Raw genomic sequence first — 64,178 nt, forward strand, 5'->3', positions numbered from 1 at the left:
ATAGAAGGGTTTTTTTTTTTGTTGTTTGTTTGTTTGTTTGTTTGTTTTTGGCAGCTTGACCTTGTAGGAGGTGGAATTCACAGTCCTGTGGCTTGCAACTTGCTGTTCCCTACTGTGTCCTAGTGCCCCAGCGCTGGGGTAGTGTGAGCACACAATGGGCAAGGCAGGGGTGGATGCCTATTCTAAAACCTGCTGTTAAAAAAAGGAGGAGCAATATAATTGAATTTAAAAGGCATTGGTCCATCTTCTCGTTGAGCTCTTTATACAGCATAGTCATTCCTTCTTCTGAGTTTCCTATTTACACACTTATTAAACCCAGCTGTCTGGCCCTTATATTCTGTCCCCTTCAAGACAGCCACTAAATATGTGTTCAAAGCCCCAGGTGTGTGCCTGCAGCTTTGTGCATAGCAGGGCAGGCAGGAGCAAGATCTGGTAATAGAGAACAATGGGAGTTCACAGCTTCCTGCTATTTCTGTTGCTCTCAGATGCTCCTAAAGCCTGGTTCTTCACAGCCATACAGTGATATCTGCAGTGATTACACTCTGTCTTTGCCGTTTCTGTTTCTTTTTTTCTTTTTTGCTGATATGAAAGACTAACTCCCTGCCTCTGTGCCTTATTGCCATTGAATTCCTGCAGCACAACTCCTGACTCCCAGAGTGCCTCAAGCACAGTTTATCCAGTGATATGAGGTCTTATTCCCCAGTCTAAAGCCAAACTGGAGTTTTGATGTGTGTGATGAGCACAGGCTGACCATCCCTCCCCTTGCGTGTCACTGGCTGACCTCTACCAAAACATTAACCTAGCAGTCATGCCACATTCAGCTGTGAAACGAGTGCTGGTGCCCTCAGCCCAGCAGAAGGCCCAGCATTACATCTCTAATTCATTATGTGCCGGCTTAGGGAAGTGTCTGGATCCTTGGCTGCCATAAATTGTTAGGATTGTGCTAACCTTGGCAGACCTACCTGCCCTTGCAGTGCATAATCGCCCCTTAGGAGCCTGTGCCATTAACTAGACAGATGGTCTTAATCCCTCTCTTCCTGGCTGGTTGTGCACATCATGACTGAGACTTACCAGACCTCAAGGACTAAATGTCACTGGAAATCGAATGACCACTGCCTGTGCAGCTGTCCCTCTGGCCAAGTTGGAGCAGGTGCCAGGCGGGAGGCTCTCCATATGCTACCTGCTCTGCCACTGGGAAGAAGGCAGGTCTTCAGGACACACCTCTGTAAAGAATGAATAAGCTACCCATGGATCTAAATAATAGCTTCAGTAGCCAGGAAACACCATGAGGAGTAAATACACAGGTAGATCTGCCCCAGACATCTGGATCAAGATGCTGAGAGCTCCTATAAGGGATGAACAGTGTTTCTGCTGAAAGCAGCATTTCTCACTGGTGTTATGCTGTCATTACAGGTGATATCATAACACATTTGTATTTTTGTTTGTCAGGCTCTGGTATGCATGAGAGGAAAAAAACAAACAAGCAGAAGTTCTGTTGTACAAGCTCAGCAAACACTTCAGCTTACACAACTCTGTGTTTCTTCCTTCTTTGTTCCCTCATGCTACTGCCTCAGCTGTTTTTGAGAACTGGCCCTGCTACTTTCAAAAGTGCCATGCTGTCCATGGGAATTGCCCAGCTGGCAGCAAGGAGTCCAGTGGAAGCTGCTTGTTGTGCCAGTGTTCCCTCCACCATCACCTGTTTCCATGTCTCTTGGTCCTGTGATGCCCACATAATTTCCTCTGCATTCACCTGCCTGCTTTCTTATGATGGCACACGAAGCACATCAGTTCAGTGCCTAGGAGTGGGCCCCCAGAGTCAACGTGATATTTTTGGCCGCCCTCTGGGGCACTTTTCAAATCCATAGCAAAACCTTTCAGTAGAGTTAATGAATTATTCTGCAGTTTCTGGAATGCTCAGATGTTTCAGAGCTAATCCTCCTCTAGCTCCATCAATGGAAACACATCAGCATTTCTCCTTTTCAGCTTCTTTGCATTTGATGTACTGGTACAAGACCAGGTTCATTCTGGCAGAGCTGAATTTCATGAATCATGGCAAGCCACTCTCTGCAGAGATGATAATAGATCTAATATTCTATCATTATCCCACAAAGCATCAGGAATGTGCTGGGTAAATATTTGCAGCAAAATGAGGCAAGTTGAAATTTCCAGCTAGGCTTCTGTCTCCGGTGCCTGAGCTGGGTTAAAATCTGACCTTCCACTCTTATAGCCTGGGTGTACAACAGACACAAATGATTTGCTCCAAGCAGGGCTGGCATGAAAGTAAAGATATGGGGGAGACATCCCTAGCAAGAGTTTGCTGTCATGTACTCAAAGGTTTGATCCTATAGTGGTGTGAAGAGAGTGGACTCAAAACACTTGTGGTGGTGATTCACTTTAAGCTGAATATCGTTATCTTTCAGGATAAAAGTTGCAGTCATAAGAAATGTACCTCACTGGAAGGCAAAACAGATGAGTGAGATATTAAGGCACCAGATCTGCTAGAGTGACTCAGTCTCTCACATGTACACATGCTGTATTTCATGGCACAGTAATAATTACAGATGCACTGTTTATTTTAGCCCAACTTCCTCCACAATCACTAGATCAGCAACAAAACATGAAGAAGACCATTTCTCCACCTGTTCCTGTGAAGGGTAGTGTAGCCCTTTGTAAGGGGCAGCTTCACAGCTATAGAGAGCCCACTGAATCCTCGAGGCGGACAGTCCATGTCAGTACCACAATTCAGCCCCAAAACTTCTTCACACCATGGTTCCTATAAGGATGTTGGGCTGAAATCTGAGCAGGAACTGCGGCCATCTGTCCTAACTCAGTTCAGAGCCCAACATTCCTGTGGTCTGACCCAGAAGACTGGAAGGTCTTTAATGAGTCTCAATCTGTGACAGGCCACGATGGAAGAATGCAGAGCAACGCCTTGATTGCACTGTTCTATAAAGACATTGAAGACATGGGGGTTGGTATTTCTATACAAGGCACAAAGACTGCTGCTTCGTGACAGTTCATAAGCACTGCAAAGTTTCATTTCTCCAGTTCAGGGACCTGGTGGGAACTTGGGTACAAGGACAAGTGCTTTCATCCCCAGCCAAAGGAGGAAGGCCAGTCTCACAAGCTGTACAGTGAGCACGTTGAGGGGCAGTGAGGAAGATGGACCACTTTTCAAGGATGTAGACTGCCAGCTGCTGGGCACCAAAATCTGAGGAATCAGTCTGCTGCTGCCAAAGTACAGCCCATTCCTCAGAGTTCATGTCACCTCTTTGGACACTACCATCAAGATGATTTGTGATCTAACAGCAGCAGGAGGGAAAGCTAAGATGCCAGTTGGACCTTCTGCAATTTGCATTAGCAATAAGCAGCCGAAAGAGGACCAGCTCGTTTCTTTTACATTTTGCTTTTTGTCAGTAATTTTCTGGAGATTCCTCTAGCTGTGCAACCTGCTGCTAAAGCAGGGGTCCTCTGAGGCAGCAGAGCAGCCATTCCTCTTCAAGACTGTAGCTTGGTCACTGAGGTTTCTGTTTCATCTTTTGCTAGCACTTGAGGTCTGCATTAAAAAAAAAAAAAAAAAAAAAAAAAAAAAAGCCAGCATTGACTATTATAGAATGTATTATTTAGGAGAATTGGGAAAAAAAGAGTCTTAGAGAAGCAAGAGTGTTCTTGCAGAGTCTGCTCTGAAATGAAATAGTCTCTTCTTGGTAGGCAAGCAGTGAGCAGACAACCATGCCACAGTAATATCATAAAGGAAAGGGGGAATATCATTTGAAAACCTTTCCTTCCCTCAGGGCTTTGCTCAGTAGGGTCGGGCCCAGGGTGATGAGTCCCTGCTTTTATCATGGATCCCAGCCTGGAGCATGGCTCAGTCCCCACTGCCTGCTGGTGGCCTATTGCTGCAGACTGCAAGCAAGGTGTGTCCCTTGCTGAAACAAGGGATGCAGAGCGTGGCCCCCTTAGATACTGCACTGGGAGTGGCACCTACTGTTACATTTCAAACCTCTTTTTTCTCTGTAAGACTGGAGAGGCTGAGTACAGTGGGATAGAGACTGTCTTTTTGCAGAGAATTATTTGAATGTAACACTGAACAGTGATGTTCTTTTTTCTGTTTTCTGTTTTTGCTAACTTGCACAAGGGAATGGCTTGTCTTTTCTTGATATAAGGGGGTGGACAGCTTTAGCAGATGAAAAGAACGTCTTGCTTCTGCATTTTCTCTCCAGACTGCCTCTGCTCTTTCTCTCAGAGCTGACTTATCACTCAGTTCTCAGGTTTTAAGCACCTCCAGCCCCCCTTATCTCAACAAATAAACCCACCCATGAAACATATTTTTCACAGTGGAGTCAAAGATACTGAGATCCTTCAAGTTCTGGGATTTCCTTGTAGGTCAGGTACACAGTGAGTTCAGCACCTTGTGAAGTCAGAGCCTACATTGAATGATTTTTTTTCCTGAGACCACATTCTCTAGCACAGTAGCTGTGATTTGCTTGGTCTGCATATGGGGAGGAAATCTTCACTGAGGTCAGCATTGTTTCCCAATTTTCCCTTCGAGTTCCTACAACTAATCCAGGATCTAATATCCCTCTGAACTTTCAAACAAGCTTCATCTTCAGAGAAGATATATCGTGTGCCTTGGAGGCATAGTGTATATATGTCCAAGTGTCTGACCTGGGAGTTGGGGTTGGCCCTCACTGCTTCATCTCACAAAAAAGCAATGCTCCAGAGACACATTTATCTGCCTTTCTTGCAACTCTGAGCACTAATGCTTTTCCTCAAACTAAGAATAGATTGTCTTCATCTTGATGGCTGTCAAAAAACAGCGTGGACCAGAACAGCAAATCTTAGTGCAGGCCAAATCCTTCTGTTGGTTGCATGGACTTCTCTGCAACTGCATGAAAGTTAATGGTGCATCAGGGACACTGTGGTATAGAGGTAGTACCGTAACAAAGAAGGGCTGATTGAAAAGACACTCTTAGAGCTCTCTCTGGTTCCCTTATCTCAGTGTAATTCCAATACAGTCTCACAGGGAGAGCCTGGCTCTGCTGGTAATTTTTATTAGTGTCCATTGGGACTGACAGGAGAATATATTTATATCATTTTGCAATTACTTTCTTGTCAGGAAGGACCAAAAGCACTTGGAGTGAAGGCTTGAGGAAGAAATGCTCCGAACTAATGGGAAAAGCAGCCCAGAATGAAATTCAATGATGATGAAAGCAAAATGATGTATTCAGGAATGTACAACAATGTATATGGTGGAAATATTGCAAAATAAGACTCGGGGGTCACAGCAGGTCATAAGATAAATACAAATCAATAAAATGATACCGTGGCAGGTGTTCTTCCTGTTGACTTGGTTTAAGAAGGAGACAAATCGTGTTAATTTATGTGAAGCAGAACTCATGCTACATCTAAGGAAACATGCTGTTGTTGTGGAAATTGTGAAGCACAGCTAGTAGCCAGAAGAGGCTGCAGGACCCTTGACAGTGGTGATTTAACAACAGATTAGATGAATGGCTTTCATGCTTCATACTGCTCAGCCATGGTGGTGGGTGAGGTGGCCTTTCTGGTCACTTCTTCACTGGTGCCTTCTGGCTGGCCTGGAGTTGTTCCTGCCTTCATTTGGATGCAACCTTATCCTTAAATCCTTGTTTGAGGGAATATATTTTCACTGCAGAAATAATCTCCTGGTGCCTATGGGCAGTGAGAATAAGGCCTGGAGGGAGAAAGTTTTTGCTCTGCACAACCATTGTACAAAGCTGCTGAACATCTCCATGTGGAAGAAGAGGTCATCAGAGGGCATCTCAGCAACCACATGCTCATAAAGTCCTGTGTGGACTCTGCAAAAAGGAAAGAGAAAGTGGCATTTTGTGGACATATGTTAAGAATAGAAAAAGCAGCCTTGGCCTGGCTTTGAGGAAATAATGTAAGAGGATTGGACTTCGCAGCACTCATGTACACTTTGAGCAGATCCTTCTCTGCTAAAACAGAGATTATTTCAGAAAGTTGCCAAGCAACACAGGGGCCCTATATTGTAAAGTCTATATAATGCACATATTTGCTTCTAAAAAATGAAAAAGGGATCTGAAGGCCAAATCAAGAACAAAACCTTGATTTTCTGAGCCTCTGTTGTGTTTCTTGTCCCCCTCTACTGCTTTAACACAGGACCCCTCTCAAGTCCCCCCTATTACTCTTTTGCTTCATTTTCTGTCTTGCGTACAGAGGGACAATGAAAAAGCATAGAAGGAGGCGAAACTGTAACAACACTGCAGTAAACAGGGAAATATCAGTAAAGTTAGACATTAGTGTGTGTTTGGGCATTTCCATATAGATCTTGATAAATGCAGCCCAGCTTTGCACCAGTTTCGTATCTCCTTTTGTTGAAAGGGTAGTTGCTGTAAAGCTCACAAGAGGGGAAAAGGAGGGGAAAGAGAAGTTACAGAATCACTGAGACATTAAGTTAGTTTGGAAAGAGCACTAAGGTCATCTAGTCCAACCACCAACCCATCACCCCCACTGCCACTAAACCATATCCCTCAGTGCCACATTTACCCTTTTCTTGAACTCTTCCAGAGATGATGACTCCACCACCACCCCAGGCAGCCTGTTCCAATGGATTTAATGGTATACTTTTGGTCATTTTTCACTATTTTAGGTTGTACTCATTACTCTGAGGGAGCCTGTGAACAAAAGACTTTAAAGCTGCTGCTGTGGAAGTGCTGAGGATTTGCAGACACTCTGTATGTAGAGGGGTGGGAGGCAGAGATCTGTGCTTAGTCCCAGTCATGCTTCCCCTTCATTTCTTCTGTGCAGACTGAGCCTGAAGATCCCTTTCCTCTCCATTCAGCAGCACACTCACTGTTTCTTTATGTTAATGCAAAGGCCAAGCAGTAATTGAAATACTTCCTTCTTTTTTGAAAATATAGATGTTTTAAACTTCTTTTTCCATCAGCAGATTGTTGGAAAAGTTGTTAGCCTCTGAAATGTGGTTAATCTTTGAACAAATAGACTTTAAACAGCACGCTGTTGTCTAGCAACTATACTATAAACAGCCCTCCATTTGTCTCCTGTGGGTAATCACTGATTTCTCGGGGATTAAAGCTTAAGTAACACTCCAATCTAGGTGCGTGCATCAGACCACGGCGTATTACAGCAGATTATTCCTCCTGGCATACAGTTTGCTTAACCATTTAGAATCACAGCAGACAACTCATAGCTGCAACGATATGAAAATGGGCACTAGCTTGTCAAATAATTAATATTTTGAGTCAGGACATAGAATAGATATTGGCAGGCTCTAAAGCATTTCTGTCACACAGTAGGGTGGGATGGCAGATAAGCATCAAACTAGAAGATCTTATCTAGGCTGAGCCTGATTTGTTCCAAATTTATCTTGCTAGCTGCTGCCCACCAGCTTCAGTGCATGCTCTTGCATTTGCTCCCTCACAACACAGGTATGAGGTTTTGCCTTCCAGCGATGCACAGAACTATGCTGCAGTCATACTGCAACTTACAAAGGCTCCAGATTGGTAGAGCTGAATGCCTACGTGTTGTGAATTTAATAGATGCATCTGCTTCCATAGATCACTGTCTACTTAAGAGACCAAAACCATGTGTTGTTGCTAAATCACTGCGTTTAACACCTTCCCTAGTCAAGCTTCCCTGCTGCCTGTGCAGTCTTTTGTTGCTGGTAGCATAATGCTGGGTAATGGTTGGATGGGTGGCCTGAAGCTGGCCGCAAGGAAAGAGCAATTGTTCAGCTGAATTTAAATAGGAGAGGAAAAAAAAAAAAGGAGAGAGAGAGAAATAAAGAAATGACGGGCTCTAGATTTAGAATAAATCTCAGCATCTGTGGGATTAGAGTTTCAAATGTTGACCTCCCACGCAGAAAGAAATACAAGTCTGTGGGTGGCTAATGCTACATTTCCTTTATAAAATAGAGGTTTAACCGAAGGAATTATAATCGGGACATTTATCTTAAGATTTACCCTTAAGAATTCCCATTTTGAAGAGATCAAGTTTGACATGATCTGAAAAAACAAACTTTCACTGGCGTTTACCATTCCTAGCCTGCCCTGACGAGGCTTGCTGGGAGCCTACAGGCAGCCACTGAGATTTCTCTTTGTCCTGGCAATTCTCAAGCTTCCCAGGGTTTAAATATGTAGTCAGGAGGAAGCAGATACGACACATTCAGTTCACCTGTCAAAAACCTGGTGTGCAGCAATGGGTAAATCGTTGTGACTGTGCCCTGCTTTTCCCAGCCCAGCTGAGCTGGAGCAGCTCCTGCAGCTTCTGCAGCAGCAGACCCCTCCGTCTCCAGATAAAATCAGAGAAAATATGGGGGAGCAGGGAGCCTGGGACTGAGCCAGCGTGGGCATTGCAGTACACCAGCTTTTGTTTCCAGCTGTGCCCAAAGGCATCTGGTGCTCATGGCCAGCATACGATAGCATGGCATGTTGACCAAGCAGCACAAGAGGCAGCACAAACGCTGAGCTGAAGCCCATATTGACACCAGTGCTTTCCCAGGAGTGAGGCTGAAGACATAACAAATATGCCAGGGAATGTGGGCTTAATACAAATTCCATCAGGTTGCTTCTCTTTGGAGTACCATCACTTCAGAAACTTTTAGTAAGTGGTCGTTAGCATTGGAAAGTGGTGATCCTACTTTCCTAACTGTATGACGTAGGCTTTAAGATCTTACCATGTAGTGACAAGGAGATTTTATACCCTGCATCTTTTCTCAAACGTTTTGATGAAGTCCCTGAAAGACCCATAAGGATACAGGCACATTCTGAAGCTCAGAAGAATGGGCACTTCTTTCTCTAGGAGGTACAACACTGTCATCCTGCTGGGGCTGATGTGGGGTTTCAGTTTCTGCCTCCAGAGGACCTTTCACTGTTGTGTTCTCCAGTCTCAAATCCCCAGAGCAGTTCCCTAATGGTCCATATCTTCTCCCTTCCCACTGATCTCTCCCACAGGAGATGCTTCTATTAAAGCTGATATTTCTTGCACAATGCATCCCATAAAAATTCAGTGGTATAATTAGTTTATATACTGTGTGGAGCAAAAAAAGACTATTGTTATTCTTTGTGTATCTATATTCATTTGAAGAAATGTAGCATTATTATCTTTCCTTTCTTTCTTTCTTTTTTTTTTCTTTTTTTTTCCTTTCTGTTGTCAAACTCCCTTTCAAGTCATCTCAGATCCCTCTGTTGATTTCAGTAGACTCTGGAACAAGAGTCCAAGAGTACCAGGTCAGCCTGGTACTAGTGGTTGGTGACCCTGCACATGGCTGGGGGGTTGAAACTAGATGATCATTGTAGTCCTTTTCAATCCAGACCATTTTATTCTATGATAAGAATATGGGACTCTAGAACCGAGTAGGGGCAAGGTCTTGGCCCTGTTGAATTTAATACCAAAATTCCTCTTGTATTGAGCAGATCTAGAAGAGAACAATTTGAAACCCATTGGGGTTAATGAAAAATTTGTCAATAGCTGTCTGTTCTCCAAGAAACAGTGTAAGATGACATAATGCATGTTAGAGTAAGACAAAGAAAAAAAACCTGCAAATACAGTGTGAAAGCCGCTGTCTTTTGTACTGGAGGAATTTTCCTCATGCAAAGAAAATCACTGCTTAGAAAATTAGTACTGCAGGTAAGGCTGATGTCATGGACTGTGTCAACTTTAATATCTTTTGGAGATTATTATATGTTAATAGTTTACATTAGGAACCAAGCAATCAGACAGAGTGCAATTAAGCGCATAATCACAGATATTTTTGACATCTGTCTACTATTAGGTTCCATAGCATTTTTTTTTTTTTGCATCTCCCACCCTGCAGCCTAGAGCTTTCAATTAATTTACTGTGACCATCTGTGTTGTAATTTTTGCTGCTCAGCTTGCCTTTCTACATCTGTTTTTCAGCTGAATATTTCATGACACTTCATCATTTTCACTCATTGTGCTAAAAACATGGAACTAATATTTGCTCAGTTAAGTCGCTCGGTTAAAATAATCAGCAATTAAGCAGCCCACCGCACTGCTGTCAAATGCTCTTTGTAACGGCGAACAGAAAGGCAAGAAGGAGATAACATTTAAAAACTCCTTATCAGATTGTCTGGTGCTGTTGAGCTGCAATGCAGAGTACAACCATTGGTGGTTCCACCAGCTACTTAGGGTGCATGCTTATGGGATGTCTAAGAGAGAAGAGGTTATGTTGTGGCTGGAAGGCTACTGTGTTGCTCCCCAGGTGCATGTATTTTTGAAGGGCCTGAGCCCTCCAAGCACTCAGGGTGCTTGGAAGCACAGGAGGCTCAGAGTGCATCCAGCCTCTCTTCATTCTGTCAGTAGCAACAAGCAGTCAGTGCTGCTGCAGCGAGTGGACAATGGATGCAGCAATGAAAGATTTGTAGGCTTTTACCACCTGCTCCCATCGACATGAGGGGTGCAGTGCTACCAGCAGGTAATTCCCTACACCTCTGTCACTCCACAAAGCAGAGATTTTCTATTGCTTTGCCTTTGACATGTTTTGGTTCAGGGCTCGCTGTCTACAACACGTTTGCCCAGGATGTACATCTTTGATGTGAATTCACAGCTTCTGCTTATATTTTCTTCCCTTAAATTTCTTCCTTTATTTTAACTAATGCACACTGTAAATTATATCTTCCCATTCCTGGCATTGCAGCAGCCCATGATTCTGTTTTCTGTGGCTTCAGGATCTCTAGATTTTAGTAATTTTCTCCTGAAAGAGGGATGGGAAGCAAAAAAATGCCATCAGAGCCTCCTCAGACACAATGCCAAGCTTGTCACAGGAGCTCACCTAAGCTGACAGGAGAAAGGCTGCTCACTCAGAGCTATCCTTGCAAGAACATTATGGTATGATTATCTGAAGACAAAGGTCTTCAAGTGATGCAGTCCCTTGTGAAGTACAGCTCTTGCTGCAGTAGACCTATCTAACAGATTGCCCTGAGAAACACCAGCGTGCTCTTTTCTTCCTCCAGCTGTGCACTGGAACACCATATCTGAGCACCCTCCTCTACTCACCCAGGTACAACTATTTGGGTTGCTTTCTGCCCCTTGGGGCAGGAGGCAGCCATCAGCAGATGAGGTATCTGACCCAAGCCATTCAGCCTTGATGTTCATGGCCTCATGCCCGTGACCGGTAATGCAATACAGAGGGAAGAGTTGGGGGGGGGGGCCACAGAGAGAGAGATGCGCTGGAAGAGGCACGGCAGCCTCACCGACTTTTCTCAAATGAGCCTCAGTGCAAAAAGGCTGGGGACTGCAGCTGATGGCTGAATGGACTTTTTCTTTTTTGCTCATAGTGCATTCGCATGTGGGTGGGCTGACTGGATTTGAAGTAAACAGCAGGAAGAAGATCTTTCCAGTGAATGAAAAACTGCCTCACTGAGGGAAAACAACCATGACAGAAATATGACAAATAGCTCTGTAAGTGGCACTTTTCTAAGGAACATTTTAAGCCTTTGGGAAAGGCAATGTTCCCTCTGTGAGCCCCATTATATTCAATGACACACTTCAATTACCTTAGCCAAAAGCCAACAGGGCCAGTAACACATTATACTTGCTTTCTGACAGTGATTAAGTGAGATTATTTGCTCATGGTCAAACCTATGCAGAAGATAGTGGCACTTTAATTGCTGCTGATCAGAGAAGTCCATCTTGAGTGCCAGAGCCAGAGATCTGTGACTTTGACACTGAAACATGAAGGTTTGACATGACTTTGACTTTGACATGAAAAATGAAGGTTCTGCATTTAGCATCACAGGGGCTGAAGGTGCAGTGCCAATGATGTGCTCAGATAAGTGGGGGCACTAAGGCAATGGCAAGAAGCAGCAGAGCCAAATGGACTGTACTACAAATTACCGTATGGTGAAATTTCATTGTCACGTGTCGTGGAAAACAGCGCTGAATACAGCTCTACTCCATCTTTATTAGCAGAGAACTGCTAAGCAACTGATGGTTTGACTGATGACCGATCAGCTCGTGTCATATTGGCGCAGCAGTGCAGGAGCTCTTGCTTTCAACTGCTATATAAGAGAGAGGGGAGATGACTGCTCTCTCCCGTACCTCCAAAGCAATGCTCCTGAACATACTTCCCAACCACCTGTGTGTGCGATTCGTGGCAGGAATTCCCCAGAAATTCACTGAGCTGAAAAGTTACCTGGAGCCTGAGTTCTGCCAAGATGGCCTTTGTTCTGAATTAATTGGAGACGGTGGCTTTTGACCTAAGTTTTAATGGATGAGAGTAGGAAGCTCTGGAGCCGCGTAAGATGACTTTAATGAAAACTCAATGATCCTGGAGCATGCAGGGGATGTCATACATCTCTGCATGCCGGGCAGCCTGCTGGGCTGCAGTTGGAGCTGGGGACAGACACATAATCCTCCACAAATAATTAGAGAAGAAAACACTTCTAATCTCCGTTAGTCTGGCTGTGTTATTAGATCTAATAATAAACCGGACACGAAAAACCCTCCTCATCCATTTTAATTCGGACTGCGGCGGAAATCTCTTAACCCGTAACCGTTCAGCTGCTCTGTTCGGAACCGGGTTTTCCCCCTTCCTGCCGCTTCGATTTCATTTCCCCACGTCTCCCAGCCCGGCTCCCGGCCCCTCGTCCTGCCCGGTTCCTCCGCAGCTCGGACAGCCCCGCGACCGCTGTAGCTACAGCCGAGCGCCCCGGCCACGAGCGCCGAGATCCGAGCGCCGTCATTTATCACACACGTTTAAAGCAGACACGCGGGTCCCTCCAGACTCCCCACCGCCCCGGGGCCGGAGCGCGCCGCCTCAGGGCCGGGCCGCTTAGCGCAGTCGCTATAGCAACGGCGGCCGCCGGCGGGTGCGTCTCCGCCCGCCTCGAGGCGCCGGCAGCGGGCGGCTAGCGGGGCTCCGCGCGACTTCGGCGGAGGACGGGCGCGGTAAGGAGGCGGCGGGCGGGCTGGCGGAGCCGCGCGCGGCCGTGAGGCGATGCGGGGCGCGGGGGCGAGCCGCCTGCGGCGAGTTGGGAAAGTGGGAACGGCGTGCCTCGCGCCGGCTTTCTTCCTCGGTTCTTCGAAGCGCGGGCTCGGCTGCGCGGTAGAAAGTTGCGAGGAGCCGCAGGGGCTTTCGAACAGCCGAGAGGTGCCGGCCGGGCGGCGCGCGGCCCCGGAGCAGCGCTGCGAGCGCAGCCGCCGGCCGTCGTCACGCGGCTAATCCGCTCCCGGTGTAAGTCTGCCGTCCCGGGGCGGAGGGCCCCGCTACGTGCCGCACCGTCCTCTGGGCTCCGCCGTGGGTCCGTCCGTCCGAACGAGCCGCGGAGCCGGAGGTGAGCGGGGCCGGGACTTCCCGTCAGCCGACGCAGACCTGTGCTGCTGGTGACTTCTGGAGAAAGGCTGAAGTTCTCAGACTGTAAGCTTAGCGTTCATCGTTTGGATGGTGATCTTGTGTGTGTGTTTTAAGTGATTTCTATCACAAGGACCGAACTTGGACGCAGGTTTTCCGGTTCCTACAGGGAGATCTCCCCTGTAGGTTGCACGTGGTGCACTGAGGCAGAGTGAGACTTAGAGGCTGTCCTTTAGATATTCTTTCTGATGGATGCTCAGTAACCTAGGCTCGGTACTGAATAGGAACGTTACAGTGTCTCTAAAAATGTGCTCTGACCTTATGATGCACTGAGTTACTCCTGCTTTCACAGTGCTCTGTCTGAACGGAGAACGCACATCTTGCCCACCTGTTTTCACAGCGCTTGGTCTGGTCTGTGGCACAATATATGAATTTAAAAAAAGGCACTCAGTGGATGTGCTGACAAGTACAGTATGCTTTCGGGTCTGAGCTTTGAGCTCTCCTTTTATGTAATTCTATAGCTATATGTGTCTGCAGCGAATAACGCTTGAGAATTCCTCAACTTATGACACAACTGTCTGTTTAGAATCATGGAATGGCTTGGATTGGAAGAGACTTCAAGGATCATCATGTTCTGACCTCTGCAGGCTGGGTTGCCAATCTCTAGAACGACCACCCAGGGTCCCATACAACCTGGCCTTGAGCACCTCTAGGGCCAGGACATCCACAACTTGTCTGGGCAACTTTGCCAGTGCCCCACCACTCTCCCTGTGAAAAATTTCCCCATCATCTAATCTAAATCTCTCCTTTAGTTTAAAGCAATTCCCCCTTGTTAAATAACACTGTGTAGTTACAGTAAAAGTAGAATAGAGAATGATGTTCTGAGGATCTCGGAGTTGTAATTCTGAAAACTTTTGGTGTCAGAACAGTGCATCTATGCCTGTTGCTGCTTTATTACAGCATTTTGTGGTTGATGTAATATTAATGACAGGAAAGCTATGTGCCTGTTTTACTTTCTGAACTCTCACTTACATGTCTCATGAGGAGTACTTCATGTCCCTCTGCTCTCACTGGAAACCTGACTTTGTAGTCTGCAGAGATCAAAGTAAGATACGGAATTGAAGGAGTGTTTGATCTATCACAGGAAGATAGCTGTATCTGAGAAAAAAATAGGAGTTCTAATAACAGGTTAGGCAAACAGAGCAAATCAGTGTGTGTTTTAACTTCCTAGGTTTAAGTAACAGTTTGGGACAAGTTGTAAGGGACAGTGTTATTGTGATTAGTATTAGAAAACATTGTTTAAAGCATTGAGTGGGAATTTGGCACGAACATAGCCCAGGTTTATAGCAGATGAAACTCATTTGCTCTGATAAGTCAAACTGTAAAATGCTACTATGCTTTGTAAGCAGATTTGAGTTATACCTACCCTTTTTCTTCTGCAGATAACAGGAAGATTATCTTCTGTAGAGTCCCTGCCATTAGTGGAGCTTTAGGCTATTGGGCTGTTCCTTTGCTTTTTCTTTAAGATCTGTAGACTGGATTTTCATCTGAAGTTAATCAACACAGCTCTTTTAGTTCAGGGAAGTAAATCTGTTTTACATTAGTCCAGCTTTACCGAAGATTATGAAGCTGTACAAGGTTAGATCAGCTACCATTTCTGTGCGTGCTTTCACTAGTGATTGAAAAATACCTTTCTGATTCATACCTGAGCTTGGAGCCCAGTTGATGCTGTATTTTTCTTTCTTCACCCCTCTTGCTATCGAAGTGCAGACATAAAATGCATCAGATACTTGCTTTCTAGAAGACGGAAGCTTTAAAAATGGATTAAAAACTACGTGCAGGGCAGGTGGAAGCAGTGTTTTTAACGTGCTCTCAATTGTAATGAATTTCATTTAAAAAAGGTGTTTTTTTTTTTTTTTTTTTTTTATTTTGAAAGCTACTAACTCTAGATAATGCAACATAACCATATGTACCATAACCACTGGAGTGTTTTCAGAAGGCCAATCAAGCTTTCTTTTCATGCAGAATTTAGCCTGCATGCAGAATGGCAGCATGTTTTTCGCATACTTTGAGGAGTGCTTGTCATTCAGAAGCAGACTAGGGCAGCAGCAGAACTGCCAGCCTGCAGCAGGCAGTTTAGACTCACAGGCTCACACTGCTGTGACACTCTTCTTGTTCTTAAACACCTGCAACCACAAAGGTTTAATAAGAAGTATTTTTAATTTCAAGTCTTGACTTCATCCAGTTATTCAAAATGCCCTGCCACTCGAAACAGGGACACGTCTTTGGGAATATTTTACCCACTGTGAAAATTCTTTGTCTACGAATATCTCATGTCCATCAAAACGGGAGCGGGTGTGCTCATAAGGCAAAGCACACATTCTCTTGCTGTGTTCTGTATGCGAGCCCCCAGGTGTCCCCAAGAGTTCACTCTCTTTATTCTGCAGGTCAGAATGAGGAATGATATTGCATTACGATCATGATATTTGCATTGCTGATAAGTGTCTTGATTGAAAAGCTCTATGTACTGCTTTTTCAGCATTAATTGCCTCATAGCAACTTTGGCAGATAGACGTGGGTTCTCAGTCTCAGCTTATAATAATTTCCACCGAGATTACAATCGCACAACAAGTAGCTGTAAACACATGCCCTCCCATGGCACTAAACAATAAGAGAGATTCAGCCAGATAGGAAGTGGGGTTCTTTGGGCTTTGCTAAAGTAAAAGTCCCTATGTGTAGAGAATACTGATAAGTAACTCTCCATAAAAGTGATGGAGAACAGAGGGTAGGGTTTCTTGTCAAAGTTATGGCTATATTAATAAAACTGGGAGAGTGTTGGCAGCAGTTTCTTAATTAGAACTTGCTGAGATTCTTTGTTTAGAGCAAAATTGAATCGTCATTTTCACGGGAGAAATAGTGTGGGGTACTTCTGTAGTGCTCAGCCTGCTAATGGTATCTCCTGCAGGTATCGGTAGCTGTATAGCCATGACCATAGATCCTGCCCGGGTGTAGCAGCCAAGAGAGACAGCCATCCAGAGGGCACTGAGCTTCTGACTTCTCTGGATAACGTAATTAAATCTTTACCAAAGAAGCAAATGAAAACTAATTATAGTAATATGCTCAACAGTGTCACATCTCCTGTTTTCCCTGTGGCTGCATTTCTCTTAAGAGGTATGATTATGAACACAGTTTGGAGATGGAGCTTGTCACTCTTCTTTTAGAAATCATTTTTCATGCTTGTTCCTGTCTGATCTGGAATGTGTGGAGCAAGACTGAGTTGGTATCTTACATGAACAAATCCTATCTCTGCTCTCTGACTCTTGCAGCAAGGAGCCACCACCCTTGGGATGGGGGAAGGCATTTCCCAGCTCCTAAGCCCGGTCTGTCAGTGTACAGCCTGGGTGACAGCGGATTTCCTGGGACTATCTATAGCCAGCTGAGTGACAACATTTCCATTGACGCCATTCAATAGTGGATTAGGCTCCTGCTCATCCAGCCCCTCGCATCTTTTCTCCCTCTGCTCTGACACAGCTGTCATACCCCTTTGATTATTATAGGTGTTCTTGGTAGTACTTCTGCACTGACAGGCTGCAAAGGAGGGTTATCAACTGAAAACATACCTGTATAGAAAGCAAAGCTCCTTTTTTCATAAATATGCATTTCTCAACCTCTGTCTATTCCTGTCTGAGAGGGTTTTGGAAACTGAGAACCAAGAGAAGGTTCAATGAAAGTGAAATACGCTTCTGAATAAAAAATTTCCTACAAGGCAAACAGGTCCTGCCAATTGACTCATGGCTTACCGGAAAGCAGCCTGGTGTAACAGGTCTTAGCAGGTGGTGATCTCACCTGCAAGAGCCTGAAGGAGGCTGATAGCTGCCAGGTTTTATCAACGGCCTCCATCTGGCAGAAGAGTAGCCAGAGATCAAACTATGGAACTATTCTCTTTCACACTAAAAGAGCTAGGAGAATCTGAAATCCTGTTGTAGGGAGGTGAGAAACCAAAGAAAGAATGAGGACCCCAATACTTCTGCTGATTCTTTGATATGTTCACTGTAGCAAGAAGAGAAAATTGCATGGGGGAATATGGGAAAAGGTAGAGAAGTGGAAGGGGAGAACTGTAAACTGTAAAAGGAGAGGTATGCAGGAATTGCTGCCTATGTGCAAAACAAAAATGAGATCTGGGGAGGCAGAAAGGCTTCTTTAAAGGTAAAAGGAAACTTTTACCTAAAAAAAGTCTCAGAAGTGCTTACTAACCATCAGTAGACATTGAAGAAAATCATCAGAGGCTTTGTTAAAGAAAGGAAAGAGAGGGATTCCAGACTTTGGTGTAATTTAGGGATAACTTATGCTTAAAATTCTGTCAGGTGGTTGGGCTGAATTGTAATTGACAGCATGAGGGAACTGTTTGGCTGGCAGTGGAGTCAGTGAAGCAAAAGCTTTGAAATGTGTAACTGCTTTTGGAGTGGAGCTTTTATAAACTACCCTAAATTCTGCTTGAATAAAGCCTGAGTAGTTCATCAGGTTCCAGGACAGCCTTTTAGAAGGAAGCAGAAAACTGACTGCGCAGCAGGAGGATCTGTATTTAGATGGAGCAGTGTCCCTTTCTTTCTTTTAATAATTCTAACATGAGTGCTTGCAAAGTGTAAATTTGTCCTTTTCCCCAGTAAGGACAGTCTGAAACTTTTGCCATCCTCTAGTTTTCTACATCCTGCCAATGGTCTTTTAAGTCTTTTTAATGGGAAAGCCATGTTGAGTCATTTAATGATTAGCCTGCATGTGAACTTTAAATTGAAAACAGCAGCTACAATTAAGGGAGCCCATGCTGCCTGCTGCAGGCTGCAAAGACCAGTAGTGGAAAGTGTGGAGGCTTGTCAAGCCTGCTAAATAGAGATGGCCAGTTTCCAACTCTCAAAAGGAGGAGGTGATGGATGAGAGATGGGGAAGGAAACAATCACAGACAAACAAGGCTCCTTTAGAACAGCCAGCACAAGCTGCCACTGTGCACAAAATGCTTGCAAATGATTTTCCTTTGTTGGAGAACTGGCCGTTTCAGTTATGGGTGAGATGCTTTCCTTACTTCGTATTGATCTTAGGTGTAAGTAAATTTTTCAAATAACTTGTGAGAGGTGAATGCAAGACCCGTTCAGACCAGAGCTGCTCGACACATGGTCAGAGCCAACACTGTACTCAGACCACTGCCAGAGCAGAGGGGAAAGCACCTCCTCGCATCCCTCCAAAGATGTGAGGAAGGCTGAGACTGCAGCTCATTGCCTGGAGAGGTATTCCAGATGGCACCCTACTGGAAGGTTGGTTCTTGCATACTGGGGTGCTCACAGCCACCTTGGGGTGACTGCTGGCCAGATGCTGCTCTTCCAGTGTAAGAGATGGAGGCAGCTGGGTTGTGGGACTTTCACAACAGTTTGTCAAAGGTCAGAGTGAGGGTGACAGTGTCGCTTCTTCTCTCTGGCTTACAACCAATAGTATCTGTGCTTCTGTGCCACCTCTGTTCTTTTTCAAAAGCAAATCTGTCTGTGATCAGTGCTTTATGTAAGCTATGGAATACTGCAAAGGTAGGGTTCAGCAGGCCTTGCTCAGACAAAATATGCAAGCTACTTTTCTAACTGATTGCCCTCTGAATACTGGGCGATGGAAAACAGGTCTCAAGCGCGACTACTTTGTTTGAGGGATACCCGTGAGGTGAAACAAAAAGATAAAGGCAGTAGGAATGCTCCAGCACCATATGAAAGCCAGGTAACATAGAACCAAATAGCATAGGCTTTCTCTCATCAAGTCCAGGTGCAAGAGAAAATAATAATTTTCTCTTCTATTTTCTCTTCTATACCTGTTCTATACCTGTATACCATATATTCTGGTACAGTTAGATACCTGTAAAAGCTGATGATAAATGGCAGTTGTCACATAAGCTGAAAAACAAACCTGAGATTTTATAATAATCTGTTATAACAACTTGTAGTCTGTTCTGCTGCACTTTTTTTGCGAACAGAGAGCACGCTTTTGTGACATGTAAGGAGGGATAAAACCAATGAAAAGGCTTTAAGGATCTTCATCCTTAATAATTTGTACTGAGGAGTGGAGGTGACCACATAGCAAGATTCAAGCACGTGTCAGGGTGATGAGATGATGGAGCTGAAACTGTCAGCACACCAATTCCATACTGGGTTCATTCATGTGTGTTGGGCAGTAAGCAGTAGCAGTGCTGATATGAGAGCAGGAGCAGATTGATGGCTGGAGTCACAGGTGCTGAAAGCATAGGAAAGGGCCTCCTGCTCCTCCTCTAGGGCACAGAAATTAGATAGGAGCAGGAGCACTTCCAGCAAGTGCCGACTAGGAGTGGTATGGTGAAGATAATCACAGCTGCTACTCCAGAGTGAAAAACAGTCGCTATAGTGATCTCTCATGTGTAAGCATTGCAAATTAGTACATACTCTCATGTTTATACAGTCTCACAGGAATATGTGCAGCCTTACACATCTAGGTAGCCACATCTGTGGAAGCTTTCAGCCCTTATATGTCTTCTTTCTGAAGAAGCCTGTAGCTGGCAGTGAGAGGAAATATATTGGACTAGAGAAACTTGTCCTTTGTTGCATTTTGTGATTTTAATGAAGCCTAAGCATCAGTCTCTGAGATCACTTCAAACTCAGGACACAGTACAGACTGTCCAGGTTTTTGAAGCATTGTTCTTTAATGGTGTGACCTATGGACGTTCTGGAAAGAGAACAAGTCTACATCATAGCAAGCAATAAAGCTGTGGAAGCAGCTCAAGCGGCCTTCACATCCAGTGCAGAGGATGATGGCTTTTTGGCACTGAAGGCAGAATCTCTGAAGGCAGAAGAGCATTGCTCTTCTAGGAAGTCTGAGAACTTGTGTCTAAGCTGTAATGAGAATGCAGGGTAGTCACAAGCTTCTGGTGATTTGCACTGACTGAAGGCCCCAGTGTGGCAGCTTAAAAGCTTATTTTTCTCTTTTATGTCTGTCTTCATGTCTGTTTCTCTTATCAGAAGAAGTTTTCTCAGGCCCTGCAGAATCAGGCTCTTATGTTAACAGCTGACACTCTGTCCTGATTGAGTTGCAGCCAGGAGGGGCCTTTTGGTGATCCAGCTGCAAGCATGATTTGTGCCACCCCTCCTCCCTGTAGGCTAATAGAAAGGAGCAGCAAGGCAAGTATGCTGTGAGAAGAAACGGACGCTGTTTTACTCCTGTTCAGGTCTCTCGTGACTGCTTTGAACTCTGTTTTGTTTAAATACAAATACAATTGTTAATAACTTCACTATCTGAGGATAATGGGACTACTACACAAAAGGGAGTTAATTCCATCTTTCACTGAGCTGATTGGTGCAGCTTGTTTTGCATTCGAAGCGCTGTGTAACTCCCCAGCAGCAGAAACCTCTCACTTAGAAGTAATACCAGTTTAAACCTTGATATGCTGCCACTTTTCTCTCAGCCCAACCTCAGCTCCTTTACTACTGGTGGTGTGTGCCTAAGGTGTGCTATTCTGGTATAACTGGTAGTTGGACTTCCGCTTGGAGAAGATGGTATAGCCTCTCCCATTGCGTGCAGTGACTCTTGCTAAATAAAATTTAAAGCTCTGTCTGGTCTTGTGATGAATGCAACTGTTGCTTTTGCCAGCAAGAAGTACAGATGAACTCTATCACTTCTGCTATCTGTTTACCTTTTCTCTGTTACCTTTTCTCTGCTTCCTTTGAGGATCCCCTGTTGGCTAGCACATGGCTCCCATAATGCCTACATGCACCTGACTCCTTGTGTTGAGTTTTTGTATGTAGGGTCCCGCTCTCCCATGAGGGTTCATACAGCCAAAGCCTAGTCCCTGTTCTGTGGACAGGAGAATTCTTTCCCTGCCTATCTCAATGGGAGAAAGATATTCCATAACTTGACTTCAGATGTAAGAATTGTGCCTGTAATTTTAATTATGTGGTGATTGGCAGTTCAGTGCCTCTCTACACAATTTGGTTGCTAAAGGTGAGATTTATTTCTCAAGATGCTCACAATGAGTAGTTCCTCTAAGTGGCTAATCCAGCAGCACTTAAAAGCAAACAACAGATTTGAGGGATGTGTGGGGGAGAAAGTTCTTGTCTGAGCTGTGTTGATGATGGCGCTGTTCTTTTTCTCTCCTTCCCTACCCCCAATTTGCTCCCAGTGAAGACACGCAGGGCACTATGTCACTGGCATCCTGGTTCAGGTGGAATGAGCCCCCAAATCGGATTTCCCAGAGGAACCCCACCGAGATGGTGGTTGAGACGCTAATGATGGAGCTGAGCTGGCAGATCAAGCAGGCAGAGAAGCAGCAGCGGGAGCGGGAGAATGAGTATCGCAAGATCAAGACTGGGGTGGACTACGGCTGGCTGGTCAGCTACTCAAAGCAGAGCTATGATATCAGCCCAGGAGAAAGGCTGCAGCTGGAGGATATGTGTACCAAAATACATCCCTCCTACTGTGGGCCTGTCATACTCAGGTACAGTAAAAGATCTGAAGATCCAGACCTTCCCTTTCCCTCTCTCCTCTTTATGGTGTGTGAGGGGGGAGCAAGAGTTGTTAGAACCAACAGAACCAAGACTTGGGTATCCTGTACTGAGGGTTTTGTTGTGGCAATGTCTTTGTGGGAGAAGAAAGGCTGAATGTTTAAAGTCAGTTTCATGTGGTATCATTTCCTCTGGAAAGCTACTAAATGCCATTGCTCTCTGAGTGGCTTGAATACTTTATGCTCCTGATCAGCCAGATAAACTTTGTCTTGCCTGATTTTGCTGCAGTTTCACTATTTCATGGCTTTTGCTTCAGTCGTTAGAATCTTTAAATAAGCAAGGTTTAAAGGGATCACTGGAAGTGTGTGCCTCTCTGAACTGGCCAACTTCACAGCCAGGTCAGGTTGCTGAGGCCTTATCCTACCCATTGCTGAGTATCTCTGAGGGTGGAGATTCCACAGCTGCTGAACAACATGCTTCAGTATTTATCCACTCTAATTTGAGGCTTCCTTCTTTGATTTAAGCTGGGCAGAAGCTTTACTGAGTCACTTGTCCCAACAGTGTCCAGACTAGCCAAAAGGTGCTATTGTATTTTTCAGTCTGAGTCATATGTTCCCAGAAAAAGGAAGGAGAGCATGCTTGTTCCCTCATATACATGCAGGTAGAGCAAGCATTCGGCTTGAACAGCTAGCTAGTGCTTCTGCCTTCTGTGATGTAGCCTCTTGCACTTGCTGGTGGGCCGTCCAAGCAATCCTAGACACTGGATTGCTCATTGCTGGCTGACCAACCTTTTGTGAGGTTGGCTTTGAACTAGAACCAACCTACCTAACTGTAATGGCATCCAAACTGGAAGGGTAGGAGGTGACTTTTTTCTTTCCCTTTTGAGAGGTCCAGTCTAAATTAAGCCCTCGCACTTAGCACAGTGCAAGTGAGGAGCAATAGCTCTGAAGTCTCATGGAGTCAAAGTAAAGTTGTGAGTTGGGCCTTTATAATCCACCTCCCCCATCTCACCATGTTTTTCACTTGGGATTAGAAGCACAGTCCTGGCACGCCACTTGCAGAGTGCTCAGCACCCCAGTGTAAGTTTCTCACTGCATGTGCCTTCCCTGTTTTCCCTTGAATCTACAGCTCTGGCACTGCAGCTGTAAGAGGGCTGGAAATCACTGGCCCTCTGACTTACAGCCTTCCTTGTCCAGGGCTGAACCTTGGAAATAAGGGGGTACAGGGCTTTGGCTATTGCAAAGATTGCTGTGGTGGAAGAACCAGAGATTTGGGGTTGCTCAGTAGCAGTGAAAGTTTGCTGGCAACAGACTTGCCTTGTGTTTGTATAACTTTAAACTATGTTGTAAACATCACTGCAAATTCCTTGGGGTTCTGAGTAATTTTCAACATCCCCAGAGCCACTGAGCAAGATCTGTCTGGCAAGCGAGTATTTCCATAAGAGCCATTGGAGCCGGGAGGCCTCAAGGTTCTAACTTCAGAGGAGTATTAAGCTGTGACATACACCATTTGCTTATCATTTATTTTTATTTTTAATTGAGACAGATGATGCAAGATATTTTGTGTGCATTTTTTTTCCCCTTGATTTCAGAGTAACTTGTAGAAGTTGCTCAATCTCACTGAGTATTCAGCATGCCTTTAACTGGAGGTAAACATATTCAACAGTGTTGTCAAATTGTATGTGTGCGTCATTGAAAAAATCACAAAACCATCCTTTGAAGAGGCCTATTTTAAGTTACTGTGATAGACTGTCAGAAACTGGATTACGGTATAATTCAAGAAGTGGTGTGTTTTGCTTGTTTCATGCTAAGGAGTTTGCATGGGTAGCAAAGCCATGTGGAGGGGAGAAAAAAAAAAAGAGGATTGTATGCCTTAATTGTTTCAGATCAGTGGTTGAGAAAGGAATGTCATGGCCATAAAAATGGCAGAACTGGACTGGGTCAAAGGTCTGTTTGATCTATGTGTGATGTAGTGGCATCTGTCTGAAGAAAACAAATGAGGCAAGCAGATACACCATGGATGGTATTTTGTGTATGGCTGCTGGCTTACTGTGCCTTGTCACATGAAGATTTGTGGAGCCAGAAGTGGTGCTTCTGTCCGTAACTGCCCTATGTGGCTTTTTCTTTAGGTTGTTTGGTTTTTTTTTTTTTTTTTTTTTTTTTTCTCCAGATTTTTGTTTTATTTTGTTTTTGAATATGTAAACTTCTCCTATCTGTGGTGGAGTTCCAAATCTGAATTATAACTTTGCTGTGGAAAACTGTATTTTGCTTGCCTCAAACTATCATGTTCTGGTTTTATTTGATAAGTACTTCTTCCTGTGTTGGAAAAGTGAACAGTCGACTCCTCTTCTTCTCTGCCTTCAGAGAGGCCAGAAAATGGAAGAATGAGGCTTGCCATGCTAGGAGTTGAGAATGTGCAAGAGATGGGAGCATGCAGCCTAATTAGAAGACATCTAAAACTGGATTAATTCTTGTCTCAGAAAGTGAGAAAGCTTTGAAATCGTAATAACTTGCCCCCAAAATATATGGGATATCTATCGTAGCTAGGGCTTTGACTGAAATCTTCAAACTGCCAATTATGTATTTTAATCACTGTGCTTCTGATGTTTTTCCTGAAAAACCTTGTGACTTCATAACATGTAACAACTTGTAGAAAATCTTCCACCCCCCAAAAAAAGAAAAGTCTCCAAACTTGGATCTGGAAACGCAGATGCTGAGCGTGTACCTTGCAGAAGCCCTTAATTCTGTTCCCTTGATCCCTTCATTTTACACATTTGAAGAACTGAGGTTCTTTTTGATGGAGCTTCAAAGCAAGCATGCAAATATCTACATAACACAGGTAGTGTGAGTCTTGCACAAAGGGTGAGTTTGATAGTTTGTGTCATGCAGGCTCTCCTTTGTGAGACTCAGGCTAAGAGTCAAAGCCGCAACAAAATGCTTTTTGATGAGTTGTCAGAGATGTCCCTTTGTTCTTCAAAGGACTAACTGATTGTCCAAATGGTCTTCTTGTGTGGCTACATTCACATCTACTGGGAGGCAGAGTTCTTATCTCTTTGGATGTGGAGGAGATTGGAAAGGAGCATTTCTTAAGATGGAGGGGTTTTTTTGGATTCAGTTTGTCTGTTCTATAAAAGCGTATTTTAAGTCAGTAGAAGATTTTATTTCAGCCTCTTGACATTTTTTAAGATTCAAATACACTTCAGATATCATCACTTCTTCCACAGCTGGAGACTCTGATTTACCTCATACAAATAAAGCTTTGCATTCACATGTAACTTTAACTGTAGATTACTGGATTGGAGATGGCTCACACAGCTTAAACCACAAAGCCATCTGAAGGAAGTGACTGATTTTTGCTAAGGCCCTTCATACCTAGCTGACATGATTAAACAAATTAGCAGAATGGTAGATTTTCACCATCTCTACTCTATTGGTAGCTCTAATCAGAGCTGGTTACGGTCAGTTTCATTTCCTTCGGTTTTGGGAAAAGTGAAACTATCAGATTCTGTCCAGAGAGAAACGAAAAAAGTATAGTATAGAAAAGCAAAGCTTCATTTTGGTGATCTGAGATCATTAATAGCATAGGCTTAGCACTGTAATTTTCTAAGGATTATCTATAGCAGAAGTTGACTTCAGAGTGAGCTTGAATGTAAGACAAATGACTACAATCAGCAATGTGTTTGTTTACAATTACGCTCTCAAGTTCGAGGTTGATATGGCTCCAGAGTAGCAGTTAGTGTGAGTAGCATCGTCGTTGGTGAGTCAAGCAACCTTCTGTATCAAAGCTGTTCACAGCTTCACAGCATCACCAGAAATCTTGCCCAACATAAAGGTTCAGGAGTCGGCAGCTGATTATTAGCACTAAGCACCCCATGTTTTCTGTCAATGACTAAATCTACCTAGAACTCCCAGTTCAGGCAGGCACTTGGGAACACGCTTCACTATAAACATATTGTTTAAGTCCACCAACTTCTACTGGATTTAACAGATCTTTAGAGTTCAGGCTTTATTTGGGATACCTATTTAACTGAGCACCCACAGAATAAGACAGGCAGGGGGCCGAGTGCAGCCAGTCTTAAAATCAAATGGTTCTGTGAGGAAACTGAAGGGTTGCAACTGAAACAAATTTGTTTGGACTGTGATGAAAGCACAGCCTGGACTACTGAACAGGCTCATCTCTACATGCACATAATGTGCTCTTTAGGCTCCTGTGCTGGTTTAAGGTGACTTCTGTTGATAGTCACGTCTTAAGGTGTTTACATTAAACTCCTGTAGTATATTACAGGTTAGCTACTAGTGTTATCATCTTAACTCATTTCACAAATAAGGTAGATAGGTATGCTTTTCAGATGAGTAAGGAAACCCTGTTGATGGATTTTCTAGATATCATTGCACAGTTGCTGGGTTTGAAATTATTTCATGCAAAAGTGTAAGGGTGTTAACCCATGCTAGAAGATAGGTAAGCCTTGTGCAATTTTGTGTGCTTGGTTCTACTGAACGGCTTTGTGTAGAGCTTGTTTCCCAGTAATGGCACGCAGGATATAAGCTCACATTCTCTGATTCAAGAGGTTTAAACTGGCTTTACGTGTTGTGCAGAGAACAGACTGATCAGCCAGCACTGCAACTGGCTTTCACTGGTAGCTGGGGAGAATGGCTTCAGCTGTGTACAAGTGGCTGCAGTAAACATCACCTGCCTTCCAATACATGGACTCATTTAGCTAGATCTTACCCTGATAAACTGCTCATCCTTTCTTCTGGAAAATGCTTGTGGCACTCGTGCCTTTTGGACTTTATGCAGTCAACTCTCTCTAACACAAACATGCTGGTCCTAGAGCTGGGCATTAATAAAGGGACAGGGTTCATCTTACTGTGGAGGGAGAAAAAAGCTCTCCTTCCCCTCTCCATCTGAATGACAATGGCTTTTCTTTGAGTGACTGGCAGACACTTGGGATTGTTTTCTGTTTGGTTTTTAAACAACCTCAAAAACCTGAGGCAGTTCTAGGGTCTTCTGGGTGCACAACTGCCAATACAAAGAAAAGAAGGTGTACTGGTGGATAGATACAGTGTGACAGCATCGCTCTTTAAAATACACATAAAGATAAAACAGAATGACTCATTCAGTTCACCTTTGCAATAAAAGACCTATGAAGATGCTTTCCCTGGCATAATAATAATGTTGTGAAGACTGAGGTTTCGATTGGACTCATCTGTCTAAACTTCTGATTGGGATAAAGAGAAGAGTGTATTTATTGTGAGAACTGGGTCTGTGGATCTTTGATAATGCAAGTGAAGTTCCTTCTCAGAAGGCAGAAAGGCGTGTAGTGACAGGACGAGGGGAAATGGCTTTAAGCTGGAAGAGGGAAGACTTAGACTAGATATCAGAAAGAAATTGCTTACTGAGAGGGTGGTGAGACACTGGAACAGGTTGCCCAGTGAGGCTGTGGATGCCCCCTCCCTGGAAGAAATCAAGTCCAGGCTGGATGGGACTGTAAGAAACCTGATCTAGAGGGAGGTATCCCTGCCTATAGCAGGAGGGCTGGAACTAGATGATCTTAAAGGTCCCTTCCAACCCAAACCATTCTACAATTGTGTTTGCAATATACAGCAAATCTCTGTTCTCACTGTTTTGTGATAACCCTTAGGGATGCAGGTGATGATGGTTAGGGTGAGAGAGATTAGGAATACATCCTAAGCAATTGCAATAGTTAAGAAACGTCTCTGTGACTTTGGTAACTGATCGTTTGGTATCCTGAAAGTGAGTGGTAGTTCTGATGATACTGAATTTCCCAAACACTGTGCAATGCTCACAGTTGTATGTGTAGCTGTCAATACTTGCTCTGAGAGAACAAGCACTGAAATATCTGTGTTACAGCATGATGTCAGGAGCTGCAGCCAATATCAGGCCTCCACAGTAAAAATCAAAAGCATAAACGTACAATCTTTCAGTTACACCTTTGGCTTTCCTTCTGCCCTTAATATCTTGAGTGTCATTGGGTACCATTATACACTGAATTTCTAGAGTACATTGAACTCTCTGTTACACTCTTAGGGATGATAAAAAAATCCCTAGAGGCAGGATTTTAGTCTGTTGACTGCTGTCTTATTGGGCTTGTTTAAATACATTCCTACTGTTTTCCATCATCACTCAGTTCTGTTAAAGGAAAATATAAAAATGCTTGCAGATATTACATATTTTAACTTGCATTAAGTATAACCACCTGGATTTTAGTAAAGTAATAGTTTAGCTCTATCTGCAGATAAAATCTTTATGTTAAGAACTGAATATTGTCAGAAGAGTAGCCATGTTATCTTCTGTCATAAACATGTGCTCTTACAGAAGAACTAGAATATCTATGCAACCAGTGTGAGAGCCATAGGAGTGGCTCATGAACTGTCCAGAATGGGGACCAGTCACTCAACCAGATGTCCAGAAAGTACGTTCTCTTCTTGCTCCAGCCAGGATCCGATTCAGTGGCTTCACAAAAACTGCCCTGCTCTGCATCTCATCTTCCCCACCTGCAAAAGAAACAGTGATAATTCTTCACTTCCCTCATACTAAGCTAGCTTAGTAAATGTCAAGAAATCATTCTGAGCTCTTTGCTGAGAAGACAGCGGAGCATTTCAGAGTTGTTTAATTAGGTACAGTGCTTCCAATTAGGTATTGTGCTTCCAATCAAGATGTTATCAGCTGAGCCTCTGTTATGTTACAGAAATCCATTGGAACTTAAATATTAAGAAAAGATTGAACGCGTAACAGAGTTTTACTGGGTAAGAGTTTGTCTAGTGGCCACTAGGTCATGTTGCGGAAAAAAGAGAGTTTGAAAAATGAGGAATCCAGTGGGACCTCTTCTGTGATACATTCTCAGCTTCTGGTAAGCAGCAGTTTAGAGATTACTTGAGCAAGTATTTGCACGTGGACAATCACAGTTAATCAGCAGTGATGAGGATATTTTCCACAAACTTGTCTGAGCATGTTGTTAAGCTACTGATAGCACTGAGTTCTGACTTAATGTGCGTTATGTGAAAAGAGCACTTCCTTCTGTTTCCAAGATGCCACGCTCTAGCTTTGTTTGGTGCTCCCTATTATTTCTTGTGCTTGTGAGAAATAGTGATTCATTGCTTCCTTACATTCTCTGGCTTTCTGGATTTTAGAGACCTTGAGCATATCTTCATAGCTCCTCTCTGTTATTGTTCCCTTCAATGCAGGGAGTCCCATTTTGTAAGAGCGCAAGTTCCAAACTTAGCCCTGTGACTTGGCACCAATCCCTCATTTGATGTTTTTAATCAAAGCTGTGCCTTGACTGTGCTTTCAGATTCCGGCAACTCGTTGCTGAATACGAACCAGAAGTGCAGGAAGTATCTCGACTCTTCCGCTCTGTTCTGCAGGAAGCTGTTGAGAAGATCAAAGAGGAGGAAGACGCCAAGAAGCTCGCCAAGCAATGGAACACAAAGAACAAAACCAGCCTCTCCTTAACAACGTTTAAGTCCCGGTCCAAGATTTCCCCATTCATCAGTGACATCAAGACCATCTCTGAGGATGTAGAGCGGGGCACCCAGCCCACCAGGAGGGTTTGGAGCATGCCAGAATTCCGGAATGCCAAGGATTACTGACTCTGTACTGAACAAGGTTTTTAAACAGTGATCTCTCCAAATCCCAGTTAACCCTTTTTTTAGCTCTACCATTTCTTCTTCGTTCCAGCTTTCTCTTACTGTCTGCCTCTCTCAGAAGCTGTGTCCATAGTAACTGCTGCTGATGCCCACGATATGTGACAATTTATTACCACACATGCTAGCTTTTCCTTTAATTTAGAAGTAATCAGCAACTTTAAGGGCAAGCCTCACTTACTATCCTATTTTTTATTACCTTTTTTTTTTTTTTTCTTTCCTGGTGGAAAATGAATTAATTTTGTGATCTCTCTCTTCTTCTCCCTTTTCCCTCAGCCTGGATGAAGTTACCTTCTAAAGCTATTGGCCCAAGCTAGTGAGAGCTGCTGCCTGAATGCAAGAAGTCCCATTTGCATGAGAAAGGCTTTCAGGATCAGGCCTGTGAGTTAGGGCTAGTCAGAACTGAACTTCTTTTTTCAACTAACAACCTTCCTCAGTGCTGCAGGAGATGCAGGTAAACCCAGCGCTGCTCTTGAGTAGCAATCCAGCTCAAGCAAAGCAGACTCAAACTTTCTGAGGTGGAAGACTAACATAATTCCACAGCATGCTCAGGTTTCTTGGGTATTTTCTCTCTTATGCAGGCAGAACCCCTGAACCTTGTGCTTGCAGAGCAGATAAAAATGTAACACTGTTGTGGGTGGATACATCAGTTCTGTGTCAAAAGCTCTTCTTGGTCCTGTGTTCTGTGTTACTGAGGTAAGTGCTCTACCCTGCATCCCAGTAATAATTCACTGGGCTGAAATTAATGTTTATGACTAAGTCTGAAAGAATACTGAAGAATAGTATCAGTGAAGGGTGAAGGGAATCAGCATTCATCTACAGCACTCTGTACAGCTCAGAATTGAGCCTGTTTCAATAAGCTGCTGTTGTGAATGGCTGAAGGGCTCTGGTAGATGAAGGTCCATTCCCTCACTCTTCTCTCAGGAGTGCTCAGAGGAGAGCTTTCCAGTATTGCAGGATGCTGGCCAGTGAGTCGACACTGTTACAGAAGAATCTTTAATGAAAACTGAATTGCCTCTAGGCCAGCATGGTTCTGCTGAGACCTTGAGTAAACAAGAAAACACCAGGGAGGAAAAGCATCCATAGGGAAACCTCTCATCAGGAAAAGAAAGAGAACATCATGCTGTAAAAATCATGGTTCCTGTAGAGAGAAGCCAAGGACTAGGAAAAATTCTGGGATCTCCCCCTATGACTGGCTTTTGGGAATCATCTTCACTGTGATACAGCCTCCTGGAGAACGCTGCATAGCTTTGTTGTTCTTTTGCCTGTTTCCAACTCTTTTCCCCAGGGATTTTTGTAACAGCATGTGAGTACTACAGCCAAAACAAAATCCTTTGAAGCTGTGCCAACCCTGGGAACAATTCCAGCACATGAAATTTATCCTAGAGTAGAAATGTGCAGTTTCTTCCAGAGTTGGGGGATCACAGCATAAAAACAAAGATCAAGATCAAATCCTTAACAGTTCTCTAAGACTGTGGAATTGTGGCTCTTTCTCACTTTCCTCTGGGCTAGCTAAGACTAAACACAAGGCTGTAGCATCTAGCCCCTTCATAAACACTGCTGCAGAAAATCACTTTTAATTAAAAAAAAAATCTCAGGGCTTCCAAATACACCACTCAGTTTAGGACTGGCTACTTCAGCTCCAGGTCAACAGGGGAGAGGTTCAAGCCTTCCGACAATCAACTTGGTGTTTTTTGGCTCTGTGTCCTTGTGAAGTGGTGTGACTGTGTGTATGCAGTACAATAAAAGCTTGACATACTTAGCATAGGCTTAAGTATCTAGAAGTTTTGTGATCCTAGCAAGATGCTACCATCTAAAAAAACCACTGTTTTGAAAAAAGTTAACCATTTCTTAAATATATTTGCAAGCCACTATACTTGCTGGACTGACGGCTGAAATGGTCATGAATTTCATGCTACAATGCTGTAGTCAATTTTTTGTACTCAAGTTTTATTTTAATGTCCTTGGTACTGACTGTTTTGATGCAATATTTGATAGACTGCAGGGAGAGAAGGGACAGTCTGATACTGACATAAAAACTCTTTGCTACAGTACAGTGTCAGCAATGTGCTCACTCTATCCAAAGGAGAACCTGGAGCAACTAACTTCGCTGCACCAATATACAAAGCCAATGAAATCACCTGAAGAGTGTTTGCAATATTATCACAGCATGCTGTGATCATACTGTATCCTTCATTAACAGCCTCCAGCTAGCAGATACCGTTCTTGTTTTGCAGTCAGCAGAGGGAGACAAATCTGACCTTTGGTCAAAGCCATATACAGATGAGGGCCAGGCTGTGATGGCACCTGTGACAGCTGTCAAGCTTCACTTTACCTGCCATCTCTAATTCCACAATAAAATGTAATCCAAACTTTCAGATAGTACCACTTTCTCCCTGTACCTCTTCTGCAAGTTACGCTGGGCTCACAGAACCATCTGATGAAGAAGAGGATATTCAGGTACCAATCTGGCCATCCAGTACTCTGAAAGGTGTAAAACAAGCACTATGCTTGCCTGTAGCCAGCTGAGTGCAACTTTTTGCACAGTGTATGCACCAGCAGATAGTGAAGCAGAGCTGGGGAGGTGCTTAGGATATTCAGTTGTTGCACTATGCTTGTAACACTTGTTTTTCTTAGGAACTGTAGACTGAACTAAATCATTCTTTGGTCACTGCGTGCAGCAACAAGTAACTACTCATTTTTGCATTATTCTAATTCCATGTTTTGAGTGACTGAATTAGAATTTCAGATTAAATCAGGAGTCTGCAACTCCTGGTTGTCCCCTACCTACTGAGCTATGGTTCACATACCTGAGCAGGGGCAAACTAGATTGCTTTTGGATTAAGCTAACCTAAATGATCTGTTGCAGCTGACTCTCAGGTTTGCATACCTTGAAACAGGACTAAGAAAACCTCCTAACACTTGTACAGTGTGAACATTAACCCCTTACTGACAAGTGTACCGCTCTACAGCTCTGCTTCTGGACTGCATTGCCTACTAGTGTAGAAAAGCATTCCTACACAACTTAGATGAGACTGTACTGTCTTAGCCACTCTAGAGAGAGTCCAGTGATTTAATTCCTAGAGAAAAATGAGAAGTGAAATAGCAGCACAATGCCAGTAACAAACAACTAAGTAAACTGAACAAGAATAATTCCAAATCCTCATTCTTTCAAAACTGAACAAAGACTTTGCTGTCAGCCTAGAGCATCACTGTTGCCCAATCAGTGGTAGTGTTACACCATCCAAAGGACATTGTTACACCCAGGAAAAAGCAATCAGAGACTTTTATTACACACACCAACACATAATGGCAACACCACTACAGCAGCTCAGGTGCACGGCTCAGCTTCAAGAGGCTGAAACACTTTTCAGAGCCGCTACTCATCTAAGAAAGAAAATGCAGCTCTGCTCCTACAGCCTAGTCTGGCCCACAGGCTGTGGTGGCCAGCAAAAATGTGAGGAGGAAACTCTTCAGCTCTATCAGCATATAGCTCAGACAGCTGTCACACCTTGCAGAACTGGAGTATGCTTCACAGGAAATACCTGTCTACTGAGATTGCACTGTTTATGTATTTCATCATGGAACCTTAGAAAATTAAAGCAAAGCTATGAACTATAAAACAAATTTTTGTAATTGTTGTCATTAATTAAAGAAGCGATCTGTCCACATCTAGCCAAACACAAGCCGTTCTAGTTCTCCACTGCACACTGTGCATGCATCAAAAGGAGGAAGGCAAGAATGATAGACACCAAGGCTAAACAAAAAAACATCCTCTCTCTACAAGGTACAAAAGCAGCCACTTGCTTTCCACCTTGCTACCTCTTCAAACAGATCCCAAGATGTAAGGTGATAAATAACTAGGATTAAACAACTGCAGAAGTCTGAAGTTCTCTGAAGCTAAGTGCTTTACAGATACAGCCTCGACTTTAAATCTTCATCAGTGTGCTTCCAAGCACGTCTTACATTGATCAGTATTACCACAAAATGAGGAAAACAACATAATGAATGTTTTGTTACCAGATACTTGTGAGTCAAGTCACTCCTATCAATTCTAGATACTGGAACCCTTTAATATTAGTATGCAGCCCCAGATGGCTCAGGGCTCCCTGCACTAAGCATTCACATGAAAAGCACGCAAGAGTTAAACAAGAGGAAGCTTTTTTTATTTCCCAATACAAAGTCTCATTGATGTGTGGACTGCATTGCTCAGTAAATTGCAGAGATCAGACAGAAGAGTGTTTCCAAAAGGGAGCTCCAGGAATAAACTGAAGTAAGTGGTCGAGATACAGACTACAGCAGAAGGCTTAAGCCATTCCTTCCCAGAAGCTGTGCAAAGAAACACACTAGGGGACAAACATGTCTCTGTCTTGTTGCTTACACTTTTTCCCCAGAACACTTCTACAGGCCATTCCAGTATTCCTGTGTTAACTTCACCGCTCAGACGGGAGGACAAGCTACATGGTGCATGCTAATTTTGCTAAAAAATCATTCTGGGAAGCACAGGACTGTGCGAGTCAGCACCTTTTTTTGTTGTGCCCTGCAACAGAGAAAGAACTCTAAGCTTCAGTGAGTTCCACCCACCTGTGCCAGGCACAGACACAACAGTCTGGGAGCCTGCCTCTAGCTGGTACTGCTGTCCTCTCTGCATAAGGGGCCTCTTGTTCCCTCTGTATGATCAGGCAAGCTGTGTTTCAAGCCGGCTCACATCAGGAAGACACAGTACTGACCCCAAGAGGTGGGCTGCACGGCCAAGTCTCCCATGATTGGCGTGTGGTCTTCTGTGCAGTTGCTGTGTAAAGATACTCTCAATCTTTGTAGGAAGAGATCTTAATAAACATGACAGATAGGTAAAGAGAAAACCTATAAGAAGAACAGTGAAATATGTGGTGGTTCATGAACATCTGTGTACAGCATACTTCATAAAATTCCTGGAGTCCTGACTGGATAAGCAGATTACAGCTTGTCAGCTGTTATGCTTACAATTACACGTTGCCTCCACCAAGTAAATCTAACCTTCCCCATTGGATGATACAGAAGGAGAAAGAGAGATGCATTTTCTAAATGCCAGTATCCACTCAGAATGTAAATATTGTTATTACTATTTAGTAATTATAATGCTATATTCTCAGAGGCTTCTGATGAGTCAGAGTCCATGTACAGTACCTCTTCCAGTCTTATCATCAGCAGTATCAGATTGCCTAAAGCAGCACAACACGTGTAGTTTAGTCTGAAGACAGGTTAAGTAACAGATGTAGAACAAAACAGTGCCAGAGAAATACCCCTCTTTCCTTTTTGGTGTTACTCTGACACTGGAAGCCTAAAATTTTTTAGCAGATGAAGAATACAGTATTGTATCTACAGAACTCAGCAGTTCCTGTAAGGATGGTGCAAGAGCACCCAATCCTTCCAGGTTCCTCCTGGGCTCTCAGCAACTCACTCCCATGGTATATAGCTACTCAGAAGTTCCAACCTTTCTCCTGCCTTCTGTATAGAAGAAGCAGGACAGATTGTGGTATGTTCAAAGCACAGCCAAGAGGAGGAAATGGAGAAAGACTGGATTACATTCATAGGACAGCAGTAACAAACATGCACCATAAGCAATACATCTCCAGGCTAATTAGAGGGTTCAGAATTATTGGGAAGCCAAAGTCCGAAAGGAGAAAAACAAAGAAAACCCTGTATGAGGCAGTGCAGATGGACAGCAATGCCACCTGCTGGCACATTCTAAGCAGTGATTAACAGGAAAAGTGCAGGAACTTTCTAACCCTGCCTTTCCCAACAAATTCCGCTTCCTCACACTTATGCTGCCTTTCTTTTGTATCACTGTCATGCAGAGAACAGCACATGAACAAAACACAAATACAACTACGTGAACACCTGAATGGAAAACAGCACCAGCAGCTGGCATGCTGGTACCAGTTGTCTTCTTAATGCTCTGTACCTCTGCCACCGACATAATTTATCAGCATGGATATTAGCAGTTCGTCACATTGCTTACGAAGTCTCAAAGCATGCTTCCTCAGAGGCACCAGCACTGCATCCTGCTCTCCTTGCAGAAAACACTAGATGTTTCCTACTCCTTGTGAATCACACCTTAAGGCCAAAAATGAGCAGGCAGAAAAAGATTACTGCTCTCAAGAGCCAAATAAATCATGGTCTCTGTACTGGACAGTAATTTTGGTGAGTTGTTTTGTCCAAAGATGGAGATGGAAGGCTGGGCTGGGTGTCTGCTGATAATTCTAAACAGCAGCTCTTAGAAGGACTCACCCCCTACAGCTTCAGATGTAAGCAAATAACTGGCCTTGGGGATGTCCTGGTGTGCCCACAATCTCAAAGCCCTCAGAAGAACCAAAAAACCTGCCACAAAAACCCAGCCATTTCACAGAGTGCCCAAAAGAGAGCTGGACTCAAGAGCTGAGCAACAGTTTTGGAAACCTGTTTCTAAACAATCACAGCAAAACCCTGCAGGACTGACACGTCCAGCAAGCTGTTTCAGAGCTCCACCCAGTGGTCACCAGGTGCCTCAGGCAGCCCTCGACTGACCCTAGGTCAAGTTACTTCAGCCTCTCTGACTTTTGGCTTTTGCCTGTGTGTACAGCTCTGTCCTTGTAGCTGCAGAGGGAGATGTTCCGAGATGTCTGGGAAGCCCATATAATCCTGCAGCACAAAACATCCAAGTACATCAAAATGGCACAACTTGCTTAAGTTGAATCACACTCAGCACTGAAGAGAGCAAAACTGCACGCCCTCACTGCACTGCAGGTTGATATACCCTAGATTAACACAGCAAGTGCTTCCATGCCTAACTGCTATTTCTGACTGATTTGTCACTTTAATCTCAGTACTTTTTTGCACAAAGGAGTCAAGTTCAGGCAAATCATAAAAGCAAGTGGCAAAGGACTACATTGCTTATGAGAACTGGCTGAATCACTTAATTACTTGTATCAAGTAATTATTCTTTCACGTTTGGATCCCCCCAAGAAACTTAAGAAACTGCTTCATCCTCTCCCAAAACCTTTTGAGTCTACTACCAACTGTGCTTATTGGGGAGGGATCTTTAGAAATGTCAGGTTCCTTTCCTGTTTGCTCACATTTGCTCACTAGATGTAGGAAGCCCCAAATGAGCTTCCCTTCATGGAACAGACAAAAGCCACACAGCATTCTACACCTGCGCACACAAGTGGTAGTAGTAGTGGTGAGGTGGAAAGAGCTTGAAGAGCAAGGGGAAGAAGACTCAAGGGAGCAAATCTTACAAATTCTGCTGCTAGTGGCACATTTGGTGAGAATACTTGAAAAGCAAGATACTGGCAAGGAGGAGGGGCACGGCAGCAGCAGTTCAGAGAATGTATCTTTTACCAGTCTACCCCAACAGTGACTTCTATTTCAGAATTTCAGACAGAGGATGTGATAGGGATCACTCTCACACACACAAAATGTATGCTTCACATCTGAAAGACTCCTATTATTTAACCTTTCAGCTAGAATCTCCACTTGTCCAGCCAGGTAAGCCCCAGAATCCCCTCGTCACTTTATCTCTGCCTGCACTCTATGATTTCTGACACCAGCAGTCTCCCTCCATCCCTATCTCATGCATTCTCATTATTCCAGACTTCATCTTTCTCTACAATAAGCACTTTTTGGAGACCTGGTAGCAAGGCTGTCTATCAGGCTGACATTCCATGCTGCTACAGAGTTTCCACGTAAATTTCTAGATCTGCATCTGTTACCTTACTATCATAACCTTCACATGCAGTTCTGTCTCTGGTTAAGCTAGCATAACAGAAATTTGAAGCAGCATTAAGAAGTTATGCTTTAGTTAAAAGATGAACAACAATAAAAATTCTTCATGGGGCTGCACGGCACTACAATGACTCTGCCTGCAGAGGCCTAATGCTTACTGGTGTGACTGGAATCTGTTGGTCAGCTCCCAAGAGCAGCCTCAAAAACACTCGGTTCCACCAAGCTGCACGCAGAGCAGATGCACATGATCGTAGTGACACTTAAATAAGTATTTAATAAATAATACAATATATGGAATGACAAGGATGTTAGTTTATCAGTGTGCTTGGAATTAACCCCCCCAAGAGAAGTCAAAAGATAAAAGCTGCTTATCTGGGCATGACACTTGGCATCTCTAGATAGAAATATAGATAGTAGTAGTATGAATCATAAAGAATAATCCCCATGAAGTAAAAGAGTTGGATTCTTCTGTTTTTCCCTACTTATGTTTCAGAACACTGCTTTGAAAAATACTTCCACAACAATGTTAAAAGTCAAGGAAACTCCATTTCTTACTCCTGTGTTTTTCATGTTTCATGTTCAGAAGAATAAAATAACCCAACTTTTTTGAATCAAGGATTCAATCTCTAAAGAGTTAAATCTCTGCAACAACTGCAAAATGTTCCACAACAACAACAAAGCTGCAGAAAAAAAAACAGGATTCCAGCATCTCCAGAGGATTTCACATCAAATTTAAAAACTTCACCTTGAACAATAATACAAAGTCTTCAGATTTCCTTAAACACCATGCTAGACACAGACTCAAAGAGCTTTCCACTTGTTTGCTCTGCAATGAACTCCTCATGCTCTGACCGCCTGATATCCTTGTCAAAGGCAACCACACTGAGGCCTTTTTTAGGCACACCTCTCAGTGGCTCCTGAGGAGCGTCTGGCACATGAGTGATTCACAAGGAATTCCAACCTCAGGGTTCTGTACCCAGGGGCCTGCTGCCAGGGCTCTAGGAAGGAGTGAGCAGCAGGCTTTGAGCAGTCTGCTGAGGCCAAAACACACACAAACGCACCTGGACATCTCTGTCACTGTCACTGCCTGCCTCAGAACCATTCCAATGGCTCTTTCTCTCAGATGCATGCTATGTGAAGATTTGACAAACAGCTCACAGGGTCAGAAAGGCAGGCCAGATCTTCAGGCTTCTTAGCTCTAGGAACTGCAACTTGAGATATGGGAGTAAATTAGTGAGCGTGTGCTGCCTGTGAGCAGCTGATCCAGATAAAAAGAACCAAAGACTTTCCCTCTTCAGTTTTGGAATAAAAATTATCCAGCTCTAGAATATTTAATGTTGATACTTCTAGTGACAAAGAGTAATAAAACCATCCAGAGAAAGACCACACCTCACACTCTGAAATAAAATAATATATTAATGAATGAACTGTCAAAAAAGCGTTTATGTAAAAGGATGTTCTATTTACAAAGGTCAACCCGCTCTTTAGGACAAGTAAAACCACTACTGGAAAAAATATACACATAGAAATGCTTCATCTTTCAACAGACAGTTACAAATAATCCGCTTTGTTTAAGCTACTGGAAACTTTAAGACATTTGAAATCAAAAGTGTGTTCTGCATGCAGTTAGGATAGAATTGGACCTCAGTGTGTCAATACATGTCATTGCCAATGACACACTCTTAGGATCTTCTAAAACACCACAGCCTGGCTGTTACCTTAGCATCTCAAAAGGACATAGATCTTCATTAACAAGTTATCGTTTGATCTTCATTTTGCCATTAAAAAAAGGATATCCTGATTGTCTCAGCAGGAGTCTGGTCTTGTCAAACTCGGCATCCTTTTCCCTGAGTTTTCTTTAGCTTTTTTGCTAGGCATGATCATCACCAGCTTGGCGTATTTACAAGTCCTTGGTCACACTCTTCCCATTATAAGGCAGAGTTCAGAAATTCAAGCAGCTCTGCACGGTTCCGGTCTCTCTGTGGATCAGAAAAGCAGAGGCAATAGTTCAACAGACCTGTGCTTGGTGGACCAAGGCTGTACAGCTGTTTTCTGTGGGGCCTTGGCACACGGGCACACTGCACAACAAACGTTATGGTGTTTGGTGACAAATACCCTGGCTATGCAAGAGTGAGGCTGCTGGGAGGACCCCAGGCAACTGAGCATTACTGGCTGCCAGACAGCTGAGAGTGCCTGGGAGAAGTGCAAGCAGTGAGTACCCAGAAGAGATGCTAGAGGAGACAAGCTGTCTCTGCTGCTATTTCATGGTGTATTTTCTAAGTGGCTCCCTGTGGAGGCTGCACTGGGTTGTCAGCGTGTAGCTCACACAGCCTAGTGTCAGGGGGGAATTCACAAGCAGAACAGATGCAGTCTTCTGGTGTCTGAAGCAACACCAGCCGTACACACAGGAAGTCTTTTGCTCTGGGAAGTATTGTTTTTTTCTATGCATAAGCAGCAGCTTGTAGCAATACAGAAAGGGAAACGTGGATTTAGGTACATTCTTTACATAAGAGACAGCCCAAATAATCAAAACAGTTGCTTTTCAATTTTTTTTTCATCTTTAAAAACACAATTTATGAAGCAATCACTGCATATTAAAATATTGTGAGTAAGAGATATTGTTCAGTTCAGTGTGTTCATCACTGAAATCGCCAATCAAAAAGCAAACATCGAATATTTGCCATCACATGTTGCAGCAAGCAGGTTATTGGGATAAGGACAGCAAGGAACCTTAGTGCCACATGAAGAAGATACTGTATTTTTGATGAAACTGAATTTGGAATGCTTAGGTTTATTTTGGTAGCTATAGAACAAACTGCCATGGCTAAGTGAGAATCCACCAATCTGGATACATCAGCAAAATGCCACTTTTTAACAAATATAGAAGTCCTCTTGCAGATTTCTATGAAGTGTGGACACTACTGAAAAGAGAGAACATACTTGAGTGCTGAGTGTCAGCATCCCTAGCAAGCGAACAAAATGCTCTCTATCTATTCTTGATATCCAGTTCCTTTGGTATCTCAGCGAAATACATTTGACTACTTTGGCAGAATGCATCAACGTGATCCTATTATCTTTTTTCCTTCTTCTCAGTGTAATGGCTAGTCTCATGCTTGTTAGAAAGCAGAGTAAGGCATAAATTACCACAACTGACCACAAGTGACTGGAAAAAGCTGAGGACAATTAAAAAGAGTGCAAGCTCAACAAACAGGAAAAGTCACAAACCAGCTCAACCTTACGGGCCGAAATTCTGAGAATTGCATCAGCATCCTTTGGTTTATCTATTCATGCCTGAATATTCCAAGACTGCTCATTTAACAAAGCCTGCCCAGAGAATGAATTTAAATTTCTCAGATGGCATTCATAGCCACATTAAAATCTTCATTCAATTTACAACTTGTAAGATCTACTCTTCTACTAAATATCACTATGAAGAAAATTTAAAAAAAAAGATGGTATTTTCCATTAAGGACGCACAGACTTTTAATCTTACCTCTTTATCCTTCTTAGTCTTCTTTATTTTCATCTTAATTTTCTTTCCAGTTATCATGCTGTAGTTTTCATTCTTCTTTTTGTTTTTGAAGAACTAAAGTAAGACCACACATGAGGAAAAAACCTTCTGTAATTTTGCTTCATATTACAAATACTTATGAATCTTGAAGAAAATTATAGATTATAATCTCTCATACTTCCTAGATGTCTAAAAAATAAAGGTAAGTTTCTGTTCGGTTAGGAAAAATGGTGCAGTTATAAACATTTTTAGGACATTACACTGTTTAAATGAGAAATACAGTGGGAATTTCAACTCATACAAGCATACCTTTGAAAGCTGGACAGGTCCTGTTTTTTCTTTCTTTTTCTTCTTTTCTTTCTTTTTCTTCATTTTGTTCTCTTTTTTTCTCTTCTGCAAGTATAAGACACATTCTGTAGCACTTACAGATTCGCAAAGGCAAAAAAACCAAAATCCACAAGCAGCCTATTCATGCCCTGGCTAGCCAACAGAGCCACTGCTGCTTGTCTTTACCACTGCTGGTCCTATATGAAATACACAGAAAGTAATTCAGCAAAGTCAGCAACCTTTGGATCTCTGGAAATGGAAATGGTATGATCCCTGATTCTCTCTTTTAATGTACACCTAACGCATACAATCACTGAACAGCAGTTAGGACCTGAAGAAAGGAAAATTACAACACTGAGAATCTATGACCAACTATAAATGGTTTCTTCTGACAGAAATTCTATAGAGTTATGAAGGTTCCTACTTATTTTCCTCAGCAACTATGCTAAATTCTAGTTGGATGAGCAATTATTGGCAAAAGGAACCATAAGTTCCTTTCCTTCTCATTTAATATACAGTCTGGTGTGTGTCAACTTAAGAGTTCACTTACTTTAACCCTAACAGCACACTTCGGATTTACATAGCCACAGACAAAAGCATTAAACATCCCATGATATTTAGGGCTACTGAAGTACAAAGAGCTATTTTCTGTTTGTTAACTACTTATTTCTGTTTGTTAGAAAACGTTTACCTTTTTGTTGTGTTTTTCTTTTTTCCTTCTCTTTGATTTAGTTTTAGAAGAATCTGAAAAAAAATAAACTAAGTTCAGTATTCTGAAAAAGGCATTTGGTTTTAGAGATGAGGCATATAGGAATGTAAAGCATAGGAAGAAAATGCTTTAATTCAGCTGAATGTATCAGCACTGGCTCAAATTAATTGTATGAAAAACAACATATTAGCTTACTGCCATTTACTTACAGGGAAATTGGAAATCTCATTTATGCACTGATTACTTATACCAATATATGACATTAGTGACAATGTTTCTCTCTTTCTGCAGATGTGCTTAACAGACTGCAAGTGTCTGACAGCCAGAGATCTGGACGCAAAGAAAGCAACAGAAACGTATTACCAAAGCTGACAAATCACTTGAAAACTCCATCACTGCTAAAGGCAAAAGTAAAACTTTTTCCTACTTAATTGGCCCCCCGGTGAAGCTTCAGCTTACCTCTGCTACTTGAAGATGACGACCTTGATGACGAATGCGATGAGGAAGAAGAAGTGGATGTAGTACTAGAAGATGATGTGGATGAAGCGGATGATGATCTGCTTCTGCTACGTTTTCTTTTCCTTTTTTCTTTTCCTTAGGAAAACACAAGGCAAAAGTGACACGCCTGCAAGTAGCTACAAAAATGATTTCACAGAAACTAAACATAACAAAAGCATATTTTGAGGAGCGTTCTTCTTCTGTTTCTTTCTTCCATTATCATTAGCGAGCGACTACAGTAAAGATGACAGTTAAAGATGGTAGCTGACACAGAGGATAACAGATCACACACAGCACCGTGGCTCTGGAACTGACCAGCTGTGCCTACCTCGGACTTTCAGGTCCTCTGTAGAAGCTGCACTGAGCAGCCTGCCTTTCTCATCCTTCTGGTTGTCCATACCTAGTGAGACAAAAGCTTGGTCAAGAGCACCATCTCCAAAAGCCTTGGAGGAGAAAAGAAAGAGGAAGGGTGCGGTGAAAGAGGAAAGGCGAGAAGGCATCTAAGGCCAACCCCGCCAGCACCCGCACAGCGCATCGCACCACGGTGAAGCAAAAGTTTAGGCTTCCATCTTCCTGCAGCAGCAACGTGTGCCAAGACCCCGTTTGTGCATAACCTTCGAAGATGTCACTATCAACGCATTTACACAAAATTTATCGCCAAAGAGACTACAAGCCGACAGCGCATCAGAAGGCCACGTTCCGCGACAGCGAGGAGCGATCCCCGGCCTACGCAGCGTTGAGGCCGCCGGGACGGCTCCAACCGGAGGGCCCGGCTCCCCGCCGCCATTTCCTGCGGCTGCCCCGCCCGCAGAGCCCGACGCAGCGCCGCACTTACCGGGCCGGCCGCGGCGGCAGCACGGACCCGGCTGCGGCTCGGCGCTGACCCGGAAGGGCTGGCGGCGACCGGGAGGCGGTGCTCCCCGGCCCGGCAGAGCGTCACGGCCCGCCCGGCACCGCGCTGGGCACCGCCCATGGCAACGGCTGCCCGCCGACGGGACGCACGGCACTCCGGAGAGGTGGTAAAAGTTATTTATTCTGACCCTGTTTTTGCGTATCCAGTTATGACGTTAGGCTAGAAAAATGCCTGCACTGTAGTAAGAGATACTCAAACAGTTACAAACGGTCAGTAACTACATAAAAATACACCGTGCTGATGTAGAACACGCTTTTGGTTGTTTACTCAGTACGACGTTATTGAAAGGTTTTTCGGTATTTATCATGCAACGACAAAATCCTTCCCCAGTAATCATGCTAGACAACGTTTTTCCCTAACCCTTGAGATGAAATTTAAAATGCGGTTCTCAAGTAGTAAAAATCGCTGAGAATCTTAACACAGAACTCAACTATTGTAACAAAAGAAACCAGTTTAAATAAGATCACCTTAGAAAACAAGTAATTTTCTCAATAAATTCATTATAAAATAGGCAGTACTCCAACGGGGACATTTCTGTCACCCAGGGGGAATCATTTGTGCTTCAGAATTTTAAAAGGAACGTTCATGGCAAAACGGTAACGCCAACACAGGCACAGCCTGCCCAAAGCTGAGCACGCTCCCAGCATTGGCCCGGCAACACACTGACACACACCCACATCACTACGCCATCACCAACTCAACAGACAGAAATGGAGTTCTAATAGTACTTAGCTCTTTTCATGCTCAAAACTCTTCACAAACATTTAAATAGTCCTAACACTTCCACAAGTATTAGCACCCCCATTTTATACTTGGGGTGTGGAGGCAGAGAGGTCTGTTATTCATCCAGATACAGAGTGCATCCTTTCCGTCCTGCTTCAGTTCTCCAGGGTCTTCAGTCTTTCATTTTACACTTCACGCGCTGGACAGTCCGAGGACCTGCAGCTGACACCACTCGGTTATCCCTTTGAAAGTATCAATCAATACGAAGTCCACATCAGAGGCTTAGAATCAGTGTCCCACGATATCGCAATATCTTTCAAACAAACTTCTCTTTCTGTAACAGAAAGTGTTAAGGACACGAGGCCCAATTCTTTCCGCTATGTGGAGAAAATGGACTGTAAAGTCAGTCGTGGTGATATGAAAGAACAACATCGGACCTTTATCATCTGTCCGGTCACTATGAAAACCCCTGTGTGCCCATCATACACAGACGTGGTGCAACAAAAAGGACTTCCAGATGTACTACCTTACTGTGATGTACAGATCGTAAGGCTTCTCCTCCACTCCACCTCCAAATTTGAAAATATTTGTCTGATGTACGTTTCAGAAACTGCCTGGAAAAGTAAATGCCTATAGCAATGAGCTTCCAGATATAAAATACATAAAATGTACTTTGCCCTCATCTTAGTGTCAGTCACCAAATCATATTATATCATTCTGCACAGAAGTGGCATTTTCCATTTTGCCACATTTGCCGTCCTGAATTTTCTACCGTATACCTTGGGGTCTGTGCCCCATTTTGTTTTTTATTCTGCCTGGTTTATTCTTACTCTAAATCCAGCTTGCTTTCATGCCATCCTTTTCAAAAGCTCCAGCTTTATTTTGCCAGTGGGCTGCAGGAGCAGTGGATAATATTTTGCTCTTTCACTACCTGATCTGCAAGAAATGAGACACAAAATTCCGTCACTTCTAACAACAAAATGAGTGTGCAAAATTACATCCATCCTACAAGCACCCAAAAGACTTTAAAAAGGCACGTGTGTTCTTTGCTTCTTGTTGCTTGGTGCCTGATCTTGGCATTCTTAGTGTGTCTCCAATAAACCACATAAAATGCAATTGTTCCCTTGCAATATGGAGAGAACTTAGGATAAAAATGAAGATCTTCCTAAGTATTTTATAGTTATCAGTAATTGCTCTGCAGCTCTCACTCCTTTTAACAAATGCTCAAACTGCACTACTCGTGAGACCTGGGTTCCAACAGGAACTTCATTCCCTCATCTATTTCCCCCTTCATTCCCAAAATTCCAAATTTCTAGGGAGAGCAGTGCATGTTATCTGAGGTTTTTCCCATACATATCCAGAGCTCTTCCTGCCACCTGTAGAGCTGGTTCGCTCAGGGATGCAGCTGGAAGGACAAACTTTTGAAGAATTTTGTCCCCTTTCTTCCAAGAGCTGGCAGCTGAGTACCTTATGGCCATATCCTGAGAGGTAAGAAGGACATGCAACTACTTTTGACCTCAGCTAGGGACTGTGGATGTTGATCACCAGTGGAAATCAGTCCCAAGGCACTAGGCAGGAATGAAAATGATGTTACCACATCCGTTTTGTGACCTTCTGTACAGCTGAAATATCAGGCTAGAAAAGTAAGAGGCATTGGTATTTTGCTCTGGAATTCCTGGTAAAAAATACGTTAATGAAAAAAAAGTATGCAAGATCCCTGACAGGTGTCTGGCTGAACCCCTTTCTCACTGCTTCAAAAATCCAGGAGATTGAGGGCTCATGATACATTGATTCAAACGAGCTAATATTGAAATGTTTCGATTTCAGACAAGTGAAATGTGCACTGGTGTGAGTAGCGGAGCACACAGGCCTGCCTGGGCTCCCAAGGGCTTATAGGAGAATTTTCATCCTAAATCACTAGTCCTGTGATGTGAGCCAAGCATTCACACCCAGCTCGTACTGAGCCTAGTCAAAGCACTGGATTGAATGCGTGTTCACATCAGACTGGTCTTACAGCTGCCTTAAAGCTGCAGGCTTGAAAAAAGGTTAAAAAACAAAGGCTGATGTTTTAACAATTTGTTGTCTGTCACATGGTCCAAGAGCCTTGAAACACATGAGTAGCTGACAGGTGGCAATTCACTATTGCATGGCTAGTAATCAACAAGAAGGCATTTCATAAAAATTAAAGCAGTCACACTGATTGGATACTTTTTTCTTCACAATTCCTCCAGATCAGTTAGATCCACAACTACTTTCAAAAACAGAGTGTCATCTCTGACATAGGTATTCTTTGTGTTCTCCAGAACTGTGTGTGGCACAAAGCGTGGACAACCAGAGGCAATATTCATTTCTCCATCAGGCCTTTTGAAACTGCTGCTATTGGGGTCAGCTCTAAAGACTTCCACAATGTGATTTTTTTTCCCAGTTTGATCCAAAAGCATGAGTGTAACCTTTTGCTTGAAGGGCCATGGCAACAGTGAGTCGAACTCGCCTCTCATGACAACAAAGTAGAGTGAGACATGTGTTCCTTTGCCTGAGCCATCCCCATTCAGATAGGCTCTGGCACACAACCTGTACCCACAGCGGCTGGTGTAGAAGGGCTGGCTGAAGATGGAGAGGACACGACCTTCCATTGCTTCTTTTTTCTTCATCTTGTAGTCTGTGATTTTCCAAATTAATTTCCCATTGTAGCACGTGCCTTCCAAAAGCTTAAATCGTTCTTCGTTTTTATTGAGCTGTGCTTTGTGAATATTGATCTGGAGATCATGTTTGCTGGACTGACTTTCCAAAACAACTGGGAAAAAGTAAAATAAAATTGTCAGAGAGCAGCTAGACTTGAGCTGACAATACATAAGAACAATACTGAGTACAGACTGTTAACTGCAGCTGTTAATTTTTTTTTCTTCCAATTCTAGTTGCAGCAGGTAGTTGAATAAGGAAAAACACTAACTGCAAGCCACATTTACTGTCTGACTAGGGAAACAACGACTGCTACCACCACAGTGCCCCAGCCTCACCAAACCCAGCACTCTGGCCTTGCTGTGCCTCAGGAATTCAGAAGCTGGGCCCTCTGGTGACAGTATGGAGTAGGGGAAGGTGGGAGGATGTTTGTAGCATGTACTACCACAGGTTGGTCATAGAAAGCCTGGAGAAGAGAACCCTTTTTGGCTAAGAGTTGCAACTGACTGACTGCAGTACCAGAACCTCTACTTAGCCACCACAAAGATCCCAGAACCCATGCAGAAAAGAAGGAAGTCCCGACATACCTAAGCGCTGATCATATGTTTCCATAAGGGCAATCTTCTGTTTTACATTTTCAATTGTGTCAAACAGGGGTCTCAAGTCTAATTTACTTTGTTGCTGGTTTGCCATCTGTATTAGCTGTTTCACCTGTGATTCCAGTCGAGCAGACTTATCCAGATGACTGGCAAGAGCCTTCCAGTCAATACCATAGGAAGAAGGTGGGAAGCGGAGACAAGGACATTTACAAAATCAGCCATTTCATTGGAAATAAAGAAATCTTTAACATGTGAGCAATACCAACTACACAGTACAGTCAGAAGTACTCTGCTGCCTCAGGAATGTGTCCAACTAATCCCTCCTTTGGTATTTACCAGCTGAGAAGCCATCCCTCAATTTGATCAGTTCATGCTGCTTTATTTCATTCAACTGATGATTCAAATTCACACCTTCCTATTTTCCATGGGGATCTGGCCATGAGGATTTATACAGTGCTTTTTGCCCCGATTAGATACCCAAACTTCTTTATTGGTTACAACACAGTACTGTCATTGTAAATAAGAAGGGCTTGGGAAATGTCTGGGAAACAGTATTTGTTACTGTCTTGCTATTAATGACAACTGGATAAACATACTTCATAGTGCATGGTTTAAACTGCAAGAATGCAATTGGCCAAAAAGGAAAAAACCAATGTGTCACTCACCTGTGTGCTTACCATCAAGTTGCTATTGTTACCAAACAGTTGTGTAAACTGTCTGAATTCTTTCTCACACTTTTTAATAGCCTCTGCTAACTGCTGGATTTTAATCTCTTTACATTCCAGGCTCTTGTACAGGTCAGAGATCTAGAGATGGAAAAGTACAGAGTAAAAGGCTCCATGCACAACCAAAATGAACAGGGATTAAATTAAAACATGTTGTGGTACAGGAGAAAGTAGAGAAGCTTACAGTGTAAAGCCTCTAGCTTAGCTGGATAATTCAAAATTCAAGGATATGTGCTGTCAAATACTGACATCCCTGCATCTTAAATCTGACTTGCTATTGCCCAGCTTGCAAAGTGAGATTTTTATAAGCCACAAGTAGGCAGTAGGAAGGAGGCAGGAAGAATGAGGCAGGATGAAGGAGGCAGGAAGCTCTGCACTGCTCTGTGCCACCTCTGCAGAGGGGATGACTTCAGCACCCCAAGGCTCCTTTTCAATGCAATCTCACTAACCTCTGAAACCCTCAAGTATTATATTCACAAACTTGGCATCAATTGCAAGAAGTCGAAAGCAAATGATATAAGCGATGGCAACAAGGCTCCCGTTGTGTCTGATGGAGAATACACACGCCTGAGCACAGACAAATTTCCAGCTAATTGCCTGACTTCACTGGAAGAGCATATTCTGACTTCTGAGGTGAGGACAATAAAACCAGTCTTTTTAGAATGCATGTGAGCTGTAACAGACAACAAATGCAAAATCTCACGTAATCTCCCAAACTGCCAAGAACTGTGGAAGAGTGTTCATTAAATACAACTTACTTGTTCTTCCAATCTAGAATTCTTGTCTAAAATCTGCAGCATGTGTTCCCGCAGGGCACCATTTTCATGTTCAGCAAGTTTCCCTCTTTTCACCTTAGTGAGGCAGAAGGGGAGTGAAAGAACAAAACAATCAGACACACAGATTTTTGAAGCTGATGGGTAAAAGATTTATTGATGTCAGGATTTAAAATGTCCCCTCCGTGCATTGAAAGTGAGGGAATTACAGTCCTGGTTTTCTGCTGATGCATCTTACTAGAAATGGTTGTAAAAGAACTAAAAATGATTATCTTGATTAACTACTCTGGTTTGGGAGACAAATTTCTAGCACAAGCAATGATCTATAAAACATTACCTTTATATGACAGCCATACTGTTTATATGGGCAGTCCACTTCAGTCTCAGGACACACAGTATGATGCTTTTCAATCTGCGTATATTAACAAAGAAACTTGTAATGAAATAAATATTAAGTTCCTTATTACACTGATAAAATCTAAAAACCTGCCTAAGGAGTGAATAGAGGCCAATGTCATGACTGGTTACATAAAGAGGAAAATGAATATTCAGGATCAATAAGCAAGACAGGTGTCTTTCCATACTGCAATACCAGTGCTTTGCAGTGACCAAACACCTCGCTTGTCAGATGGGACATACATCACGTTTAGGACCAAACAAAGAAAATACTGAGAGTGATGAAGTTGTATTGGTGTGAGCCAATGCAGTCTGTGATGCGAGTTTCAGTTTTAGTGAAGTGTGCGATTTGCTGAATTGTTGCATGTGAAAAAAATCCTCGTACCTCCTTTTTCAGAATTATCTGTGAACAGTTTTGGAGACAAGGCATGGGATAATCAGGACAGTCATTTTCCTCATGATTCTGGGGAAAAAGGAAAACAAGGCAATGGTTTTCATTTTTGTAAAACAGCATACATAGAAGTAGTTATTGCTACTGGCATGCAAAAAGTAATCATAAACATACACACACAAGCCTCACATCATGTTTTTAAGAGAGTAAGAGTAACTGGTATTACTTAAAGCATTCTCGCTTTTATTATGCTTTCTCCTTCAGCTACTCAGCCAAGTTTTGTTTCATGAGTGGTAAAACCCCACTGCAATGCTGGAAACGTTTCACTCAGCAATATTAAAAGGCAAATTTATGGATGGACTCCAGGGAATATTTTATAATCTTACCTTTATGTTAATTAACACCACATGTTTATTACAGTACTGACACATTTCTTCTCGAAATTTACAGTGCAGATTCAAATGATCTTTCAAATCTTTCCGAAGGATTTGATCACAACATCCATCATTAGTGCACTGCACGCTTTCAAACAAACACTGCTGAAGATGTTCCTGCAAGACATAAAAGCAAATTAAACCCCGGTATGACATACAGAAACATCTGGCAGTCTGGTGACACACAAAATTCTGAAAATTTGAGGAGTCCTCTATAGGATTTCAACTTTTCCCACAAACATGCCAGAATGGCCAGCACGTCTTAGCGAGTTTTGCAGAATCAAGCATCTCATTATGCCTAAGCATACAGAAATTAAGTACAGGTGCTGTGGATATAGTAAGGCCATCTCCGTGCTGCCACGGCTCTGGACTTTTGCTGGGCTCAGGCCCTGCTGAGCAGCAAGGCAGTGAGGTTAGGCTGAGCACCAACCTGCTCATCTGTCTTGGGTCTTTCTCCCCACTTCCACATCACCCTGCACAGACTTCTGATGTGAGTTATCCTTGCTATTTTTATAATATTTAAATTCCCATATCATTATATTTTCATTATTATATAGCAAACCTTCACTACAGTCCTCCTGAACTTGCAAAATGACCGATATATTCACAGCAATATAAAGCAAATGATTCTTACCAAACAAATATGGCGCAGCTGTTGTAAGCTTACAGCCACAACGTAGTATTTGTTACTCAGTGTACAACTAAGACACTGACTATGTACTCAAGCCACATTGCTACAGTGACAAAAGTCTGAAGGCAACCACTGAAATTTAGCTTGTGACACACAAAGTCCACATGAAAATCAAAGGCTTAAAATGTGATTGAGCCAACTAACCTGATACCGCCCCAGAATTATTTTTGAATTGCAGTCAGGGAAGTTTTTGCAGAACACGTACAAATTGAGAACTTCTCTTTTACAACAGTTGTCCTTGAATACCTGTAAAGGAATGGATGGCAATGATGCTCAGACACCCTGTCTATAGACTCTGAGAAATAGCTGTGTAAGCAGAAGCAACTGAGCTCCCTGAGCAAACTGCCAGTCTTATTTAGGGATCTTCCTACACAGAGCATTATGCAGCTGCTGTGTTGCACTACTGTCATAAGATTTCCACAGGGCAGCAGACAGTGAGTGAAAAACAGAATTACAAAGACAATCTAATTACAGTTTTGTCTAAGGAGCAGAAGAGGGAGGAGACATTTCATTTTGCTGGGAAATTCATTGTGGCAAGATCAAGTAGGCAGCATACTTTCAAGCCTTGGCATGTAAACAAGAACAGATGAATCCATTACAAAAATCAGGTAGATTGCAAAATAAGTGGCATGAACTTGTCTTTTCCTCTAAAAAGTTACCAAAAAGCAAACAAAGTCTGCAGGGTTAATGATATATAATAGAAATAGTTAAGACAGCAACTTGTAACCAAGTCAAAAATTAAAGACAAACAAACAAGATCCCCCAGAAAGACAGGGGATTAAAAAAGTATGCCAATAAACTCTCATGGTAAAATAACCTACAAAAATCCACCATAAAAAATATCAAAAGACATGAGAAGATTTAAAACTGTGTGAAACGATTTGACAGTTTACTGGAAATACAGAGGACTAAACTGAAATAACTTTAGAATGCGAAGTATAAAAGAAAGTTTTAGCTGTACATCCAAATCTCTTTTTCTTCACTTTCAATCAGCATCGCTTCATAAGACAAAAGCTGCTCCGCCTCTGGGGACAAAAAGGCTCAGATCCACCTTGTTCTCAGCTGTCCTGCTTTTTTTCATGCAGGTGGTCTCTGCATGCACAGCCACTTACCTCGTGCATTTTTATTGTTTCTTTGTCGACAGGACATGTGGGTACTGCATTCAGTTCTCTAGATTAAAAGAAGAGTTGTGTTAACCCACAGAAGATTTGATTTACTTGCCAAGATTGCGTCATGCTAGAATTCAGCTGGCATGGATATTGGAGCAGGGACTTTAAATTTGTGGTCACCAAAATTGTAAGGGACAACTGTATCAGCTGAACATTCAGAAGTTCATGGACTCTGATGGCATCTCCCCAGAGCACTGAGGTGGGCATTGTAGCTGAACCCCTCTCAACAATCTAATGAAGGTCATTGGGGTCTGGAGAGGCTCACAATGGCTGGAAGCTGCACAGTATTAAACCCAGCTGCAAACAGGGCAGGAGGAGGAGACCTGGGAAACTATGGACCTGTTGGCCTAACCTGGAAAAGCTGTGGAAAAGACTGTCCTGAGGAATATTGAAAGGCAGTTAGAAAGCAAAGCTGTTATCAGGCATAGTCAGCATGGGTTCATCAAAATGAGGTCCGGCCTGAATAATTTGAGGGCACAGATTCTTGATCCATCTTAAATTTCCTACGTTTTAGTCACTTTTATAGCAAGTAATTTAAGCCAGAGATGGTTTAACAAGTTAAGTCTTATCTGCTGTTCCTATGTCAAAGTGATATTTTCCTTCATATGAATCAACAAAACATCATACCTAGAACTTATGTAATAATAAGGTATGGAAGGAATGTGAGTTGTCTATGTCCCATTCACATGGGGTACCATAAGAATCAAAAAGCACTTTGGAAAGGCTTTGTTCTAGCAACTACACAGCCACAGTCTGCTTAGAGCTCTGGGAGGTTATTAAGCTGCAACAATGAACTAATAACAGAAAGCAGTTTGTCCTATGACTGTTAATAAGGTGCCTTTTAAATTACAGGGGATCTTGTCACTCTCTGGCCATCTGCTTCTTACAGATCTCATATCTGAAAAAATCTGAGCACATTAAGCCTAGCCTCTGTTTAGCACAAGTAGTGCAGTCCTTGTTAAAACAATAAAGGGAAACTTAATGTCCCCTGTATTAAAAGAAGTCCTATGATAAGAGGAGAGAAAATGCATATTGAGGCTGTTGTGCATAGGGAGGCGACCCAGAGGGGGAAAAGTGACAAACATAAAGCATCTAAAATTTGTAAAAAATGAAAGCAATATCTGGTCACACAATCCAGCTTCTCTGCTGTCGTCCTGAGCGCATGCACACAAAACTTTTGATAGGTCTGCCAGGTGAGCTTATTTACACCTGCAGGTGAATCCCAAGCAAACGGATGGCAACAGCCTTCTGATCTCACTGTAGTCTTGGGTAATATTAACATCAGTTCAAGGACTCCACTGGAAGTAAAGAAATTACATGGAACCAAATGAAACTAGCCTTAATTTAGCTACTGGCACCAATAACATGAAATATTAATGCAAGAAAAAATCACCTGAGTAGTACCAATAACAGATGGACAAAGCAAGACATTGTCCCACTCAATAATGTTTAAATTCATATAAAAATTTTTCATATGCTGACTTCTATGCAGTTGCCAAAGCAATCCTATATTTCTCTCCAGCACCCTGTAAGATCTTTAAAGACACCTTGAGTTCAGAAGTCTTCCCATTGACTCTCATACAACGTGTCACCAGAGAATCATTGTTATGGAATTCACTGCTGATTTATGGAAGATGCCAACTTCTGTTTAAGAACAGGATGACAGGGAGCCTGTAGATACAGGAAGGAGTTTGTACTAACCGCAAAGTGAGAATGCACTGCTGACAGAACCGGTGCCCACATCCTGTCTGGTGTGGATTGTGAAGGACTAAGTGGCAGTAGGCACACTTGTACCGGTCCTCTAAGGTTTCCACAAACTTGTAGTCAGTGTTGGGTTCGAAGTCCAGAGAAACAGCACTAGCAGAGTTCTGGCGCGTAAAGATGCCCGAGACAGCAGTGAGCTCGTCACAGGCCATGGAAGCCACGCTGGAAAATCAGACATGGGAAGAATCTTGTTAAATGCTCACCATCAGTCGCTTCACCTCTGCTATAGCCTGCGGCAGGCTGCCATCTGTCTGAGGGTTTCAGTTTGCAGAAGGGTCCAACAGATTTCAAAGGGAAATGTGGCATCAACTGTGGAAGTACAACAGAATGCTCAGAGGACCCCAAGATGATGCTTACATGACAAGCACTAAAGCACACTTTGGAAAGAGTTTTGGGATTTGAGAACTATTTCCCAGAAAGGGGAATTTTTTCTCAATTTTCTTGCAGGAACTCTTGGCCTAAAAAAAACACCAAAATTTAAAGCAGGCACGTGGGGAAAGCAGAGGCCAACTGTTGGCCCTAAGATCTGCCAGGAAAGTCTGTGCTTAACGTGGAAATCTCCCACACAGTATCACAAATTCACCGCACTGGTGCACACAAGATAGCTTTGTGGCTCATGGCCAGGAGTACACACACACAGAAAAACAGGAGTAGAGGGATTTTACCTTCAGTTTAGGTGTTAAAAGACCCAAAGTCTCTTATCTTGTCATCCTTCTATTTCCAAATGATTATTCATTTATAGCAGTAGACTATAATCTCATCTTTTCCAGAATTTTACTTAATTATATGTCAGTTCTTGGCTATATTAACCTTGCCTGCAAGAAAAAAAAGAAAAAAAAAAAAAAGAAAAAAGAAGACTGCAATCAGAAACATGTCATAAGTTTTTTGCTCAACCTATAAAAGCTCAGAGACACCTGATGAATGCAACGTTAGTTTTCTAATAGGAAAAAACCAGCAACATCTGTTTCCAGCTCTAACAGTCACAAACCTTGAGATTTGCCACAGGTCCCCTCAATCTTACAGTACTTTTGTGCAAATAGCTAAAAACCTCAAGCTGCTCAGGTTTTTATTTCTTGTAGCTTTGCATTCAGAAGACATTTATACCTACAGGATGTGTACAAAAGCACAGCTCATCAGCCCATGTTCTCTTAAATAAAAGAACGTAACTCAAGTGTTTGATCTTCTGGTCAGTACCTCATTACTGACAGCACAAAACACAACTCACCACAGAGGTACTCAATTTCACAGCAGTACTTGAGCATGCTGTTTCCCCTTCGGGTGCATCATCCTCCCTGCCAGTCACCTGAGTCACTTTTGCTGGCAGTGGCATCTCGCTAGGGCCTGACTCAGCTCCTGTAAGGTCACCGAGGGTGTCTGCTGTGGAAGCATGGCTGGCGCATAACCACAACAACCTCACAGATGGCAATGAGCAGCACTGATACATGGCATATCCCATTCAACTGAGGGCTGTTGGCCCATGGAAACAGTGGTGAGAATGGCACAGTATAGAGCTTGAAAGGTCGTGGAGCAGCTGGGGCTCAGAAAGCAGATTTCTGTTCAAAATCCTGTGCTGGACAAGGAAATCCTGCAGGCCAGAGGAAGCAGATGACTTGAAAGCAAGCCAAAACACACGATCAGCAGGAGCCAATCTGCTTGCTGTGGGCCTCATAGGGCACTCAACTACCAGCCTGCAAGACTGGACGTGGGACTTGTCAGACGCTGATTTCATTGTCTGACTCTTTCTCCTCTGACAACAGGGTTCCCATTTCTCTGATGCTCCCCGAGGAGCAATTTTATTTTCCTCATGCCCACTGAGGATGCAGGAAGACAGCCTGAGGGGTTACCTGCAGCACAGCTTCCATCACAGGTGAGCAATAGCCACCATGACCTGTGCAGCATGGGCATCTGCTGGCCAATCTCCTGCACACTCAGCACTCAGTAAGAACCCCGAAACACATCTCATTCCTCTCACTTATGAATGTTCCTTCTCATCTATGGGACATCCAGTTTTTCCAGTCCTGTCACATTTCAGGACTGGCACCTTCTGGCATCATGTATTCTACAAGTTGATGCCACACTGTGTAAAAAACACAGACACACACACAAAAATCCATGATTACCAGCTTCTTTCTTTCAGTGTCTATCCTGAAAGCCTTCCCAGGCACACAGCTCAGGTTTGCCACCATCACCAGCCGTTACATGACTGCCGTGGGACGTGCAGCCAATGTTGTGAGGACCCAGGCCAGGTGATGCACACAGCTGGGAGGGCTCTGCCAGGGCCCTGGGGCTGCTGCAGCCCCTATCAGCCTCTGCAGCTTCCCGCCATTTCCTTGCGCAGCCCTTCAGCTGTAGGTCAGCTCTTCCCACGGGCTCGGGACTGGGGGTAAGACAGAAAAGAGGGACTTTGCTTTGCCACACACCAAAGCTGGAGTGGAGTCTGCTTGAATCAGTGTGGTGTGGCGTGGGACAAACCCCGAGGAGCCAGAGGTGATGGCTGGGTGACAGACCCACTGCTGGCCAGTGCTTGGCGTGAGATGATGTATTTCCACTACTGTCACAGCAGCCCCAGCCTGGCTGCAGGAGCCCTTCTGACCCTCCTGGTCACCGCTGCCCACGCCCATGCTTTTTTGAGTTAACATCAGTGGAAAACCATGAGAGGAAAATATGCTCTTTGTGCTCACCCACCTGCCGCTGGCTGACTGCATCAACTTCCTGCTTACACCAGGGCCTGGCCCATACCACCGCCAAGGTGTGCTTTCACTTCTGCCTGCTCACAGCTGCCAAAAACGTGAGGACATCCTCTGTAGTGTGAATGTGCCAAAAACATGGGGGCATCCTCTATTGTGTAAGTGTTCCTATCTTGCGTGTAAATGGCAGTGCTGGACAGAACTCTGACTGCACCTAGGGAAGCTGCTGGAATCACCAGAAGCTAAGCCTAGGTAGTATGGAGAGCTCCTAAGTAATATGGAAAGCTTGATGGCAGCGCAGCAGAAAGAGCTCACAGCTGGGCTCCCACCTTGCTTCACATCCCTGCCCCTACCTATATCAATAGCACAATGCTTCTGAAACAACATTTTTTATCTGAGTTGCATGCAGATACATATCTCACTAGCAATAACACAGTAAAGAAGCTTAATAACAAAAACACAATTTCTTTATCTAGCTTTAACTGCCACCACATCAGATGAAGCCCAAACAGAAATGGTTGACCTTACTGCTCAGAAGTGGGGTAAGACACAAGCAGAACCTAAGAAGACAAATCAACATGAGCCTGATTTACTGTCATATAGCAATTATGATCATGTGCAACAATGACACTGAACTAACGTGGACAGATTAACTTTTTTTTAGCCATGAACTCACTGCACACAGAGAAAAACACTTGCATAATGTGGTAGTTCTTTTTTAAGACAGTATGTTTTTCCTCTTTTCTCTCACATAAAGGTTCCCAAGGGAGGTTAATCACGTTGCCATGTGAGCTATGAGCACATGAGCCACTACAGAAAGCTGCAGTGCCTGAACATCCAGGACAGCCAATGCAACACATGGGCACTGAACACCACCAAGTCTTTTAAACTGAGAAAGGTAAGTTTGTGAATTGTTATTCCTGGTTTGGTCATTAAGCATGGACAGGAAAATAGGATGCTGGGTCCTGCTGTTTAGTAGATAGGGGACCTGCTACTGGCTGAAAGCACAGTTTCAGTTGGGTTCATAATGTAAGGGAAGATAATGCTCAGCTATGCTCCAGGGTTGGGGTGCTGCTCATCACGATTACGTCCTTCCCTACCATGATTCCATGAAATATATTTAATAGGAAATGAAGTTGTACACCTGTAGTCCTACACTCTAGTTCCAGTTCAGGTCTATTCCTTTGCCCCAAGGAAAAGGAACAGAGCTTAGAAGGTCTTAGAAGGTGCCCCATCCCTCCCATTGAAGATGATTTACCTTACCAATGGGAATGGGAAACCTGTCTAAGTCAGGATTTGGAAAGTTTTGTAAATGTCAGTATACTTCAGAGGTCTAAGATCAGTTCACTTCCATGGGAGCTGACTGACAGAAATACAGTGGAAGGGAACTTACCTTGCACTAGAAAGACCCTCTCCAAGCTGCCTTATAAACTAGAAAGATTAGCTGCCTCCAGGAAATTTTTATTTTGAAACAAAATAACCAAGTCAAATGATTTATTAGTAAGATAAAGCTTCACTATGAAAACACTAAATTTTGGGGTCAGCAAACATATGCTCCAACTCTTAACATACACAGCTAAACAGTCTGCACAGGTGATGCCACCTGCTATCTCTGCTGCATCGTCAGCACTCCTCCTAACCCAAGGGAGAGTTACAATATTTTGGCTGCTGACAACAAAAGACACCAGCAAAGTCCCTTCAGGGGAGAAGGATCCTGGCTGCATTTCTTAAAGCCTCGCAGCCCTGAGGTTACAGAGAAGGATCCGGCAGACTCACCACTGAAATGCACAGGGCTTCACTCAGCAGCAAATCAACCCCAAGAGCAACTCTGCTCGCTTAAAAATGACAGTACAATGACCAACTGGCATCCAGGAGAAAGTGCTTCTAACAGTAGCTACGTTTCAGAACTTCCTCTGAGGCCCCACAGAGCCTGTTGCTGCAGAGGGCAGCAGAATCAAATTAGGTATTGTTTGCATGCGGACAATACTATCCAATTCAAACTCCAACATTACCTTATTCCGCAGGCTTACAGTAAACAGTAAAGCTTTATGGAGCAAGCATCAATTTGCCAATCTCCATAGTAAAATTTTCACCAAGTGGAGTGAGACACAGAAAGGTTTCTTTTGCATAGAGTCATAGTCAAGCATTATCATGAATCCCCGTAAGATTAGACTCCATTATATTTAAGGCATAGATTACAATACAGACAGCACTTCAAAAATTAGCAATACACAACTAGCAAAGCGTATCTGGTGCTGAAGTAGCTTCAATTTCATGACCGATTTTATTTATTTGCTACCTCTGCTATTTTTCCTGGATTTCCTAATCACAAATTTATTAATTTTGTATTATCATAAAACTGTCTACATCTAACCAACACAATGTTAAGTTACAGTAACATGGACTTCTGTCTTAAAATAATTGTGTTCACAGCTGGAAATTAATTTTCTTCTTAACACTATTGAGAGGTCATACTCAAGAGTCATTAAAAAAGAAAAACCAATCAATGAAGCTACTTTATAATCTAGTCATTTAAAAAACACACACACATGGAAACAAACAAACAACAGAAAAAGAACGAACCAAAAACCACACACTCCAGAAACTCCACAATTTCTGAATAGCTATGTTTCAAGCTAGTAAATACTGATGATCACAAGAAAACATCGTACAGATCGCTTTCTGTTAGACCACCCTGCCCCAGAACTGAATAGTTCTTTCATTTGTCAGTCAGTTCTACACTTCTGTATCAATATATAGATGATCTACCATCATCCTGACCCCCCTCAGCAATCTCTGCAGAAGGCACACTTGCAGACCTCTCTGCTTGCAGTCCCGTGCTCTGGGTGCTGCTGTCAGCTCAGCGCGGGAGCTCAGCTGTGGACAACTTTCAGGCTCTGAAGCCCTCTACGACAGCCATGTGGCACTCACACATCCCCCTGCAGCAGCTAGCACCTGAGGAGCTGTTTACAGATGACAAATAATTATAACAGCATTAGATTCCTGACATCATTGCTGAGACACGTTTTAGTAGAATGTTTTAGTAGTACCTGAAATGTGTAGCCGATCCTCAGCGAGGAGAAAATGAGAGAGCAAGCGTGCACGAGTGTAAGCTTTGTGGTTAAAACAACAGTACGAGCATTTTAAATCAGCAAGGGAGTGGAAATCCCCTGGTGTAGCGTTGAAAAGATCATGTCTAAAAATGTTTCAAAAGTGTTAGGACAGGAGCAAGCCATCTAAAAGCATTTTTCCTTGCAGCTTTGATGTACCAATTGCAGAGTTTGCTATTTGGAACAACATAATGTTACCAAGAACATTTTGTACAGATTTAGTCCAGGATACAGAGTCTTCATGTTGATAACATTTCTTTCATGGAAGCGCTGAGTGGCTAAAGGGAAAACAAAAGGTCAGGAGCAAGCACAGAAGGGTAGAAGGAAACCCAAGGCCCAGCCCTGCCAGATCCATCCCTACACAAGGAATCCCTGTGGGCACAGACAGGTTTGCTCACTGCGGGAAGCTGAGGGACGGCTCATGGAGGAAATGGCACCATTGAGCCACAGCTACCACAGGAACTCACACTGAAGGCTGCATGGACATCTGACGTTTAAAACAGAACTTTCCAATTGTTACAAAAACAGATATTTGTATTTGTGATAACCAAGGCCGCCATACACCCTGTTTATTTCAGAGCCTGAAGTTAAGTACTTACACAGGACTCCTGGCAGCCTCCATCCCTGCAGTCTCTGTGGACACCAACCTTGTTCCCCTGGACCAATACATGCATCCCTTCCTGCAGTGCCACAGGCTCCATCTCTAATCCCACTCATTCCTTCTGCTCTGCTCTGCTCCCTCCCTGGCTTCCTGGTCTCTTCTTCCTTTATTGGGTATGTTAACAAAGAAAGCTTGAGTATTGGTCAGCTTGTTCAGTTAAATGAGCCCCTAATTAAACCAAGTAATAACAATTTCCCTTCCTCCCCTTAAAGTAAGGCATCTTATTTTCTAGATAAGCAATAATTTTCAGTACTTCTGTTATTTAAAATACAAGTATTGAAAAAAAAAAAGCTTCTATTCTGTCTTGCAGCAAATGGCACACAGGCTCTCTTTAGCCTTTTTCCTTTAATTAAGCCTGCTCATGGAGCATTTCTAATCTTGTTCAGTCTCAGTCTCCCCTCCCAGGAGACTGCATGCTTTCCTGAACCATCCCTAGAGCACTGGGACAAATCATCACTGAAGCTGGTACAGTGCTGGCAGAGAGAAAGGCATCTATTTGAAGGCATGCTTCTTTTTCATGGGATCAATTAAACTGATCCAAGTTGCATTTCTAGACACAGCCTAAGATAAATTCTATGGCTAAACCTTGTAAAACAGAAAATAGTCTTTTGTCCTTGCAATGAATTCACATCCTTAGGATATGCCTTGATCAAGCACAATGCACCAGTGTCTGCACAGATCATAGAACAAGGATGAGCAAAAGTAATTCCAACATGGGTTCTCTTTAAAACCATCAACTCTGGAAGCAGCACTCATCCAGCCAGTGTCAAGAGGCAGAACTGCAGAGAATACAGTGTCTGTGAGCACAACTCCAGGAAGCACCATCTGCTTCTGGGAAGCTTTGGGGAAAACCCCAAATGGAGAAGTTGAGTAGGAGCAGGATCTTCATTTTAAACAATCTCACTCATGAGTAGATGAGTAGAAAGCAGATGAGTAGAAAGGGGTTGTTGTTCTTGGGCACCCCTCCATTTCCTGCCGCCCTGCATGCAGTGCTGAAGACCCTGGCAAGAGGAACCAGCAAGGACCATCAGCAAGCTTAAAGCATGCACAACAGGATGATGGAAAAGATGTCCAGGAGCAGCATTTAAGGAAAGAAGCAAACACACAAGAACCACATAAAGAAACCAAAGGTACTGAAACAAAGTAAAAGAAAGCGTGGACAACGAGACAATCAACTACATTTTCTTTCTTGAAGTGTACCAGAACCAAAGTGAAGTCTTCACACGTCCTAACAAGTAGTACAGACCACACATATTGCAGGACTAGGTTCAAAGGTTACCTCTCCTTCCCCACCCCAAGGGCACACACTATCCAGGACATCAGTTGGTTTGACTTCAGTCGGTGCATCCATTAATACCTATTCAGTGCACAACAGAGTTTAATTTTCCATGCACTCAACTGTATGTCTTGATCTTAATGAATGATTTAATCAGCACAGATACAGAAATCTCCCAGTATACCCTATGGTTATCCATCCGCATTACTAGGATAAGCTCAAATTCTGCTCTGTTCACCATGACACAGGAGATTTTGGCAGGCCACCTATTTCTTCTCAGACACTTTGTAATTCCAGAGGTTAGAAATTCCCTTCAGCTCAACTGCAGGAATTCATAAGCTCAGTGGATTGTGCTTAGATGCACATATGTATCTGATGATATATGGACACATATTTTCTAGCCTATGATGAGGTAATTGGTATGTCAGAAACCAACTGGTATCAGTGACTTCATGACCTTGCTGCTGGGAAAGTGATGACAGTGAAGATTATCATCACTGTATTTTCTTAAAAATGAGAAAGGGGAACGGACACGTTCTTAAGAAGTCCTGATGAGATCAAACATGACACACTGGAGATTTACAGAGTTACAAACAGGTGGTAGGGCTTTCACAGGGCCCATTAAAAGGAAAGATGCATGTAAAAAGGATGTTAACACACCCAGGGTGACACTCAGCCTTCCTCCTGCTGTTGGCACCGGTTTTAGCTTTATTGCTCCCAGCAGTGAACAACATCACTGGGCTTTTAGCCTTCAAGGTGTGTCTCAGGCATCACCAAGGTGGATGTTGGTGATGCCTTTGGGAAAAAGTGCCATGAGGTTTGACGTCAGTGACAAAGAAACAAACCAACAGAGAAGTTTTTTTTCATTACAGATAGTGCCTAATAGCCTTGCATGTTACATTCAATTGAATGTATGATCCGGTGACCATTTATACCCACTGTCTCTAGGACAACATTAAGAAGTGAAACCTGAGATTTTGCTTTCATATCCGTAAGGGCCACACTCCAGTTCCAAGCGCATGGATTCATTGTTGGTTTAGGGCAAGAACTCTGTGCCTGAAACCAACACGCTGCCTCTGATGCCTCATGCATCTCAGAGTGACCACTTCAGGCAAAATTGCTTTGCAGATTGTTTCTGTCGTTGAGGTTTGTTTAGTCATTGGTGGCTTTGTGTAATAACAACTTCTCAGTATTATCTTCTGCAAAATAAGGACACAACAGCATACGTGCCCTTAGAGAACCCCATTTGCAAATGTCAACATAAGACAAATAGAAATTTCTTTAAGAGTTCCCCACACAAATGCACTTAGCTACGAAGCACTGTGGGCAGTCCCATATTAAAACCACTGCAATTTGGGGTGCTGACAGTTTCTCACACGCTTATTTAATTATTGTAAAACTGAGATGTAGAGACTATGGAAATTTTTGCTGCATTTTTATTAATGATGTGTATGACTCAAGTTTCTTTACCTTCCTGAGCTGCTACACACCAGGGTAAAGAGGTTAGCCTCTTTCCTGGGCTGAGGGAAGGAGGTGGAACAACTGTGTGTACAGCCCAAATAGCACAGATAACAGAGGGACTAACAGTGTGAACATTAACTCTTTATGGTCACAAGCCAAGAAACTTGAGCAGGACCAGAAAAGAGAATACCCATAAGATCACAGGTATCACCAGAACTCTCAAGATCAAGGGCCCAACAAATGTTTTAATTCATACAGATTCCATGGAGAACCAGAAAGAGAAATGCTTTCTTCACAGCCTACTATTAATTGAGGATAAATAACATCTACCTACCCATTTATAATCAAAAGGTCAGAAAAGGAATCAAAAAAGACACAGGCCTACAGGTTAACTTGAAGAAAGGACACTAATAAAGCTTGGGAAATCAAGCACCCAACAAGTCTGTAGCTGCACGCTGGAGTAATTTGGCAAAGTTACCCAAAAGTGTTCAGCACGAAACAAATAGTGTCTAATCTGTTTGGGACCACTACTACTTAACATCTTTGCTGATGACACCAAGCTGGTGGTGCAGCTGGCAAACTGAAGGGAAGGACACCAACAAGAGTGACCTGGACATTCCAGAGAGGTGGACTCACAAGGGACAACATGAAGTTCAACAAGGCCAAGTGCAAAGTGCTGCACTGGGGTCAGGGCAATCTCAAGTGCAGATAGAGGCTGAGCAGAGGATGGATTGAGGGCAGCCCTGAGGAAATGGAGCCCTGGGTACTGGTGGACAAAAACTCTTTGTGAGCTGGCAGTATGTGCTTGCAGCCCAGAAAGCCAATCATCTCCCGGGCTGCATCAAAACCAGTGTGACCAGCAGGTCAGGGAAGTGATTGTCCCCATCTGCTCTGCTCCTGTGAAGCCCCACCTGCACTACTGTGTCCTGGCCTGGGATCTCCAGTAAAGGAAGAATGGAGAGCTGCAGGAATGAGTCCAGAGGAGGATTATGAGAAGATTGGAGCACTTCTACGAGGAAAGGCTGAGGGAGCTGGGCTTCTTTAGCTTGGAGAAGGTTGCGGGGAGACCTCATTGCAGCCTTCCAGTACCTAAAGAGGCCTACAGGAAAGCTGAGGAGGGACTCTTCAGCAGGGAGCATAGCGATGGGGCAAAGGTAATAACTTCAAACTAAAAGAAGGGAAATTTAGATTAGCTGTCTGGAAGAAATTCTTTACTCAACGGGCAGTGAGGCACTGACAGAGCTGCCCAAAGAACCTGTGGGTGCCCCATCCTTGGAAACATTCAAGGCCATGTTGGATGGGTGGCCTGATCCAGTGGGAGGCATTCCTGCCCATGGCAGGGGCTTGGAATTGGATGGGCTTTGAGGTTCCTTCCAACCCAAAGCATTCTGTGATTCTACAACCTGACCCATAGCTCTCCACTTTGAAGGCTTTGCAAGA

The 64,178-nt window shown here is 43.3% G+C and overlaps 2 protein-coding genes across 2 annotated transcripts; one reads left to right on the forward strand and one right to left on the reverse strand.

The window, feature by feature from the left end:
* Positions 1-21,531: 21,531 nt before the first annotated feature.
* RD3 (RD3 regulator of GUCY2D) lies at positions 21,532-29,634 on the forward strand (the record flags this gene model as incomplete). The annotated part of the gene is made up of 2 exons (XM_079549978.1): positions 21,532-21,827; positions 29,147-29,634. The coding sequence occupies 2 exons, from the start codon at positions 21,532-21,534 to the stop codon at positions 29,442-29,444; spliced, it is 594 nt and encodes a 197-aa protein (XP_079406104.1). The 3' UTR covers positions 29,445-29,634.
* Positions 29,635-46,138: 16,504 nt separating this feature from the next.
* TRAF5 (TNF receptor associated factor 5) lies at positions 46,139-53,695 on the reverse strand (the record flags this gene model as incomplete). The annotated part of the gene is made up of 10 exons (XM_079550601.1): positions 46,139-46,716; positions 47,189-47,357; positions 47,866-48,006; positions 48,684-48,776; positions 49,036-49,110; positions 49,480-49,557; positions 49,872-50,036; positions 50,755-50,856; positions 51,723-51,780; positions 53,481-53,695. 10 exons carry the CDS (start codon positions 53,693-53,695, stop codon positions 46,139-46,141), a joined length of 1,674 nt encoding a protein of 557 aa, XP_079406727.1.
* Positions 53,696-64,178: the final 10,483 nt, after the last annotated feature.

This window comes from Tetrao urogallus (genome assembly GCF_951394365.1).
Source record: "Tetrao urogallus genome assembly, chromosome: 2".
NCBI lineage: Eukaryota > Metazoa > Chordata > Aves > Galliformes > Phasianidae > Tetrao > Tetrao urogallus.